The 72089-nt window shown below is 38.4% G+C and overlaps 3 protein-coding genes across 4 annotated transcripts; 2 read left to right on the top strand and 1 right to left on the bottom strand.

Moving 5' to 3' along the window:
- Positions 1 to 1431: 1431 nt before the first annotated feature.
- Positions 1432 to 31429, top strand: LOC117410350 (macoilin-1-like). Its single transcript, XM_059025731.1, has 11 exons — positions 1432 to 1697; positions 7686 to 7827; positions 9208 to 9334; positions 9631 to 9754; positions 14203 to 14372; positions 25159 to 25615; positions 26028 to 26186; positions 26661 to 26840; positions 27434 to 27554; positions 30272 to 30446; positions 30672 to 31429. The coding sequence occupies exons 1-11, from the start codon at positions 1621 to 1623 to the stop codon at positions 30860 to 30862; spliced, it is 1923 nt and encodes a 640-aa protein (XP_058881714.1). The 5' UTR covers positions 1432 to 1620; the 3' UTR covers positions 30863 to 31429.
- A 58-nt stretch (positions 31430 to 31487) lies between these two features.
- Positions 31488 to 40248, top strand: LOC117410991 (procathepsin L-like). Of its 2 annotated transcripts, XM_059025732.1 has the most exons (8): positions 31488 to 34976; positions 35386 to 35518; positions 35838 to 35960; positions 36130 to 36288; positions 36443 to 36667; positions 37697 to 37859; positions 37942 to 38047; positions 39992 to 40248. In XM_059025732.1, the coding sequence occupies exons 2-8, from the start codon at positions 35396 to 35398 to the stop codon at positions 40089 to 40091; spliced, it is 999 nt and encodes a 332-aa protein (XP_058881715.1). In that variant the 5' UTR covers positions 31488 to 34976; positions 35386 to 35395; the 3' UTR covers positions 40092 to 40248. The 2 variants fall into 2 exon arrangements, with proteins under 2 accessions (XP_058881715.1, XP_033873872.1); XM_034017981.3 differs by having other exon boundaries at positions 31488 to 35518.
- A 6365-nt stretch (positions 40249 to 46613) lies between these two features.
- LOC131737329 (SCAN domain-containing protein 3-like) lies at positions 46614 to 52688 on the bottom strand. The gene is made up of 2 exons (XM_059025733.1): positions 50627 to 52688; positions 46614 to 46794 (listed from the first exon to the last, which is right to left on the bottom strand). Exon 1 carries the CDS (start codon positions 51634 to 51636, stop codon positions 50866 to 50868), a length of 771 nt encoding a protein of 256 aa, XP_058881716.1. The 5' UTR covers positions 51637 to 52688; the 3' UTR covers positions 46614 to 46794; positions 50627 to 50865.
- Between the last annotated feature and the right edge of the window lie 19401 nt (positions 52689 to 72089).

Here is a 72089-nt window from a genome sequence, read left to right on the forward strand (position 1 = left end):
CCGACCAGGAAGGGTAGGACGGAACCAGTCAGCCACCTTGGGGAAAGGGCATAACTGTAAGACTGCTGAACGACTCTATTGTGATCAGCTGTGTTGCGTGCGGTGATTGGATAGAACGTGGCGCCGCACTGATCACAGGGAGAAGTTTAGAAGTACAAAGGGGACGCAGCGCCTCTCCTCTACTCTCTCCTCTGCTAAATGCTCCTATTTCCAATCTATTATCCAATCCTCCACTAACAAACCCCGGAAACTATTCTCTACCTTCTCCTCCTTCCTCCTCCCTCCTCTGATGACTTTGCTTCTTTCTTCTCCACTAAAATCTCTGATATACACATACTATTTAACACCTCTCCCTCCCCCCACCCCCACCACCCTCTGTCTCCCCTACTAACTCACCCTCCTTCTCCTCCTCCTCTCCCCTCTCAAACTCTGACCTCTCCTCCTGGGCCACAAACCCACCATGTGCGCCCTGGACCCCCTCCCCACTCACCTCTTTCAAGCTGCTGCTCCTGCTCTACTCCCCTTCATCTCCTCCCTTCTCAACACCTCTCACCTCTCTGGCCTCTTTCCCTCTGCCTTCAAACAAGCCTCTATCACCCCCTCCTCAAAAAACCTACCCTCGACCCCACCTCCCTCCAGAACTTACGTCTTGTCTCCCTCTTACCCTTCCTCTCTAAAACACTTGAGCGGGCAGTACACCGCCAGCTCTCTGCTTTCCTGTCTAACCACTCTTTGCTGGACCCTCTCCAATCTGGCTTCCGCTCTGCTCACTCCACTGAAACTGCTCTCCTGTCTGTCACTAACTCACTAAATTCAGCCTGTTTGGTTGCAAAGATGACTGTTCAGTAATTCTCCAGATTTGCACAGCGCTGTACAGCCGCTGTTTAATGCTACTATTAATATACATTGTAATAATAAAACGTTGGAACAGTTGTCCACCGGAGAATGCACACTGCAAGTGAAATACAGCTCTCCCTACGCTTATATTACTAGACTAAGCGGTAACCTGCGCCTACTCATCGATCGCAGCTGCATTCGGCTGTGGCTGCCTGAGGTTTGCATACAAGTTTTATTTATTTATTTATTTATTTATTTATTTATTTATTATTGCTGTTTTTTTTTTTTTTTTGTCAGCGTAATTGTTAAAAAATGACTTGTACTCGTACGTTTGGATACATTTTTTTTTAAAATAAACTTACCCATTTATTTAACGACTACACAGAATGTTTTTTGCAGGTACCCATCTTTTTACGAGTGTACAGATTTATTTTAAAGGTAGAAATCTTTTTTACGAGTCCACAAATGTATTTTACATGTACAAATATTTTACAGTATTTTTTTTTTTTTTTTTACGCACACAAGTATTTTTGTATTAGTTCCACTCCATGCAGACACTGCGTGTGTGCGAGTCTTGTCATTTTTGCATCTCTTTCAAAACATTGGAGAAAGTTAGAGCATGCGCACAGTGATACTTTTGAGTTTAGGTTTCAGTCATACACAAACGCAGAGGAAATCAGCCTTTCTTTGTTCCTTTGGTTAAGGCTGGAATACCTTTTTTAATGTATTACGTGTAGGTTCTAAACATTTTGTTTGTCGTTTGAAAAGAGAGATAAATGCACAATGAAGAAACGTTATGTGGACACGAGCAGGGTGAAGAAACCAAAAATGAGTAAAATATCAGAGAGGCTTTCTGAAAGGTATGGACACAAAACGCGCGCTTGGCACCCGTTGTATGGTTTCTGTGACTCTGGCGTTTATACTGTCTGTGTCGTGTTTTTAATGACTGTTTCTTGCTGCTTGTGAATTTGTGGTGCCGAGGTTGTTAAATACGGATTTTTATGATTAAGATGTCAGCGATGCAATATACACGTCCGTTTTGCATATTTACGTGCAGTCAGTCCACTAATTGGGAAACGCTTAATGCTGTCATATTCTAATTCAACAAAATGGAAACCTGACAATTATACAGAATACAATATACAGTATATGACTAGTAGGCTGTTTCATTTTTGTAATTATTTCCTGGCAACATTGCCATGAGCCACCACGCTTAACTTAAAGTCAAAATAATAAAATGTATAAATGGAACTGATTTGATACAATTGCTCGTGATACAATACAATAGGCTTATGCATAGAAATACATAGAAGTGACATTGACTTTGCATAATTAATCCTTGGACTACTCCAAACCAGAAACATATCCATTAATTCGGCTTCCTGGAAACATGATGCTTTTTATGAAAATCCCAGTTTTATTTCTATTCATCAGCAATGTTCTATATGCAAAAAAGAACACAGAGGCTGGTACAAAGGCTAGAAATTATTTGGAACCACAGGCAGACCACAGTACACAATGCTTTTACAGAGAAAAATAAATAAATCCTGGATGATCTCTTGCAAATCTTATAACTTTGGGGTTATCTCCTTAGAGAAGCTACAATTCAATTTTTTCTACAGTACCTTCTCACCAACTAATAGATACTGTTGTCATGGTTACCATATGTCTACTTTGAAAACAGAACCACAATTTTACACATGTACCATAAAACATTATGTAGCCTAGGTTGAGGTAGACAGCTTTTATTAAGATCTTGACCTCACAATTTTATTGCAGTAGCGCGTACCACAAAACAAACAGCCACAGATTACACAATGAACAAAAATAAATAACCAGTTTAGGAAGTGGATCAAAAAGGGCCCATCATAAAAGCAAAATATAGGCTACATTGTACAGTATCTCTTTCTTCTTTGAATAAAGACCGTTCATGTCACAGGTTAAAATAATTTGTAGCATTCTGAATATAATGCACAGGTGTCATGTGAATCGGGATGCACTCAAGTGGTTAGCAGGCAGGAATCACTTGATATAAGACTTGCATGTTTTTATTGTTAGTTTACAACGTTTCAGGCATTTCCAAGGGGAGTCGCAGCTGCCCCTGACACAGCCACAGTTTATGTTTCCTACAGCCATTAAAGGTAAAAGACAGCATTGAATCTTGTAGGAAAATTCATATTTTACGCTTTACTGGTTTTTCCTGTTTTGTTTTTTTGTTTCCATTCCACTCAAATCTGCACATACTGACTGTTTGTCACACTGAATCAAGTCAAGTAGACTTGTGCAATTGTAAGGTTGAGCAGGACTTGTAAGCACTGCAAAATTTCAAGATAATTTGAGGATAACTTTATTATTGAGATAGAGTTCCACCAATTATTACTATTGGGTCATTCCATGCCAACTCAACCAGTGCCGTTGGACGTCAGATACGCAGCACTGTGGAGGGGCAGCAGTGTGGAGTAGTGATTAGGGCTCTGGCCTCTTGACCGGAGGCTCATGGGTTCAATCCCAGGTAGGAGACACTGCTGCTGTACCCTTGAGCAAGGTACTTTTCCCTAGATAAATGGGTAATTGTATGTAAAAAATAATGTAATTGTATGTAAAAATAATGTGATATCTTGTAACAATTGTAATAGGTTCAAATGTGTCATCGTAACAAAGAATTCCCAAGTCCCATGCAAGTTCATAACCCCTCAGCTCCAAGCTAGTGCCAGTGGAAGCACATACTGTTACTTTTTCCTCTAGATCAATCCTCAGAGAATGAATGCAAAGTTGAAGAAATAGCCAGTTTGGATAGAACTATGTGGCACTTTAGCCTCACCAAAGTGGCCATAAGCAATGCTTGAATGCATGACAAATGCAACTTAAAAAATCTGCCAAAAATCCCTGGATACCATCATATCTTGATTGGTGCTTGTAGATCTCATCAACATCTATCCAAACATATCTTCGGGTGATTTTTTGGAATCCCCCCCCCCCCACACACGCAAGTTATTACGGCCTAAACTTGGTACAATAGCAAAAATTCAAATTTCAAGGGGGTTTAATGACCAGTGGTGGGAGTTGAAACCATATGTTTTTCACATAATTTGGAAGACTGGTTCCTAAGGTTCTTACAGCAATACTTACATTTTAGGACCCACATCCCCTACAGGGTAAAGGGTTAGGCTGAAGTTCGAATAAAACTTGTCAGTTACCCCTCGTCTGGCAATTTTGCCAGAAGTGAGAAGGGTGCTCCTAGTATTTTTTTTTTTTTCTGAAAAGCCCTATTCAATATGAGTAGAACGCGGTGCTACACATGATGGTAGCGTCTAAATTGCACCCAGGGTGATTTTTCTGGTCAAGGTCCCTTTCTCACTTTAGGTTGACCTTTGCAAGGTCACAGGTCGAAGGGGACATGTTAAAAAAAAAAAAAAAATAATAATAATAATAATGGCTATCGTTTCTGAACTCAGCATATCAGAAAACTTCCAGGTGAATTTTCTGAGACGGACGGGCAACGAAATGTCCCTTTTCTGGTTGAGCTGGCGTGGAATAACCCTATTATTATTATTATTATTATTATTATTATTATTATTATTATTATTATTATTATTATATCTGAAAATTCAAACAAATATTATTTTTACATGTATTTGGATACAAAAATCAGATGTTCGTATTCGCTACAAATAACAAAAATACCTTGCACTTATTTACTGCCTCACCAGAAGTTTAAAAAAAAATGGTAACTGAAAAATAGCTCTGACATGTGAGATTTTATATATATATATAAAACACTATTTAGGCCTAAAAGTTTTAGACCGCAAAAAGTAAACAAATCAGATTATGTGCACGCACACATAGTGATCTCTATGGAAAGCCATCTGGGTCAAAAACGTGTTGTGCTGCTTTAGAGCGAGCCAGAATCTCATAGGACAGAAAAAAGGCAAACATGTCATTCTGAAATGCTTCGCTTAAACAGTACCCAACTTCCTCAAATGTGTAATGATTTTTTATGTAGACTGTATATTTTATCAAGGCTCGAAGTTAACATATATTTGGTATCATTTTGCTACTCAAAACTCTTAATTTGCTACTAGTTTTATTATGCAGTAGCATTTTTCTGATACCTGACGCTGCAGTATATCACCGACCTTGAGTGAACACGTACATATTTACCGGTAATAGTATTAAGTTTATTCAGTACAGTATCTATAAAATGCCAATTTTAATTGTCATGGAGATTATTTTGTTATAATGTTAACCCTGGTTTCACCCACTCTAAAAATGAAGAAAGACTAGGTAGATAATTATTACTTTATCAAAATTCTGACTACGACAAAAAACAAAAACCAGAAGCAAATAGCTAGCTACCATGATCCAAGCGACTTCCTTGTTTACTCAGTACGAATAATGGACGAAATACAATCTTGAGGTGCATTCATTTGTCTATTTGTTTTATTTTTTATAATAGATTATCACTACCTTGCGTACTTCTCCTGTTTAACTAGTGAAACGTGTGCTTTAACACAAAATGTTATATATATTGTAGCGTGCACGGGGGAAGGCAGCAGTAGGGCTGGTAGATGACGTAATCACACACAAAGACATAAGCCCGATATACACTCCTTGCAAAGGAGCCAACTCTTTTGTACAGCCGGCCTCGAATAAACGCCGCTCTCAATAAAGAAACGTAAAGGTTTTTTTTTTTCTACCCCGGCTCAAAAAATAAAGAAAGAAACGCGCAACTCTGCTTATGTACATGACACCCCCGAAGAGACTGCAACCTCAATCCAGCATGTAATACAAAGTGATGTACACCCACCTTAGTAAGCAAATGTTATTTTATAGTACAGTCCCGACAGACATCCCAAGGTGACCTACTTACAGCACAGCAGTCCTTCACGTCCAGCAGAGTTCAGTATATACACACACACAGCTAACTAATATATTTATATATTTATTGCATTTATATAGCGCTTTTTATACAAAAATATTGCAAAGCACTGTACAGTACATAGCAAAAAAAAGAACAAACCACAATACATTTGTATAGCAAGTCACACATACAACTGCCACAGTCAGACCATTTAAATAACAGTGTACACTTAATACAAAAGTAGCAATTTTAAAGTTGCATTAAAACCCACTAAGATAAGAAAGTGTATATTTATTTAACGTCACTGTTTAATAAAACGAACCGTGTGTGTGTGTATGTGTGTGTGTGTGTATATATATATATATATATATATATATATATATATTATTTTATTATTATTATTTATTTATTTAGCAGATGCCTTTATCCAAGGCGACTTACAGAGACTAGGGTGTGTGAACTATGCATCAGCTGCAGTCACTCACAACTACATCTCACCCGAAAGACGGAGCACAAGTAGGTTAAGTGACTTGCTCAGGGTCACACAAATATATATAAAGCCTTGGTTGATATCCCTTATTCTGTTATTACTTTTTAGTTCATTTCTTCAAAATTGTACAGATTTAAAAATGCAGTGAAAAGGCAGGGTACGAGCATCATATTTATGAACAAACCACCTAGTATAACATGTTGCATGAATCTTTTAAATGTAGCGGTACCATGCTTGAATTAGCTTTCATTTTCAAAACAGCTCAGTTGTGGTTGTAACCTTATAATTTATAAGGTCATACAATGCAGGATTCAATTATATTGTGGCACACGTTACTTTTTTTGTATTTTTTGTATTTTTATTATTTTTTTACATCGCTGTCTTTATAGGTGTGTGATTTGTTAGTTAACAAAATCTTAGTCAATAACTGAAGACATGAGGATAATTCCGTACCACTTAATTTGCACCGATGAAACATAACTTGGTTAACTGTACTGAAGGCATATCAAGTGCTTAGATGACAGGTATGGTTGCATTCTTGTAGAACTTAAGGATAAAACAAAATACATTTCGACAAGGAATTGCATTAGTTCCATTACTTAGTTGAGCACAAGGTGGTTTCAATAAATACTTTCTGATTTAAATATAAGCCTACTATGTGATAGTTTGGGATATTCAGTCTATTTAAACCAATAGGTGGGTGTTTACTTTTTAAATTATTTTATATATAATTATTAGTCGAATTAGCTGCAACCGAATAAGACCATTTTGCTATCTACTTTCCAGGCTGGTAGCAAATCCTCACTACTGCCTTAAAAAGTTAACTTCTAGCCCTGATGTTATATATTTTTTGTTGTGACTTTGTTATGTGGAATGTAGTAAACAGAAGCAAAACGGTGATTTATTTTCACCTTTATTTTACAACACCATTGCCACGTTTGTTTTATTTTAAATGTTTAAAGTTTAAATTTCAGTTTTTGTTTGCTTGTTCAGCTACAAAACAGCACAAGTAAACCTCATATTATTACTTTATGAAAACGTGTCTATGACCACTGTTTACTGTGGAGAAACAGTAATGGCAAGGAATGAAATAAATAAATAAATAAAATAAAATGGCAAGGAATGTGTTATTTATTTTGGGAATGAACAAAACAACATTTAACTGTGCAACTGTTATTTGGCATCTTAACCTCCTTGTGCTTCATCCTGCGGATGAGATGTTAAATCAGTGTCCTGTTGTAAGTGACTCTTTATATAATGCACAGTTCACAGCCTACCTCTGTAAAGCGCTTTGTGATGGTGGTCCACTATGAAAGATGCTATATAAAAACAAATGTATTATTATTATTATTATTACTATTATTATTACTATTATTATTATTATTATTATTATTACTATAAGATAACATGTAACACATTGGAAACTGAAGACTCTCAAATATGTGTATCATCCTACAGTATGTACATTGCTAGCCTGTTTTTATCTGTCCTTTTCAGTGCTTTTGCATTTCTGAAGTTCATGGTAGTCTGGATTCTGGTTCTTTTGGCTGACTTCATTTTAGAGTTTCGATTTGAATATCTGTGGCCTTGCTGGCTTTTCTTTGGGAGTGTTTACACCTTTTTCCACGGTCATGGCCTGGTAAGCATTATAATTTCAAATAATTAAAAAGCAAAAAAAGCACACACACACACACAATGATTGTATTTTTTTATGATTAGATGATTGAGGCTTGAATGTTGATATTATTTAGTCATTCAGAGGTTTTACAATTTAAGTAGGCTACTTTAGTTAACCTAAAGCCAAGGGAACACTAGTCACTAGGACATGTAGAATAAAATCCGTTGCTTCAAATTTCAGGGGACACTGTTCTACAGTATGTAGAAATTGTGATATGATGTTGATGGGTAACACAGAGAAGACAATACAAAGATGATATTTCCTATCAAAAATGTATTGGTGTTTTTTTAGTGTCCACACAATTTACCAGCTTTTAACCTTAGTATTTATTGTTCTAGTTTATTGTACTGTATTATTTTGAACAGAATTCCTAATTATGCCAGGTGAGGATTTTATTATTTTTTTTCTTTACAAATCAGATATCGGCAACTGTGTAACGATATTTGCAAGTTGCGCCTGTTGAACTGCAATGTTCAAAATGGCTTTAAACAAAAGTAGGACTCACTTTATCCATTGCTATTAAGTTGTATCAAATGAAAGCCTTTATTTGAGACAAAATGACCACTGAAAACACAACCTGGCAACACACCGTCAACACACCGTTAACACCGTAACACACTAACATATTGTTATCACGCAGCTAATGCACTGTTAACACACCGCTAACACTCAGTTAAAATAACATATCGTTAACACACTGCTGCAGTTTAACATGAACGCTATAATGCTTCAGCATCGGTACCAAACTGGATTTATTTTTGTAATTCCTAATATTAGACTATAATGCCAACACAACATTATGTTTAAACGGTTCATAATAGTAAATCATTTTTTTCAAGGAATATAATATTAATAATTGTGTCGACATCAATGTCACTCCACTACATCTTGTGGTATTAACTGACAAATTGGTCATAAATTACCACCAGGACCGATTAACACTTATTTACTTGCCTATACCACCTATAAAAAATAAATAAATAAAAAAAATACCCTGAATGTGAACAATATTCCACACCGGCTGCAAATTCATTTTTCTAAGTTTTTTTTGCCAGCGAAGAAGCTAGTCACATGACATTTTACATCACTTTCACTGACTGACTTATTCTATGACGTAATGTTGATTCTACAAAATCAACAGTCCTTTGATACAGTTGCTTACAACAAAGTTGCCTGAAACTTGCAGCTTGCACAAAAAAAGTATCCCTTTCTACATTTTTCTAGCAACATGTAGACTAGTGTCCTCTCGGCTTAAAAGGGTTCTGTCTATTCTTTTTTTCAGGATCATAACATTTAATTAAATATGTTTCTTTTAAATATTTACCCCACTTTTGTTTCCAGGTGGTGTGTGTGGTTTTCGTATGTGCAGCATTCACCTTGGATGTATTTTGTTTAATCTTTGTACCTCTGCACTGGCTTTTCTTTGCTGCCAGCACATATATATGGTTTGATTACATATGGCATACAGGTAAGAGAGACATGTTACTTCAACTGAATATATTGCACAAAACAAAGCATTTCAAAAGAGCAGCATATGTAAGAATGATTACTAACCGGTATGAAATATCACTCATTTGAGTAAGCAACGTTTTTTGAGTCGTTAATAAAACATACAAAAAAACCCTCATGACGTTACAGGTCCTGTATAGCCGTGATAAATGACAGTCAGTTACAAGCAATGATTTACTATGGCACCAGTAAGGATTGCATTCTTAATTTAAAACAATAATTTGTATTGTTTTCACTTATGTATTTTTCCTTTAGAGAGAGGATTGTGTTTGTCTACAGTGTCGCTATGGATACTGCTTGTTTATATCGAAGCAGCTCTCAGGTTTAAAGATCTGAAAAATTCCCATGTGAATGTGTCTCATCTATTTGCAGCACACTGGTAGGTTGAAAGCAGTTTAGTTACTTTATACGTAATTATTACTTTGTACATAATTTTGTCTAGTTAAACACATTGTCTATGTTTATGTAATGGCTTAATGCCAGAGCATCAAGTGGGTTATACAAGTTTTGACCATTGTATATTTTACACGTCCCAGTAAGAAAAAATTGTTTGTATGAAAAACGTACTTTCATTGTGCTTTTTAATGATGTATAGCAGATTTGTATGTTTGTCTTGGTAGTCTGCACTAGTGTATGTGGTATTTGTACTGGGTTTTGCTCAAATCTCTTCAGCAATAGAGCAGTAGATGATTCTGAGTTAGAAACAAATTATAGGAGGGTTGTGGTCATCACTGTGTAGCTTCTGTATAGCCATGGCTCAAAACACAAAAAGCATTCATGTGTCTAGCTTAGAAAAAACCTGGAACAAATGCATTGTGACGAGTCGGCTAACAAGCTCATATAAACACAAATGGCAAAATAAGTTGGTTACTTGCAGTCAGTTTCAATACGTTATTTATTCACACTTATATATGGAACAATGGTTACATTGTTTTAGAAAAGAGATTTTATCAATAATGTGTACTTTAAACAATGTGTGAATTAATTTGTTCCCAATAGTATACGGTATGTATAAGCCACCTGTTTAATGGGTTATATTCACACTGATAATTGTCTGGTTACACTGAAATGTATGTGTAATCTACTGCAAATGCCCCAGATGAAAATATTTATAAATTGCGCAAAGGTATTGGACATTCAAATGTATGGAAATTGTTTTGGAGAAATACAAGGAGTGATTTCCCTGGTGTCTGTATTATGAGGTATATATTTGGGTAATATATAATCTGTTGATATCCAGCAGTACTAGGATTGTACCTAATTGGTGGTACCGATTTTATATATATATATATATATATATATATACAGTACTGTGCAAAAGTTTTAGGCAGGTGTGAAAAAATGCTGTAAAGAAAGAATGCTTTCAAAAATAGACATGTTAATAGATTATATTTATCAATTAACTAAATGCAAAGTGAGTGAACAGAAGAAAAATCTAAATCAAATCCATATTTGGTGTGACCACCCTTTGCCTTCAAAACAGCATCAATTCTTCTAGGTACACTTGCACAAAGTCAGGGATTTTGTAGACATATAGTCAGGTGTATGATTAAACAATTATACCAAACAGGTGCTAATGATCATCAATTCAGTATGTAGGTTGAAACACAATCATTAACTGAAACAGAAACAGCTGGGTAGGAGGAATAAAACTGGGTGAGGAACAGCCAAACTCAGCTAACAAGGTGAGGTTGCTGAAGACAGTTTACTGTCAAAAGTCATACACCATGGCAAGACTGAGCACAGCAACAAGACACAAGGTAGTTATACTGCATCAGCAAGGTCTCTCCCAGGCAGAAATTTCAAGGCAGACAGGGGTTTCCAGATGTGCTGTCCAAGCTCTTTTGAAGAAGCACAAAGAAACGGGCAACGTTAAGGACCGTAGACGCAGTGGTCGGCCAAGGAAACTTACTGCAGCAGATGAAAGACACATCATGCTTACTTCCCTTCACAATCGGAAGATGTCCAACAGTGCCATCAGCTCAGAATTGGCAGATAACAGTGGGACCCTGGTACACCCATCTACTGTCCGGAGAAGTCTGGTCAGAAGTGGCCTTCATGGAAGACTTGTGGCCAAAAAGCCATACCTCCGACGTGGAAACAAGGCCAAGCGACTCAACTATGCACGAAAACACAGGAACTGGGGTGCAGAAAAATGGCAGCAGGTGCTCTGGACTGATGAGTCAAAATCTGAAATATTTGGCTGTAGCAGAAGGCAGTTTGTTTGCCAAAGGGCTGGAGAGCGGTACACGAATGAGTGTCTGCAGGCAACAGTGAAGCATGGTGGAGGTTCCTTGCAAGTTTGGGGCTGCATTTCTGCAAATGGAGTTGGGGATTTGGTCAGAATTAATGGTCTCCTCAATAATGAGAAGTACAGGCAGATACTTATCCATCATGCAATACCATCAGGGAGGCATCTGATTGGTCCCAAATTTATTCTGCAGCATGACAACGACCCCAAACATACAGCAAAAGTCATTAAGAACTATCTTCAGCGTAAAGAAGAACAAGGAGTCCTGGAAGTGATGGTATGGCCCCCACAGAGCCCTGATCTCAACATCATCGAGTCTGTCTGGGATTACATGAAGAGAGAGAAGCAACTGAGGCTGCCTAAATCCACAGAAGAACTGTGGTTAGTTCTCCAAGATGTTTGGACCAACCTACCTGCCGAGTTCCTTCAAAAACTGTGTGCAAGTGTACCTAGAAGAATTGATGCTGTTTTGAAGGCAAAGGGTGGTCACACCAAATATTGATTTGATATAGATTTTTCTTCTGTTCACTCACTTTGCATTTTGTTAATTGATAAATATAAACTATTAACATGTCTATTTTTGAAAGCATTCTTACTTTACAGCATTTTTTCACACCTGCCTAAAACTTTTGCACAGTACTGTATATATATATATTTTATTGACTAAGGCCAGTTTCAGACGGATGCTCCAGCGGCGTGCCGAATTGAAATAAAGTACGCGTTAGAGCCGCACTTCATTAAATTCGGAGAACCAATTGGTTTCATACCAGCGAACTGAAAGCGTATCTCACACATATTCCAAAGAAATCTCCCACAGTGCATCGTAAAATCACATCGTAGACAAATGATGATATATGGCTATTATAAACAAAAGTTATTTGAGAACAGTAGGCCTACACAGCGCAGTTCGCTTGTGTCAAACAAATACACAGCTAAACAAGTTTTAATCGCATGTAACCGTCATATGTCTCCTTTATTGTAAAATAATAATAATAATACATTATTAATATCTCTCAGTATTGGAGAAATAAATGTTTTGATTCCGTTAGGGCTGCAACGAAGGGTACATTGTGACCTTCGAAGGTTTGGAACACATTACCAAAGGAAGGTTCAAGCCTTCGATGGTACTCATTTGCATAGCTACTTGTTTATATTTGATTGAAAGTCCTATTATTTTACGAGTAATCCATATTAATGGAATAAAACATTCACATGTAGTTTAGAAATACATTATATAAATCCGTAATCATGTTTTTATAATTTAAATAAAAATACACATTGTTTATTTACACGTAATTGAAGCTGTTTGCGATACATACTATAAGCTTGCATTGTCAACTGCAGTGGAATGAGGCAAAACAAAGCTTTATTTAACAGTCACCATTCCAAGCAGGATATCAGTCACATTTTACCACTACTAAAAATATTAATACTAATAATAATAATATGAATTTACGCTTGTTAATTGACCCTGGGGGATTGGTTATGCCTCCATGATACGAGTCGCTTGCACAGTTTGCATTCAACTTTTTTTTTGGTCGTCTGGGCATTTAACAAAAAAATCCCAAACAGCAGAGGGGATTTCAATACAGCTTACGCTATCCAACGCTTTGCTGTCGAGATGGAGAATAAAGAAATTAAAGGTTTGCTTCTGGATAACACGAGCTGGAGGGGGGGAGGGACGGACAGTGCTCAGTTTTCGAAATTAAAATTATTAGTGTTATCGTATATTTTGTATGTTTAAAACATATTCTACCATAACACGTCTCTTAGACGGTCTTGTACACTAGATATTCAGTACATATTTTTACTGAAGCACTACAACCATACTGCCCCAGTGCTTTGGATACTATACCCTGCTCCATACATGACAGAGGCACCATGTAGAGTTGCTACGTATAACGATTTGGTAGCGGATTTTAAATTAATACAACTTTTAATATGCATTATACAAATCAAAAGATCGAATTTTGCATGTGAGTGACATTTAATGTGTGATTTTATAGTATTCATATATTGTCAAACAGTTTCTGTTAACAGGAAAAAAAAAAAAAAAAAACACCGTGAGTCAGTGGCGACCTAGATTCCATAAAGGCGGATGACTGCATAAAAACACATTAAGCACCCAGACTCTGAAAACGGCAAATCTCAACAAAGGGCACACAGGATGCCATTTTTACATTAATTTAAATTAGGAACATGAAATCTAAAAAACAGTTAAAATATATTTTCAGAGGCAGAGGAAGGCGTGCTAGCGTCAAAAGAGCATTGAGGCAAACTGAATTCTTTCACGCGGTGCTCTACTCGTACTTTAATTGGGACTTTTTTTTTTTTTCAAAATTTTGTGCTTGAATTGAGTTTGGCACGCCTCTAGCGCATCTGTCTGAAACTGACCTAAGAAGTGTTCAGGAGTGCTCCCATCATTCCAGAAAAAAAAGTATATTTGAATCCATGAATGGTGAATACTGTACAATGAACCGACACATTTGTACTGTGTTTACTTTCAGTTTTGTTGTAAAAATAAGAGTTCAGCACAGCATTTACTGTACCACTTGTCTCCCTCCTTTCTTTTAAAGCATTGGGTACCCAGTAGTTTACTTGGGATTTGATGCAACCTGCCACTTCACCAGCATTGTTAAACTGAGGATACAGCAAGCTGTGCAAAAAGAAAACAACTTCAACACGCAGTTACTGCAACAAGCTCTACCTCCAGGCCTGCAACTTTACCCAAGATATGAAATAGACTGTAAGGAATATAAGTTATTGCACAGAGTTTAGTCTTGATTGTGGGGATCATTTTTAATTAATGCATTCATTCTTTCATTCTTTATTTGGCATCTTTTTTCTGATGTCACCTCCTTTATTTTTTCAGACAACAATATACAGTCACAGACAAAAAAAAATAGAGAACTCACTAAGTTATTTCTATAATTTCTAATTGTTCTATTGAAAGATATAAATTAAAGTAGCGATTTCAGTTTTTTTTTTAATATATAACCCGTTCCTGTGTGTAGATTGTGTTTTATGTTATTGTTGGTGTGTGTGTGTGTGTGTGTGTGTGTGTGTGTGTATGTATATACAGTACTGTGCAAAAGTTTTAGGCAGGTGTGAAAAAATGCTGTAAAGTAAGAATGCTTTCAAAAATAGACATGTTATTAGATTATATTTATCAATTAACTAAATGCAAAGTGAGCTGAACAGAAGAAAAATCTAAATCAAATCCATATTTGGTGTGACCACCCTTTGCCTTCAAAACAGCATCAATTCTTCTAGGTACACTTGCACAAAGTCAGGGATTTTGTAGGCATATAGTCAGGTGTATGATTAAACAATTATACCAAACAGGTGGTAATGATCATCAATTCAGTATGTAGATTGAAACACAATCATTAACTGAAACAGAAACAGCTGTGTAGGAGGAATAAAACTGGGTGAGGAACAGCCAAACTCAGCTAACAAGGTGAGGTTGCTGAAGACAGTTTACTGTCAAAAGTCATACACCATGGCAAGACTGAGCACAGCAACAAGGTAGTTATACTGCATCAGCAAGGTCTCTCCTAGGCAGAAATTTCAAGGCAGACAGGGGTTTCCAGATGTGCTGTCCAAGCTCTTTTGAAGAAGCACAAAGAAACGGGCAACGTTAAGGACCGTAGACGCAGTGGTCGGCCAAGGAAACTTACTGCAGCAGATGAAAGACACATCATGCTTACTTCCCTTCGCATTCGGAAGATGTCCAACAGTGCCATCACCTCAGAATTGGCAGAAAACATTGGGACCCTGGTACACCCATCTACTGTCCGGAGAAGTCTGGTCAGAAGTGGCCTTCATGGAAGACTTGCGGCCAAAAAGCCATACCTACGACATGGAAACAAGGCCAAGCGACTCAACTATGCACGAAAACACAGGAACTGGGGTGCAGAAAAATGGCAGCAGGTGCTCTGGACTGATGAGTCAAAATTTGAAATATTTGGCTGTAGCAGAAGGCAGTTTGTTTGCCAAAGGGCTGGAGAGCGGTACACGAATGAGTGTCTGCAGGCAACAGTGAAGCATGGTGGAGGTTCCTTGCAAGTTTGGGGCTGCATTTCTGCAAATGGAGTTGGGGATTTGGTCAGAATTAATGGTCTCCTCAATGCTGAGAAGTACAGACAGATACTTATCCATCATGCAATACCATCAGGGAGGCATCTGATTGGCCCCGAATTTATTCTGCAGGATGACAACGACCCCAAACATACAGCGAAAGTCATTAAGAACTATCTTCAGCGTAAAGAAGAACAAGGAGTCCTGGAAGTGATGGTATGGCCCCCACAGAGCCCTGATCTCAACATCATCGAGTCTGTCTGGGATTACATGAAGAGAGAGAAGCAACTGAGGCTGCCTAAATCCACAGAAGAACTGTGGTTAGTTCTCCAAGATGTTTGGGCAAACTTACCTGCCGAGTTCCTTCAAAAACTGTGTGCAAGTGTACCTAGAAGAATTGATGCTGTTTTGAAGGCAAAGGGTGGTCACACCAAATATTGATTTGATGTAGATTTTCTTCTGTTCACTCACTTTGCATTTTGTTAATTGATAAATATAAACTATTAACATGTCTATTTTTGAAAGCATTCTTACTTTACAGCATTCTTTCACACCTGCCTAAAACTTTTGCACAGTACTGTGTATATATATATATATATATATATATATATATATATATATATATATAACGGCTTATTTTTCCACCTGAGATTGCCACCACTAACCTTCGACCAGATATTGTCTTGTGGTCTGGATCAGCACGCCTTGTTCACCTGGTAGAGTTAACAGTGCCATGGGAGGATGCTGTAGATGAGGCGTATGAGAGGAAGAAACTGCGGTATGCTCAACTAGCCACTGAAGCGGAACAGCGAGGATGGATAGTTCGGGTTTACCCAGTGGAAGTGGGTTGTCGAGGATTTGTGGCACACTCTACAACCCGGTTTCTCAGAGACGTCGGATTCAGTGGCCAAGAGTTGCGTCGCACAGTGAAGAACTTATCTGAAGCAGCAGAGAGGAGCAGCAACTGGCTGTGGTTGAGAGGGAAAGATTCTGGCTGGGGACAGGTAAGTAAGCTGGGCTGAGTTGAGTGGGGGACGGAGGGGGGTGATGCTGGGACGCCAGAATCACCGTCGAGCCCTCTTGAGGTGTCGTGGGCTAGTCGACGAAACACTGAGGATGGAAGGTGCCCACTTGAAAACCCCAGAGATGTACCCTACTTAGCTCAATCCAGACGGTTGTCATGCTGATGCGCTGGGGAGGCCGCACTTTGGTTGATCCCCGGAGCCAGCATCGCAGCCGTTGTGTGTGCTGATGCGCCAGGGAGGCAAAATAAGCTGATCCCTGGAGCCAACATTACACTTCAGCCATTAACACCAGACAGAAGGATATCTACATCATCATATGGAAGGAAACGTAAATGGATGGAGACACATATGGATCACATTAGTTTACTGTAAAGCTACGTCTTAGTTGGTGCTTATCTTGGCGAGAGCCGAGTTCAAATCAGCATGAAGTTTTAACATCTACTCTCGTGTAATGGAAATCAATTATATATATATATATATATATATATATATATATATATATATATAATATATATATATAATATATATATTGGTGCACAGGATATAATGGGGCTGTGGAGCATGAGTGATTTAAAATGTATAGTTGTATTTAGGCACGAGGATTGCACAATCCCTTCACGTGCAGATAAAATGTGTATTAATTGTAAGCACGGGGAGTGCACAGATTAGTTCACGTGCTGGAATTCAAGTGCATAATTAATTAGTAATTGAATATATAGATGCACGGAGCACTCACTCGGGGTTGTGTGTTCAGGAGTGGAGAATGGGTGTGGAGAGGAGGTAATTTATAGGGGTGGGAATTTCAAATAATTAGGTATTCGAGTATTCTATTACAAAAAAGTTTGAATATTTGACCTCTAATTTAGAATGACAGGTCTATTGGAAGCAATCCATCTGTTATGCAGTACATAAGGTATTGGAATAAGAAAATAAAAAGTAGAAAATCGGAATTCACACTAGAACTTGAATTAAAAAAAAAAAAAAAAACTACATATATTTAAACCTGTAAGTTGCATTTAGATCTTGTTTAACAACTGCTAGAAAACATAGGCTACATACATAACTTAAACAGGCATTAACCCGTTGCAGTCCATTTATTAAGTGTGTGTCAGGCACGTCAGGTCCAATTCATTTTCACACGCGCAGTTCATTTTAGACGAGCTGTTTAAAAGTATTTTTTTTCCACAGTCAAACGGGTTTCAAAGGCCCTGCATATCAACAAAGCACTCACTAGGCATCTCCAGCCCCGCCCCACCCTTTCGTTCGCTATAGATTTCACCTATGCTAAGAAATAAATAATAATAATAATAATAGTCGTACATACCGATCAATCATCTCCTGATCACTCGTTTTATCACCAAACTCCTCAATAATGCGATCCAAGTCATTATTTTATTACTATAACATCTCAAAAAAGCTCTGCAAATGTCTGTGATATTCTCTAAGCGCTGATGCAGTATCAGCCAGCTTGTTTCCTCATGACCGCCCCTATCTGATGCCAGGGGCAAGTATGACTATTCATGAGATACGCTCTTTTTATTTATTTATTTATTTTGCGACTTGTCTCGGCTCCTGTCGCTCCCACTCGGCCATTGAATGGTTTTCTTGGCTTTTTCCGGAGAAAAAACGACTAGACACCCGTTTTTTTGGACCGGATAGGAATAATTGCAATGTTGGACCAGGTCCGACATAGGACCGCAAAGGGTTAACCTGCACATGTTGATTCCAAAAAAAAAAAAAAAAAATCAATAAAATCATGCTGATTTTGGAAAAGAACAACAGACTTTTTACAGAAGTTTTGGTCTTCATAAGGCGGAATACACGCGTCAAGTGCTTATTTTTCAAGTTGTGTTTTCAACAAGGTGGTTTCCGTGTAGTACTCCTCACCAAACAGTGTAGCCATAGTGGTATACTTGTCAGAGCGAGTTTTTTTAACAGACGGACCAGCTGCTTCCATAGATGTGCGTTTCCCTCCCGCAATGTCATCAGTGCTATCCGTATCCAACAGATTTGAAAGCAGTTCATCCACTTTCTCTCTTACAACAATTCTAACTGCATCATCAGTAAACTTAAGGTGTTTGTGTCGAGGGTCCAAAACTGATGTGATGAGTGCTACTTTATGTGCCGTTTCTGTATCTGAAGGTGCCAAGCGCTGTCTTAAAGATTCGGACACAGTGGTTTTAAACTGACAATTTATCAGATTCATCGGGTCCTGATATCACTCACCACACAGAGCAGTTGTGGCACATTTCAAGGAGCGCAATACTGGCAGCAGCTCTTCGATAACTTGCCAGCTATTATCCGTTAGGTCCACTGTTCGGGATTCTGTTAGTATCGTGTAAGCCCTGTCAGATAACACTGCTACAAGTGCCCATCTCTGCTCTTGAAGGCGCTCAAACATGACAATATTGCAAAAGACAGTGCTCAGGCAGATTTTGCTGCTGCTGTTTCAACTTAAAGCCTGAGTTGCAACAGTGCTGTGGTGGAAATGGGATACAAGTCGGCTTGCAGCACCAACCACATGACTTATACTAGAAAGTTTAAATCCATCATTAATAGCTAGCTGTAGAGTATGTGCAAAGCACACATTCGATTCCCACTCAAGAAATGCATTGTTTGCTAAAACAATGTTGCTGGCATTGTCATGGACGCAAGCAGTGATTTTCCCATTTATATTCCATGCTTCAGCAGCGGTCTTCAGCACATCTGCTAGACTTTCTGGCATTACCTGAGTTTGCAAAACACTTTCCATTTTCCAGTCCACTGTAAAATGACAAGTGATAGTCACATAAGATTCAGTAGTCAGTGCGGTCCACAAATCAGTAGTTATAGCAACCTTTTCTGCTTTTGGCAGCTTACTGTTAACAGCAGCAGCACACTCCAGTCGAGCCATGTTTGATGACAGCATTGCCAGTAGCAGCCTGGCAGTATCTGAGAAGCCAGTGAAAAGTCTTGGGAGATGGTACGATGGGGATTTAAAGGACACAGTTCGTGTGGGAGAAGTTAGACAACAAGCAGTGAAATGAATGAAGAACATAGACAGCAGCGCTTTACCAGACAAACTAAAACTGGTGCTTTCAGTTTGCTCTACTGCCGATGCTGCTGTGGCCAGACTGTGTTCAAAGTTTCTTTGACAACAGTAGAGAAGCTGGAAGCTTTAATCAGTTCATACATCAGGAAATGGTTGGGAGTTCCACGCTGCCTCAGCAGAGTGGGACTTTATGGTAAAGGAATACTGCAGCTACCAGTCTCCGCTCTAACCGAGGAGTTTAAGTGCACCAAGGTCCAACTGGAAATGACATTAGTAGAGTCATGCGACAAATGTGTAAGGGAGGCAGCACCTGTGTTGAAAACTGGAAGAAAGTGGGCGGCAAAGGAAGCTGTGGAAGATGCAAAGGCTGCCCTTCGAATTGGTGATATCATGGGGCAAGTTCAGCATGGAAGTGGGGGTCAGTCTCAGTTCAGCTCCTCCTACATGGCACAAGGAAGCCCCAGCTCAATGGAGGAAGCTGGTAGTCAACGAGGTGCAAAAGCAGGAGGAGAGGATGAGGTGTGTAAAGGCCATTTCCCAGGCCAAGCAGGGAGAATGGATGAGATGGGAGAGTGTGGAACAATGCAAGGTTGGCTGGCAAGACCTATGATCAGTGGAACAGAGCAGGATCAGTTTCCTTATCAGGTCAACATATGAGGTTCTCCCAATACCACAGAACCTAAACATCTGGGTAGGAGAGGATCCCTCATGTCCTTTGTGTTCATCACCTGCAACATTAAGGCACATTTTGAAAGGATGTAAGGTGGCTCTTAGCCAAGGACGTTTACTTGGCGCCATGACCAGGTGCTGCAATGTTTGGCCTTTGCATTGGAAGACAAGCGTAACATGACCAATAAAGTTGCCACCAGTTCAATCAAAACATTACACACAAAAGACAACATTTCTCCGCCCAGGAGAGCAACCACCAAGAAAAGGTGTTAAAACCAAGTCTCGCCCAGGACAACTGGAAGCTGCTAGAGACTGGAAAATGCTAGCAGGTGTTGGTCAACTGCTTATTTTACCACTGGAGATTGCCACCACTAATCTTCGACCAGCTATTGTCTTGTGGTCTGGATCAGCATGCCTTGTTCATCTGGTAGAGTTAACAGTGCCATGGGAGGATGCTGTAGATGAGGCGTATGAGAGGAAGAAACTGTGGTATGCTCAAATAGCTGCTGAAGCAGAACTGTGAGGATGGAGAGTCTGGGTTTACCCAGTGGAGGTGGGTTGTCGAGGATTTGTGGCACATTCTACAACCCGGTTTCTCAGAGACGCCGGATTCAGTGGCCAAGAGTTGCATCGCACAGTGAAGAACTTATCTGAAGCAGCAGAGAGGAGCAGCAACTAGCTGTGGTTGAGATAGAAAGATTCTGGTTGGGGATCTCAAGCACAATAGAAAGAAAGAAACGCTGATGTACGGGTAAGTAAGCTGGGCTGGGTTGAGTTGAGTGGGCGACTGAGGGGGGTGATGCTGTGATGCCAGAATCACCGTCGAGCCCTCTTGAGGTGTCGTGGGCTAGTCGACGAAACACCGAGGGTGGAAGGTGCCCACTTGAAGACCCCAGAGATGTACCCTACTTAGCTCAATCCAGACGGTTGTCATGCTGATGCGCTGGGGAGACTGCACTGTGGTTGATCCCCGGAGCCAGCATCGCAGCCATTGTGTGTGCTGATGCGTTAGGGAGGGAAATAAGCTGATCCCTGGAGCCAGCATTACACTTCAGCCATCAACACCAGGCAGAAGGATATCTACATCATCATATTGAAGGAAACGCAAATGGATGGAGACACAGATGGATCACATTAGTTTACTGTAAAGCTACGTCTTAGTTGGTGCTTTATCTTGGCGAGAGCAGAGTTCAAATCAGCATTAAGTTTTAACATCTACTCTCGTGTAATGGAAATCTTGTTACTGTTTATTATTTCTTTGTTTGGCCAACATGTCCTTTTGTTTGGTGTCAGTGTTTTTGTGTTTTGTTCAACTCTTATTTTGCAATAAACACAATCGCAGTACTGTGTGTTCTTCCGGGTCTGACGTCACCACCACCCGCCAGCCTGTCCACACATGCTTAAAATGAAAAATAACATGCAAGAATGAATTTCATACTTTGACAAAAGTATTTAGGCACCCTTAAATTAGAATTTTGTGTGCCCACCCTTTGCTTCCTTTACAGCTTGCAGTCTTTTTTTGTATTGATATTTGGCAAAATTCATTGATCCTTCTGCAATACAATGGTCACCAGTGCCAGAGGAAGAAAAACCATTACCAAAGCCCATACCATCACATAACCTCCACCATGTTTGACACTGGGCATGATGAACTTTTCTTTAAATTCTCCTCTCTTCCTCCAGACATATTGTTGCTTTCTTGGTGAAAAAAAGTTTTCGTCCCAGGACATTCATCTTGTTAAGGTATTGTTGAATTGTTCGCTTGTGAATTTCTAGACCATCTTCTGTCAATTCTCGTGTTAAATCTTTTGCAGTAATCCGAGAGTTTTGCCAGGCTGCTCGAACGATTCTTCTTCCAGATTTTGCAGAAATCTTTCTTGGTCTTTCACACCTGGAGCTAGTTGCAGTAGTTCCTATTCTCCTGTGTTTGTCAATAATAGCCCACACAGTGCTTTTCAGTCTTTCTGCTATTTTTCTGGTAGTTTGTCCTTTTTCGTTTAGTTATATTGCTGCCATTTTGAGATTGTTGCTGTACTCTTTAGTTTTGCTTTTTTGAATCACAAATTTCCAATTTATTTTTCAGCACTTGATGATTATTATATTTATTTATTCTATAATTATCATCAGGTTTTGGTTTTCGATCATGATAATTGTCAATAATTAGCAACGAATGGGTTTCATACAAAAATACTTTTGTCAAAGTATGAAAGTAGTTTTTGCATGTTATTTTTCATTTTTTGCATGTTATGTAATCATTTGTTTTTTATTATAAAGATGAATCTCTAATTTATATTTTTCAATAGAACAATTAGAAATGACAGAAATCACTTTCTTTGTTGTTTTTCTCAGATATATATGTGTGTGTGTGTGTGTGTGCGCATATGACTGGGTGTCTGTATACATCGACTATACGGACGCCTCTGGGCGTTGTGCATCCTGAGAAGTCTGTATATTTGACGTATATGAGCACCCTGAAGGGCCTTACTGCATTTGTAATCCAGGTCAAACAGTGAATTTGAAAAAAATAATACATTTTTAGGACAACAGTATGTGTTTTTTATTAAATGTCCGTACTCCAATAAAGGGACAAAAGTAGTGCCATTTATAACTGAACTACACACTAAGTTAAGCTGAGTAAATTGATTTAATTGAAACCTGTAAAGTGTTTGTTTTTGATGTGTTGAATTGCACATTGTCATTGAAAAGATCCACCAGGAGGTGGAGTTGAGACGGCACTGAATTAATTATTTCTCTGAGTGCAAGACGCTGTTGTTTCAGCAGAACGGGGGGTAAAAAGAAATAAATAATAATGACGTCTCGGATTTCAGTAATATTTCAAGGTGTGTGTCGGAGAGGGGTGGATAGTGTGCAGAAGTGTCTTTTTGTGTGTCTCGTGGCGTTTACAAACCGCTAAAAATACATTATTTGAAGTGACAAAGTCGGGGTGAGTGAGTATAAAGATAGCATTTTTTTTTTTTTTTTTTTTTTTCTATTTTGCTATCTTCCGGTTCATTTAATTGTTCTTCATCCAAATCGGAATGTCTACTTAATACTTTTGGGATTTTTTTTGCTGGTAATTGTTCACGCATTTTTATAGTTACTGTACATCTGTAACTGTAAACAAGATTGCTACTGGTACTTTAAATTCTGTGAAGCAGCGCAGTGATTTAGAATATGTGACAAGGCTCCACTGTCCGTATCCATCCAGTATATTCAAGTTATGCATTGTGTCTACAATAAATCTTATTGTTTATTTTAAGCAATACACATAGCACCCAAAGTAAAAAAAAAAAAAAAAAAAAAAAGCCAGGGGATGCTAGTTAGGGCTATTTGGTTGTCGTTTCCAACTAGTATAACCAAACAATATGCATTTATATCACACCACTGTGGTCAGTGTAGACTTCAATTCTTAAGAATGCCCAACACGATTGCAACGTTGATAGTATATAACAGGTGTCTGAAAACCAACAGCCTATTGCATTGTTCTGATCATATTTGAAACAATGTAAAAATGTATACAATGGTTCTGAAGTAAAAGTGAAACTCTTCATTCACTTTGGTATTTTGAATCGATTGTCTGATTTGCTTGAAATCGTATTTTACTCTTGGTACGTGATCTATTACCTTTCTTGCTGGATTAACCTGCCGTGATTTAATAGATTGCATTTGTTGTTTATGTAACTAAGAATTACCCGAATATCTCGTAACATTGAGACCCTTCAGGGATGGAAATAAGACTCCTACTGCATAGCAGTTTCACCATTCCAGGTTTTACTACAAGCTTGATTATCAACAGTATACTGTAGGTAACAAGCTCAGGTGTGTCTCTTTAAACTCATAACAAAACCAGAAATTGATATGCAATGGGAGTTTTATTTTCATCCGAAGGCCAAACTAGTGTTTAATGTACATTTTGGCCTCAGATACCCAGGTTTATGCAACACTTTTTATAGTTAGTTATCTTAGTCATAGTGTTAATAATAATATTCAAGGCAGTAAACAATATTAAAAGAAAAAAAAAAATCATAGCAGTCTATTGAATTTCTCACTCATAGAGTTTTGGGGGGTGGGTTGTCTATGCTACGTCTAAGCAACAGGCAAAAAGACAATATTTAAGCCTCCAATGTCATTAGAGGCACATTCTTCTGGATTTTAAACTATATAAACAAAATAATGCATAATATGTAATAACTTATTGTACTCACTAGTCCCTCATTTTCTAGTGTGCCATATTCATTCTGTGCAATTGTCTGCTTTTTTTTTACCCTGGGAAAATGTTTTGCCTACAAGCAAAATATTCTTTACTTCCCGGTTTTTAAAATGTGCAAACAGACATGGTAAGTGAAAATGAATGATAAAAAAAAAACATTTCTAAAGTACACCATTTAATTATGGTCAGTGACATGTATTCATTTATTCGAACTGCGCCGTTCTTTGTTAACAGTGATTTCAGGTCATGTGCTAAGAGTTAAATTGATGTCTGTGTCACATTCTTCATGGTGAACAAGATTACTGCATTGATCTTGCACCAGTCTTCACCTACATTGTATTATACACTCCTAGCCTCCTATAAAAGTCTCAGATTGCATTTCACAATAACCTTGCACTTATTACGGTATTAAGAGACCCTCTGTATGTTCCTGCACTGGTTTCTATTCTAGTGGTTCCCAAAAGGAAATACATAATTTCAGATTTTTAAAACATATGTATGTCTTTTATATTTGCAGCTTCTAGGTGGACCGCAAAATCAGATTGCACACAATACCAGTGTCAGAATGGGGCTGTTCTTACAGATGCCAAGTACATATTAGACTGTCCCCAAACTGATTGCAAAGACAAAAAGAATGACATGGAGGGTACAAAGCTAAATGACCAGAGTCACCAGCCTTCAACTTTTAAATCAAATGAGAGTGACAACAAGGAGAACTGCCTGAACAGAAGTCAAACTTGTGAGACATCTGAAAGTTCTGAATGTCTACCTCAAGAGGAACAAGGGGCTAAAGCTCAAAGGACTGCTAAAAATACATCACCCAAAGTGCGTAAGACGCCCAACCGTATCTTAGTGCCTATTGTTAAAGGGGAGAAGAAACAGAAAAGCTCTACCAAAAACCTTAGTCCTAATCGAGAAATGAGCGAACAAAGCCTTTCACCAAATCAAACCACTCACTCTGAACAGATAAGGAAGTAAGTTGTTTGTTTTATTCTTAATTGCGGATGAGGTGTGGTGTGGGGTGCACATATCAAAATGAATGGGAAGTTATTCATGTAACTGGGATAGACCTTGCTGTGCACCCATAGAGGGTGACTAGTGGATTCAACAGAGTTGAAAGATTTCATTTTGGAAGACTTAAGATGTTGCAGAAATTTTGTGTGATATTAATTTATTTTAGACTTCGTAATTTCCATTTGAATCTTTAAACTACTAAAGATCTGGTGAGTCTCAAGTGTTGAAAGTTGAAATGTCACCACTTGAGAGTTTCTGTCTGATTTGTATTACATAATGCATGGAAGGTAAAAAAAAAAAAAAAAGATGCTAGTAATCTCAAAGTTGTGTTTATTTAAAACAAAACAAAAAAAAAATGTAATTTGTTTTTAGGCTAGAGCAGGATGTTAAGAAGTTAAAGTCAGACCTCCTGACCAGTAAACAGTGTGAACAAGAGCTTCGCAGTCACTTCTGTAACCTCACAAACAGTGAACGAAGTCTTCGACCAGAAATATCACTGCTTCGACAAGCAAATGATCTGCTACAGAACAAGTATGTGTGTTTTTTTTTGTATGTGTTGGTTTTAGTTTTAATATACGAATAACTTTTGTTACCATAAAATAAATAAAATAACAACCGATTAAAGAATGCAGTTGTTATCTGATCTGTCAAAGTGCTTTTCCCCCTAAATTATTAGTAACAGTTTATTACCCCAGAACTGTCAATGTTGTAGAATACAAAAGGGTTGTTTTAGCTTAGGTGGACCAAGGGTGGTGGTTTGATCTAAATATTGGGTTGTAGCCTTAAGAGAGCGAGGCTTGAAAACCAGTTTTCTTTCAACAAGTGTAGTACCAGGTGTCATGTTTTAAACTCAAATATGTGTTTCTTTAAAAACTGCACAGTTGGGGGTCCATATAATGAAAGGTGTGTGTATCTGTGGAATGTATTTGTTAGCTACAATGATTGTAATGTCTCCAAACGAAGATGTAACTTGTTTTTGACTGTTCATTCTGTCCTTTCTTTTAGAATTGCTTGTGTTATTAAGACCAAGCAGAGAGACAAACAGGCAACAGTACTGTTAGAAAAGAAGGTCAGAGCGGAAATGGAGGCTCGAGCGATTATTGAGAAACAGCTGTCTGATTTAAGAACAAGAAAAATAGATGAAACTTCTGCAATAACTCAGGGTGCTCTACTTTTTACAAATCGGTAACTTTACCTCTTTCCTTCCTGAATGTTCTGTAGATTGCTTGTGCTCTGGGGGTGCTTTGCCTCTAAAACTCCTTGTCATACTAGCTGCAGGTCAAGGTCATGTAAAGTCATACTAGCTGCAGATTAAGATCATGTAAATGTTCCTTGCCTTGTGTCATGGGTAGATTTACACATAATTATTTACATTTTGTATATTCCGTGTAGAATATATTAGTGGTTTCCAAAATATATATTTTTGACTTTGACAAGTTTCAGGGGAATTCAAGTGAATAGAGTATAACAACAAACGGTGGTGTCCTTTATATATAGACACGTTTTGTTTTCCATTGATCTAAACTCCAGTCTATTCCTGGCTTACAACGAGGCATGCAGCATCCAATATGCCTAAGCTCAACAAACGATCAATAAAGTGACTGATATTAGCTTTACTGAGGCAATCAATAATGTATTTATATTGCTACTCCTTTTACAATACCTTTTTGTACAATCTTCAGTGGAATTAGAACATGTTTTTGTGTAATTTATGAACATACGTACATCTCTTGGCCGCTAAGCCTAAATCCCTTGCATTTTTTTTTATTTCCCGTTAGGCAGGAACACACAGAATCCCTAAAGAAAAAAGCTAAGGAACTGGAGACGGACTGGAAACAACTTCAGCAGGAATTTCAAGCAAAAGAAAGTCAAATAATAAACCTTGAAAATGAAGTGGAGGTAAATGTTTAATTTGAAGACAAATGTGGATTTTTAGGCTATAAACCAATATTTATATGCATGAAAGTGATTATGGAGATATATTATATTGACTATACATCAGTCTATGCAAAATGGCGCTCTAGTGCTTTCGTCACTGAAACTCACTTCCTTAGAGACGGTTGCTACCTGGTTCCAAACAACATGGCGCTTTCAATATTTTCGTCGCTCACTTTTTTTAAAGGGAAGAACAACTAATTAAACGGGAGAAAACTCTCTCAAATGAGAGAAATTTCAATCATTCTTATATGATGGTACACTTGGTGTCTTAAAAGCCAAAGTTAATGCCAGTATGAAGGCTAAAACTTACGATGTTGAGGTAGGTTTCCTGCTAAAATTGACTCTCAGACTTTATTGTTTGATATAAAATGATTTAAAAAAAAAAAAAAAAAAAACTTAACAATTTTTAAAACAATAATAATAGTAGAAGATAATATTAGACTGCTATACATTTGAACAGTTTCACTTTGTTGTTCTCCGTATGGACACATTGCCTCAGAATATTGTAAATAAATGTTCTGTATTTTGTTTAAATAAAAAGCAAAAGCCTTTTTTTATTCAAAAGTTGAAATGTGTGTTTATTTAAAGGTGTAGTGCCCCATAAAGTGGTTACTGTTTAAGCTCATGTTGAAAGTAGTCCTGGGAAACAGGCTTGGGACAGGTATTTTAGTTTCCCCTGAGTGAAAGTAATATTATTAACGTGTTTTGAGTGAAAAACCTTTGATATTCTTGTTATAGCGAAGCAGAGTTACAATAATCTGTTGCGTAGAACAGACCTGAATAATAGATACATTAATTAGTAACAAGCTTAACTGTGTCTGAATGATTACGGTCACGATCAAATCTGGGATGGCTCAAATTGCTATTAAATGGGCATCTTATTTTCATCCTTGAATTGTTAAATGTTTTACAGATATGGATGACAGATGACAAGGGTGTTCGGACTACATTTTTCAGTTTTATCTTTTTAAATTTGTGGTTACAGTCTGCCGCAAAACACCGCCCTATGTTTACAAGCTATAATTTGATTTATATTAAACAACCTCTTACTGTACAATTTTACAGATTTTTAAAACACACAAATTACTTTTACTATAGACACGCCTGTTTGTTTGGCACCACCTAGCAACAATAACCGCGGATGTGATGTCACACTAAAGTACAGGACTAAGTTGTTACAGTTCCAGCAATGACCAGCAGTGGTCCAACTTTGTTAGGCAATTTAAAGTCCTGTTTTTTGTAAATGTCAAACGCCAATCGATTGTTGATTGCACTCCTAAATTAATATAATTGCATCTTATATATATACTTTACCTGCTGGGCATCTAGTAGAAAACCAGTAGACAGTTGTTCCAATTCCCAACTCTTGCTGGTCAAGCCCCAGCTGGAATTCTTAGAAGTGAGAATGCAACAGTTTTTATGTTTGTTTGTCAAGTTGCTTAGACACAGCTTTCGGGATGTGTGAGCACAATGGCAACAATTGCAATTCTATGAAGCAGCACAGACTAAAGTGGAGATGTTGAAAGCAGTGGATAATGCATCACCATTCAAGAAAAAGAAAGATATTGCTGCAGATTTCAACATTGCCTCGAACACGTTGTCAACCATTGTGAAAATACAAGTCTATGAACAGCAAACTGAATGCAAGTCATCAGCATTTCCGATTTGTTCAATACCTGAAGCTAAGGAGATTTTGTGGTTTAAAAGTGCCCATGATCAGAATGCGACGTGCAGATTTGAAATGTACTGCTTTTTAAATGTTAACTTACAACCGTGTTTTCAATAAAATGCACAGTACTTTTAAAATGTATAATACTTTTCATTGTACTTGATTTGTTGTAACTTCAGTAAATACTGACAGTATGCATTTGGCTTAGACTCCTGATAATAAGAATTATTGATAAGACACTTTTTTTTTTGCTGGTCCCTTTTTTGCTGAAATTCCTATTAATTAGAGTTGACTGTACTTCAGCAATTTTACATGGGGGGGGGGGGGGGGGGTATGGGCTGAAAGGATACATTACAGTAGCCACCATGTTGATCCTTCCTTCTACACTGGTGTTCTTTTATACATGTTTCAGTTTCAGTGACTCTACTGTAGGTATTCTCTATTCATAATTGCAGAGTTCTTCAGGGTGTGAGAAATTGACAAGATACTTGCTTCTAACACTTGCTAAGTCTTTATTTGTGGATTGCTTTGTTTATAAATCTGGGTATCTTATGCTCTGGCTCCCCCGTTATGCTCTGGCTCCCCCTTGTGTTCTCCTTGGTGTATTTAATCTAGAAAATCTACACTGGCATTTCCTTTCCCTTTTAATTTGGTACCATTCAAATCTGTTCATGTGTTTTTTGTTTTTTGTTTAGTTTTTAGTTTTTTGTATTTATTATTATTGATTTAACTAAATTATTAAAGAGAGTAAGAATTCAAACTATACCTGCAAGCATTATCATGTCAGAGAAACTGCACACTGCTGACTCCTATTCTTGAACTCTGTAATAGGAGACAGCTATATCTGTAAAGTTTCATTCCAGTATACTGTATGTCCATAATTATAAGAAGAAACCTTAAATAACAGTATGTATGTATGTATTGGTTTTTTTTTTTTGCCAGAGAACTAACTGCTTTGTAAAGTAAACATTTATTTTATTATAACTGCTGTTTATTCTCATTGTTACAGGTACTTTGCAAATATAAAGGCATTGAACAAGACAGTGAGATGTTGCTGTCAGCACTTTCAACCATGCAGGATAAGACCCAGCACCTAGAATACAATCTTAGTGCTGAAACAAGGATAAAGCTGGACCTATTCTCTGCTCTTGGAGATGCACGGCGACAGCTAGAGATAGCCCAAGGTTTTTTATTTTTCAATTATTTCTCCCATATCACAGGGATTCACATACTATACATCTTTCCTACATTGTTTTTATGTGAGCAAAAATAATATTCACTTATCTTTAGCAAATTTATTAAATCTCCATTTAAGAACCATTTTAGTAAAACCCTATACAGATCTTTGATTACATCGTTTATCTTCTTGCAATGTACATGTTTTTTTTTTGTTTTGTTTTATCCTGTAGGCAAAATAATGAAACAGGACAAAGAGATTGGAGAAATGAAACAGAAGATTGCTGAAGTAATGGCTGTCATGCCAGGCATCACATATGGTGTTCAGCACCCAGTTACACCTCAGTATTTAACTAAGTTTGCCAATTCTGAACATTATGTGCTTGATCCCAGTGCATTAATGTACAAGTGTCTTAAAAAATAACCATCCCAGCTTGTCCATACTGTGCTGAAACCAGGCTTTGAATGTATTGCCAGGCCACTGTATGCAGCCCAGGGTCGATGTGAACTAAAACACATGTTTCTTTTATAGAATTCAGTCTGGGAGAGGAAAGAGAACTCTTCTGGAGCAATGTTTCATTGTCAGTGAAAATGTGATGAAAAGGGTATGATGGCTGTAGTCAGAAGTTCCAACAAATTAAAATGTTCTTTACGTAACGTTCATGTTCCTAATAAATGTTTAAAGAAGAAAACCACGAAAGAGATCACATGCTCTCTGACCGTTCAGCAAGTTTTTGCTGTAACACATAGTACCAAATGTTGAGATATGTAATCACAATCTTATAAAACCCTTGATAAACTTGGAGGTGATGATCGTATAGTAGCTGTGAATCTATACGGCAAGTAATGAACACAGTTGTTTTTCAAACAGTTGTTCTGTCTAGCATTGTGTAGCGATAAAAATGAATAAACATGATTCCTTTAGGAAAAAGAAAATGTATGTTTGCTTGGGTTAAAAAAAATATATATATGTATGTGTGTGTGTAATATATATATATATATATATATATATATATATATATATATATATATATATATATATATATATATATATATATATATATATATATTCCCCTGTTATTGAATAAAAAGCTTTCTGAACAAGAAGTAAGGCTAGTTTGGTTTGATCAACTGCCATATCTCAGTAACTTTTGGGAAGTTTTTGTAAATAGATTTGATCAGCTTGCAGGGAATTTAGGTTAAAAGGAAGTTAGCATAGTTACTGCTGCAACATATTTCTCTGCAGCAAAGTTAGTTGACAAGCCCTTGGATCAAAACTTAGTTATTTTTAATTTTGTCAGAATGCTCCTTTTTTTATTTCTATAATCTGGAATGCACTCCTCCCTTCATTTATATGATAAAACAAGAAACTGAACAGTTTCAGTCATGTACAGATTAATTTATGTATTTATTTATTTATTTATTTATTTATGGTATAATTTTATACTGAATTTCAATTTTCTGTTCAAATATTTAACATATTTTTATGTTTTATGTTCAATTTTGAATTCAATGGGAAAAAAAAGTATATGGTATATAGGTATACGTTTGACCTGAAGTGCTCATAACTGTTTTGTAGTATGTTTGATACTTTGTAAAGGTTTTGTACTAGGATATAGTCCTCTGTATTTTTACGTAAATCTGTTCAAAATGTACCTGTTTGTAATTTGTGGAAATTGTATTTACACTTACAGCATATTAGGCAGACATTGTGTAGTTTTTGAATATTACAAAATCCAGACTGCTTTTTCTAAAAAAAAAAAAAAAAAAAAAAAAAGAAACTTAATTTATTTTTCAAACTTGATAAACAGTCTGTTGTATAGACTTCAGTTTCTAGTTTATTCTTGTCTGCATGCAAACTTACATTTTGGTCACTGTGTGATGTTAACTTCAGCCCTTAACCACATATACAAATGTGTTATTTTTACAACCTGATATTGAACTGAGCAATATGAAATGTTCGGTCATATTCACAAAGCTTTAACTCATCGGTTATTACAATAAATACAATTTTAGTCAGGAAACTGATGTAGAACAATGTTGGGTTCTTTAACAGTTTGGACAAGATTCTTGAATATCCAAACTAATTTTGACCTTGAAAAAAACGTGAAGCTTTGTGAATAGGGCCCATCAAGTCTGACATCAGGTATTTTGTTACGTTTTTGATCAATACCAGAAGCATTTAAGGGCTTGTTGATTTTTACACCATGTTCTGTTATTGAGAAGCAAATTAAAGAGCTTACATTTTACATAATTAGTCTTTTGATCATTGCTATCCAATGGTTTCTTTCCAACCTATACAGAACTTGACAACATGTACACTGTTTATCTTTCTGTAAGTTTGTTGTCAGATGGTACAGTTTATGAGAACTATTTCCCAAGCAAACATCCATCACAGGAGAAAAAGCAATACATAGAAACACAAGATAATTACCATCAATAGAAACTATGTAGATAGCTGCTGCTACTATAGATCCATTCTCTTTTATGAATCAAATAAAGTTTGTAATATCAAACTTTATTTGATTCATAAAAATAGTGGCACCATCATAACTTCTGATATTTCATTTGGAAGAATACAGACTGTCAGGATTTCATTAGATTGGAACTTTGTTTTCATCAAAATAAACTGATAAACCCATTTAAAGTGTATCTGCTGATACACCTCGTCTCAGAATATTTGTCTCAGCTAAATGAACTACAGTGTTCTGTACATTGCAAAAGGTGTGGCATAGTTATGTGTTTTATTTAGACTTAAGTATTAACAATGGATTTCAATTATTTACATTTTTGTTTAGTTTATTGAGGACACTTTAGATCCTAAAGAACTATTACAAGAATTATCAAGCCATCATTTAGCAGATTTTGCTGACTGAAACTTTCATTAATTTTGAGTTTGATTTCTACAAATATACTGGTGCCAAATTCACAAAGAAGCACAATGAAACATTAAAACTAAAACTCAGAAACTGTAATTCAACTACTCTACACCCCCATTTAGTAAGTAAAACTGAATGTACTAAACTCAACAGTACGAATGAATGACATAATTAATGTAGTGCCTGATATATCTTTAAGATAAGTTAAATGTTTAGTGAAACTAAACATTCTGTAGTAGTAAACTAAACTGAAGTGTGTACACGATATACCTTTGTGCTGTTAGTTTTAAATAGCAATAATATACTGTATCAGTCTTGCAGGCTGCACATTGTGGTTCTGAAATAAAGTAGGATATTTTTTGTGTGTTTGTCTTAAAGCAGCATATTTTGATCATATGAAGATTAAAGTTGGATCTATCAAACGGCTAGACACTCTAATATCAGGCCAATAATTTGGGTATGCTGCCTCCTGTTCTCTTTTCTCCTTGCCCTATGTCCGAAATGTGAAGCAGCAAGGTAGTTAAACTATAATCTCTGTTAAAACAATCTGTGGTATAAAATATTTGCTCAATCCTGACATAGACTTGCAAAAACTAACCCTAAAACACCCTTTTGTCAATCTTACCCTTCCTGATTTTACAGTATCACAGGAAGAAAAAAATAATAATTAAATGCTGGGTTTTGACTTGCATATGCTGGAACAGGAAATTTGAACAAGACAAACTTTCAGACAGAACTCAGTGTTGAGCCAGTTACTAGACAATCAAATTACAAATCCAATTTAGTTCAGGGGTTTAAGTCAGCTTTTATAGGAGGTATCTGTCCTTGCGTTTGCCATACTTTAGAGCTTTGCATGTATCTAGTGAAACGTTTGTCCAGTTGTGATGAAGATTACCTCCCCAATTTAGAATGTGTCCTTGATCAGAAGAATTGGTCACCCAGGAGATTGACAGTGGATGCCGATAGGCTACTGGCTTCTGGAAGGCAAAGGCCATACATACCTGCAGGTATCTGCTTGAGCTCACCAGGAGCCTGGCCAGTAGAGGACACTATGTGTGAAACAGACACTGCTGATTTAACTTAACCCCACCAGGCTGTGTGTTTGTACTGTATGTCATACTTACAGTAATTCTGAAACTACTGAGAATTGCTTATAAATCATGAAGAAACTTTGGTTTGAACATGTGGGGTTATATGGATCTGTCAATATGTGTTTATGTCAAATGTATTTTCTGTGGTAAATACAAGATATGAGTAGTAGATTTATTTTATTTACAAACTTAATTTAAAAACATTGTATCTGTTCGAAGTGAGCCTTGTAGTTTACAGCACAGCAAGTTGGTACAATGGAAGCAGCTTTGAGCTCTTCTAATCCATGTTGTATTTCAAACTACTTTAGCAGTACAATAAATATTTGTACTGTCCTGTTTACAGATTTAAAGTTTAATAAGGCTGGGCGACAATACTTCTTTTTAAATCCCTCTATGGATGTTTCCAAAGCGAGTTGTTTTTGGAGGAGCTTAGCACACCCACTAAGCATTGTATTAAATGATGGTCCCTAGTCAGTAGCAGCAAGAACTCCAGCAGAAGAACAATCCTCACCTGCTTTTGCAGAGAAGAAATACCTGCTGTTTGAAGAGTATCTGCTTATAAGAACAAGTAAGGGCTAAATAAACCTTCTCTTATGATAGATTGACAAAGGGCAGGAGGTATTATTATTATTATTATTATTTTACTGAATACCAGTACATAACTCATCCAGGTTTATACAATGGAACAGAAACAGCAATGGTTTTGAAATGCTCAAAATGTCATATTTCTTTTTTATTGCATTGTTGTATAAATACTGTACAACAGGGTTACCATCTCCTAAGCAATACAGAAAAAATAAATGTATATGAAAGACAAGAAGAAACATAGAAAAAGAAAAGTCCAGATTTATCAGATTTGTCAGCATTTAGGAAATGTTAATTGCGGGGGTGCACACACATACTGTAATTACAAATAATAATTGGTTTCCTTGTTTGTTATGACCCTTCTTTCTTGGTATCTCCTTGTTTTCCTCTAGAAGATTCACCATGAAAATATTCTTTATGTTTGCTTGTTTGGCTCTGTACTTCCAACTGGTCATCTGTGTTCACAAGGATCTGGAGTCTGAATGGCAGGCCTGGAAGGTGACCTACAAACCACAATACACCAGGGTAAGAGGGAAGAGGGAGTGGGATGACTTTGGTTTGGAAATAAGGCAGATTAAGATAAAGCAGGTTAGAAATAATTGTGGGGAAATAAAGATACGGACTGATTGTAAGGTAAAACTAATAGAAAAGTACACTAATTTATGCATACACATGTTGGTCTACACTGTACAAGGATAAAGACCGAACCATTGAAATCTCATTGCATTTAGGGCTGGGTTTTGTAAAATTGGCAAAATGAAAGGCGTTTATACACTTTGTATTGGCACAGACAGTCTCCCCTGCACTCCCATGTCCAATCAAACATGCTATATGTACTTTTTAGATGAATGAGGAACAGAAAAGAGCCACATGGGAATCAAACTACAAGATGATCCAACAAAACAATCAGCATGTTCAAAGAGGGAGAAAAACAATCACAATGGGCATGAACAAGTTCGGAGACTTGGTAAGAAAATGCATTCTCATTGAATTTGTTTTTATTCCAGTGACTTTTCCCCCATAAGAAATGTAATTTATTTAAACCCTGTGCTCTCTAAATATCCCCATGAATAGTTAAGCCCCAGGTTTTTTAACATACCTTTCACTCTGACATTCTATTTTTTTCTGCATGACAGACCTCTGAAGAGTTTACTGTGATGCTGGGTCTGTTTCAGAAGAATACAGGAAGGGCTGCGGTTTTGTCCGCCGAACAGCTCCGCACCACTGCCAGCAAGCTGAACTTAAACAGCATTGATTACAGGACCAAAGGCTACATCACTCCAGTAAAGGAACAGGTGGGTCCCGCCACCATCATCTCAGAGGGATTAACTATCCTAAAGAATCAATGACTGAGGATGAATTCACACCTAGCATCCAATAGCTTCCAGTCCACTGCCTGACCTTTTCCTGATATCAACACATTTTCAGATTTTCCTCCAACTTCCGTAGGGTGAATGTGGATCCTGCTGGGCATTTACTGCTGCAGGAGCTCTTGAGGGGCAGATGTTTAAGAAGACAGGCAAGCTAGAGTCACTGAGCGTACAGAACCTGATTGACTGCTCACGGCCCCAGGGGAACTATGGATGCCTTGGAGGGTTGATGGACGGTGCCTACAAGTATATGCTGGCGAGCAATGGGATCCAATCAGAGGCTTCCTACCCATATAGGATCCAGGTAAAGCAGTTTTCTTCTCTCAGGGGAAATTATTTAATTAGTGTTTTAATATTGTAGACATTGTTTGCAAATAAAAGCAGGTGACCAATAGAACACATCAGCTCAGCAATCTGTAATTAATACAGTATATATATATATATATATATATACAGCTCTGGAAAAAATTAAGAGACCACTACAAAATTATCAGTTTCTCTGGTTTTACTATTTATAGGTATGTGTTTGGGTAAAATGAACATTTTTGTTTTATTCTATAAACTACTGACAACATTTCTCCCAAATTCCAAATAAAAATATTGTCATTTAGAGCATTTATTTACAGAAAATGACAACTGGTCAAAATAACAAAAAAGATGCAGTGTTGTCAGACCTCGAATAATGCAAAGACAATAAGTTCATATTCATTTTTAAACAACACAATACTAATATTTTAACTTAGGAAGAGTTCAGAAATCAATATTTGGTGGAATAACCCTGATTTTTTCCAGAGCGCTATATATATATATATATATATATATATATATATATATATATATATATATATATATATATATGGGGCAGCAGTGTGGAGTAGTGGTTAGGGCTCTGGACTCTTGACCAGAGGGTTGTGGGTTCAGTCCCCAGTAGGGGACACTCCTGCTGTACACTTGAGCAAGGTACTTTACCTAGATTGCTCCAGTAAAAACCCAACTGTATAAATGGGTAATTGTATGTAAAAATAATGTGATATCTGTATAATGTGAAATAATGTATAATGTGATATCTTGTAACAATTGTAAGTCACCCTGGATAAGGGCGTCTGTTAAGAAATAAATAATAAAATTATATATATATATATATATATATATATATATATATATATATATATATATATATATATATATATATATATACAGTATATATAATATATAAAATGGGGGATGGAATTTAGAACTGTAAAACGTAACACTACAATCTGTATTGACAACGTTCCTACTGCTTATGTGATGTGCTCTGTCTAACTTTTCTTTTTCCCATTCACTCATCTAGGATGACCTTCCCTGTTCATTTAATAGCAGCAAAGTGGTTGCCAAAATCACTGGTTACAACTATCTTCCGTTTTATAACGAGCAGGCACTGGCTGATGCAGTAGCAGTTTTTGGGCCAATTTCAGTAGGAATTGACGCTAGTCTCCTTCAATTTTATCAATCTGGTAGTATTAACTTTTCATTAATCATTTAAGATTTGGTTTGTAAACCCAACTTTCACTCCTATTTTAACTTTTTTCCTTGCAGGAATTTTTAATGATCCTAAATGCAGCTCGGAGAAGATAAACCATGCGGTCCTGGTGGTTGGGTACGGATCAGTGGCTTCCCAAAAATACTGGATCATCAAAAATAGGTATATATATATATATATATATATATATATATATATATATATATAATATATATATATATATATATATATATATATATATATATATATATATATATATATATATATATATATATATATATATATAATATACACACAGTACTGTGCAAAAGTTTTAGGCAGGTGTGAAAAAATGCTGTAAAGTAAGAATGCTTTCAAAAATAGGCATGTTAATAGATTATATTTATCAATTAACTAAATGCAAAGTGAGTGAACAGAAGAAAAATCTAAATCAAATCCATATTTGGTGTGACCACCCTTTGCCTTCAAAACAGCATCAATTCTTCTAGGTACACTTGCACAAAGTCAGGGATTTTGTAGGCATATAGTCAGGTGTATGATTAAACAAGTATACCAAACAGGTGCTAATGATCATCAATTCAATATGTAGGTTGAAACACAATCATTAACTGAAACAGAAACAGCTGTGTAGGAAGAATAAAACTCAGCTAACAAGGTGTGTAGGAGGAATAAAACTCAGCTAACAAGGTGAGGTTGCTGAAAACAGTTTATTGTCAAAAGTCATACACCATGGCAAGACTGAGCACAGCAACAAGACACAAGGTAGTTATACTGCATCAGCAAGGTCTCTCCCAGGCAGAAATTTCAAGGCAGACAGGGGTTTCCAGATGTGCTGTCCAAGCTCTTTTGAAGAAGCACAAAGAAACGGGCAACGTTAAGGACCGTAGACGCAGTGGTCGGCCAAGGAAACTTACTGCAGCAGATGAAAGACACATCATGCTTACTTCCCTTCGCAATCGGAAGATGTCCAGCAGTGCCATTATTTTTTAAAGCATTCTTACTTTACAGCATTTTTTCACACCTGCCTAAAACTTTTGCACAGTACTTGTGTGTGTGTATATATATATATATATATATATATATATATATATATATATATATATATATATATATATTAGCTCAATATAAATATGTATACTGTATATATATATTTTTTAATTATCTTTTATGTTTCATGTGTCCCTTTTGCCAAGTGAAAGACATACAGAAACTGACTGTATATCTAATCCTCCTTGCCAGAGAGTAACACACAAATTGTATCAATATCTGGTTTAACCTCCCGGCTAGTGAGCAATGAATTCTGCAAATACAGGGTATTCACACAATGTCTCTTCCCTCCTCTCTGCTTGAGACTATGCCTGACAACACAATACGATAACTTCAGGATTCATTGAGGAGACAAATCTCTAATGGAATCAAGGTTTTTATACAGTACTACCTGCATGATGGTTGTCTCCAAGACGTCCAGGTTTTATTGGGAATCACACAGGCAGTTGCAGTGATACGTAGCTGCCACTCGGGTACCAGCAATGGTAGCCCTAGTGCCGAAGGACATTTATACAAGTGTACATAATACAAAACGCAAAACAAGTGATGCATAGTTCACCCCCTAGTCTCTGTGTTACTTTGGTTAAACACATCTGCTAAATGACTAATTAATAATAACTGAAGTGAAACAAAATAATTGGTCAAAAATTATTTATGACCTGGGATATGTTAATACAAATATCAAAACAATCACAATGATGTTGAAAAAGATATTGCAGGAATATATACAACAAAGCAGAAAGCCAAGGAAAGTATTGCATTGTGTTTTAAATCTTGTAGCCTGTTCAATAACACTTTAATAAATCATTCATTGGCAGACATTGTGCTGTGCTCTGAATGGAAGCCTTTGTGATGTTTCTTTATTGAAACTGGAAAACAGAATTTGAATCCCAGTGAGAGATGCTGCTTATTTTATGATATATAACTTAAGCGAGCATCTGAATGGAGTTTATCTTTCTGAACATTATGCATACTGACAGCCTCTAATGAATACTAATTTCATTGTTATTTCACAGTATATTGAACCTTCCTGATTAAATACTATTGTTTGTTTACCAGCTGGAGTGCCTCATGGGGAGAAGAAGGTTACTTCCGTTTGGCAAAGGATATGAACCGTACCTGTGGAATCAGTAACTACAGTGTTGTTCCCACAGTATGATTCCACCCTGCTCCTAGGTCCTTAATGGGTGGGCTGTTTAAATACTGAAGAGCTCATGTGAATCTCACCCTTACCTGCAGTGACGGTGCAGTGAAATTATATGTAAAGCAATCTACTGTAATAAAGTTTTACAAAATAAACTTGTTTACATTTACAATTGCAGCTTTTAAAGTAGTTGTATTGTTAATATTTACAAAAGAAACTCCACACTGAATTCTGTTTGCTTGTTTTTTCAGGAACATTGTATAAGGCAGCTCCCTTAAGCTTTTTTGTTTTCCTAGTGCTGTACCCACCCTTTACACATTTAGCTAAGTTTTAGAGTGTAATGTAATAAACAAAGCTATATCAGTACTGTATTATGTAACATTGTAGCATGAAACTAGAGAGCTTTGGACCGTATTTCAAAACCATAAACGTAACTACATAATGCTGTGTGGAATCTTATACTCAGCGTCACTTTCAATCAGCTAGTTACGTCTGGTCGCGCGTTGAGGCAACGCAATGCGATGTTGTTTCATTCACTATTTCTTGCAATATGGCATTGCAAATACTGACACCCTGACAGGTACAAAATCCAGACAGCAGCACATGCACCTTGGCCTGGCCAAATCTGGTGCCACAAACGATAACATAATTATTTAGGACAGGTTGGAATAAAAGCCTAGACTGGAATAGGATTGTGATGCCAGACCCCTGGCCTCAAATACAAAAAGCACAATATACTGTACAAGTAACAAACTGAAGGAAATCCAGTTGGGTCAAATTACTTTCTGGAAATGTTCTTTCTCTCTGTCACAGCAGAGGAGCAGAATCTCTCACATATCAAAGGTTTTTAACAAATGCAACAAATTTTTTATGTAAAAAAAAATAAATACCGGTATTTATCTGATTAATACCTGTATCATTCTCTTACAATGGTTTGCAGCTCTCGAGAATAAAGCACTGTAGAAACTCATTATGGTATGGGTAATGTCATGAACTGGGATTATCCCTCCACTTCCTATGCTGCTGGTATTTGGCTCCCATCTGTACATGCAGACAGAAAGTTAATATCTAGGGTTAACAGCAGCTGTTTTTCACACAGTTGCAGACTGACTAAACTCATGATGCCCTTACGTTATCAGTGATAATTCAGAAATTTGACTTTTTGAAGTTAAAATATCGAGAATTACGGTTACCATATGACTCCATGTACACTAGGACAGTTTCGGACAGTTGAGGGCTTCCAACTCACATCCCAATGTATTTTTTGTAAGAGTAGTCCTGCTGTGAAAGGTACCTGAGACAGCTAAAATGTACCAGAATCAGTACCAGAGTCAAAAAGCTGTCCCATCAGGTCCTAGTATACTGTACATGGAGTAATATGGTAACCCTAGCTAGAATTATTAGTAAGCATGGTCACCAATGATCAGTTGTTAGCAGAATCAACAATACTGAATGGTAGAGAACACATATAGTAATAGTATAATAATAGATTTGAATCGGATTATTGATTTTGTCTTATCTGTTTATAGTCTTACTGTATTGTTATAGTTGGTTATGTTTGAATGTGTAGCTTGATTTTCCCTCTGTAAACTAGATGCTGCACCATCAGTTGTAATAATAATGATAGAATGTCACGCAGCCAGATTTAGGAGTGTCTGCCACATAAAAAAAAAAGTTTCTTACAATGCTTCAGGCAGAATTCAAATGTATTATCAGAAACCAAACATTAACTTGATAAAATACACCCTTTACTATGTAACACAGTGATGGTGTGACCTGTACATGTTAGAATTGTGGGAGTTCCTTTAGGTAAAGTATTATGAAAGGGCCCTGGATGTAAAAAACAACATGGGACTGTAGAGCTGTGAGTCAGCATTGACTGTGCCATGTCACCTCACTCTGCACCGTGAAAGCCATATGGTCAACAGTAGACAATCTGACACGAATGAATCTCCTCAGCCCAGTGACTCGAATGGAAAAGGAAGTGCTGGACGTTAACTGCAAACCAGACAGATCAAAGACAAACTTTCACATAGCTATTTTTTTTTTTTTTTATCAAATTGAGAGGATGTATTTTACTTTGAGGAGGGCATGAAGGTGTACTGATTAATTCACATTGTGCTGCAACATTAAGACTTTTATTTTGACATGGTCACAGTACAGGTAGTTTGTGATATACAGTCACCGACAAAAGTATTTGGGAAGTTAAAAAAAAAAAGAAAAACCACAAAGAAAATTATTTCTATAATTTCTATTTGTTCTAATGAAAGATACATTACAGTAGAGGTTCAGCTGTATAATAAAACAACAAATTATTCCATAACATGCATAAAATGAAAAATAACATGCAAAAACTAATTTCATAATTTGACAAAAGTATTTGGGCACCCTTACATTTAGTATTTTGTGTGCCCGCCCTTTGCTTCCTTTACAGCTTGCAGTCTTTTTTTGTATTTTGAAACCAGTTCCTGGCATCTTTCTGGAGATATTTTTGCCCATTCTTCAACAGCTTTGTGTTCTGCAGTCGACTTTGGTTTCCTTTTTGCAACAGCAGCCTTCAAGTCAATCCAAAACATCTGGATGGGATTCAAGTATGGGGACTGAGATGGTGTGGCAATGTGGCTTGCATTGTGCAGGTGTAGAGGTGATACAGTGCTCGCACAACAACAAACAGTGTTCACGTTTCTGTAAAATAAAGAGTGGAGTTTGATGCTACAGAAATATTTTGTCCATCTCCTTCATGATGACACTTATCCAGTTAGCAAGTCACTACAATACATATATTTTTATTATATGTTGAACAGCCTACACTATCATGTGGTCCATTGTTTCATTTCTCCATTTAGTAGCTTATTTATATATTTGTTGGGGTGGGCATGCAACTTCGGGGTTGCCAATGTTGTCGATGTTTGTTGAGCTTTGATTCTGCATTCCATGTGCAGGTTACATGGTTACGTGTAGACTCGCCGAGGAACATTGGTATGTACTGTACACCTATGATAGCTGCTTGGCAGGGTATTTCTAACAGTCCATTGTCGTGTAGTATTCCAATTCTGTGCATTTCACGCGTAGCTCTTGTGCATTTCTGCTATATTGGTAATGAATGCGCAGGTGGTTTTGTGAGGCACAAACACATTTGTGAATTGAGCAAAAAACTGCTATTTTCCAACTTCGCGCAACTGTTTTGTGCTGTATTGGAAAACAGACATTTTTATGCAAAAGCACACATTTTTGCGAGGCACAGATTTTGCGAGGGGACTGCACATCGCTTCGAATATCTGGGCCCATATGCCTTAATTCTGTTCTGACCATCTTTACAGCTCCCTGGTATTCTAATGCTCATGTACAGCTTTTGCCAAAAGATTTGCACCACCTAGAATTTTTGAATTGAGGCATACTATTATATATGTGTTCTCCTGTTGCGCCCCATTTTCAAATCAAACTAGTAACTGTCACCGTATACCTAGCAAAAGCCTACCTCCACCTTAACCCGCTAATTTCAAAAGTAGGCGCTTTGAATGACAGGCTTGAGCTGACAAATGAAAGTTCACAGTTGGTACCGGTCTTGAGAAACGTCTCATTTAGCGAAGCCCTTTTATCATATTCAACATGCAACAAAACTAAACATCAGATAGTTGAACAGACCTAACTTGCACTTATTCTTCAGCACAGCTAGAGTCACTGGAAGGTAAGGCAGAATGGCTCGCTTCATCCTGCCGCGGAGACGTCGGTCAGGGGATTGTACCCAATACTCATTAACCTGCTAATTTAAAAGTAGGCGCTTTGAATAACAGGCACTTGAGCTGGAAAATGAAAGTGCACACTCGGTACAGGTATTGATGATTGACAGTCATTTAAACAAATGAGAGCATTCTGGCGCTGCTTCATACGAGATCTGTCAGATCTGGGTGAAATGACTGTGACAGTGAAACTATACTAACAGATCACTGAGATGACTGACAGCGACCCCTAGCCATTCAGAGTGGAACGGAGACGGGACAGAAAGTATAAAAACTAAACTAATTATAGATGATTTCTAAATTGTTATTTTTGGTATGAAAATAAAAAATAGCGAGTGGTTTTACCAACGTTTATCCTATATAAATTTATTTCAGTGAACTCTCATTTTTTGGGAATTCGATGTTTAATGAGTTTTACCGATTAATATCGAAAAGTAGCAAGCATGTATATAAGCAGGTCAAAGTGTTTAAACTGTTTGGTCTATGTCTGTGTGAAGGCTAAGGCCTGGGGAGAGACATGCGTGTAAACCTGGAAAGGTATATATGTGTTTTGTTGAACCGGTAAACATAAGAACATAAGAAAGTTTACAAACAAGGAGGCCATTCGGCCCATCTTGCTCATTTGGTTGTTAGTAGCTTATTGATCCCAGAATCTCGTCAAGCAGCTTCTTGAAGGATCCCAGGGTGTCAGCTTCAACAACATTACTGGGGAGTTGGTTCCAGACTCCCATAATTCTCTGCGTAGCTGTCCGGTTTTTGATTCGCTAGAACTTGAACTTGAGTGTAATTAAGTGTTCCAAACTGGAACTAGATTAGGTTTGTTGTTTATTTTGTTTTGTAAATAAATAAATACACAGGCACTGCCCTGTTGAAACACACCTGTGGTTTTTAGTGCTGTTCCTTTTACAAGAAGGCAGTGTTAAAAGTCCCTGAAGAGTGGCAAATCAACCCCACTTTGCCACACTCACTACAGATTATAGAATGTATAATTTTTTGCTTTAACAAACTAGGCTTACTGTATTTGTTCTTCAGTGCTTTCTCATAGAAGTGACAGCCTTGTTATGGCTCTCGTTTTGGTAAGATAGTTATAATTTAAATCGCTGGAACAGTAATTGATTTCTTTCTGTTCCTAGTTGGTGCTTTGTTTTATGGTTTATTGCCCCTACAGGGCTTAATCAAACCAGTTCCTTTAAAGAGATTGGGGGTTATATGTTTTTCCAACCAGAAACTATAAGTATCAAACTTTACACTGGTGCGCCTGATAGCCAGCACAGGTCTCCTCTATCATAGGTGTACTTGATCCTTAATTCAATTTTTTTGTTCCTTTTGATCTGGCTGTCTCATTTGTTAAATCCAATGTTGGTAAGTTAAACCAGCTTATAATGTATGGAAAGTGTTCACAATATTCTGAAATAAGCTTTTGTTCTCAGACCCTCTTTGTGCAATTACACTAGTGTTTCTGAAATTTGTATTGACTGCACAAGCACTATTTTGCACATTGAATCTCAGGCATTTAGGAGTATGGGATACACAGAGGTAAGTTAGAGGTCTTTTATGAAATCATGCTGTATTTCAAATATTGGTCAGATGATAAAATAAAATAAATAACCCTTTATTTAAATACAATTCTTAGTCTTCACAAATTATAGTGCAGAAGTATGGTGTCCTTTTTCAACAGACTTCTTTCCTGGATCCTGCTGCCTTACACTGACTTGCATTGTACTCTCCAAATCTCCATTGTACTGCAATTCTCAACAGGCTCACACAATACTGGTAGTTCTGCTTATACATCCATCATTAGAACTGACTTCAAATGTCAAGAATACTTACATTATTTATTATTATTTAGTGATTTAGCAGAAAGTCTTACGTCTCATCCGAAGGATGCTTGTACTCAAGTGTGTAACAATGTGATTCAATATTGCAAGTTGACCAAAAATTGATAAAATACTAGGTCTATTAAAGAATAGATTCACTACAGTACATTTTATTTGAAATCATTAAACCTGAACAGAACAAACAATAAGCCCTATATTATTTCTTAATTATGTATTATAACAGAGTTAACCTCAGCAAGAAGAGGTGACATTACTTGCCCAGGGGTAATATGGGGAACCCCAAAATCTCCTCATACACTGCAAACACTAGTTTATGCACTACACCACATTATGCTATTGTGGCAGTGAACCACAGATTTAAGAATACAAAAATGCAGAATTATCCAGCTCTGAAATAAAGGTTATGTCATGAAGGCCAATGTCTCAAGAGCATGGCTTTTACTCCTTAACCAATGATTGCCCGTTTCCATCTTCCCCAGAGTGTTCAGACCCTGCTGTAGCCAGTGGCCTCAGGCAAGGAAGGTAGAGTAAGCTTATCCTGTCTGGATGAACTGTCCTGGTTCTTTGATGCTGGCTGAGCCTTTTGCTTTGGCAGCTCATTCATTAACATTTAAAAAGAGGCACATTTTAAGCTGATGTGGAGGCTCGGTGCACTTGTGCTCTCTATTGACCCTCTGGATAAGCAGGTTATGTGCTACAGATATCCAAACCCTGCTTAAAGATGTAGTGGGTTTTCAGGATCTGGATCTTTCAACTCAGTTGTAATAGCTTATGGTCACTCTTCAGGGATAGGGGGGTGTGGCAAAGTGGCTAGTGAAGGGGAACAGGTGTAGCGGTGATGCGATGCAGGAGTGAACAGGCAGACAACGGTATACAGTGGAAAAATGGTGTTTTATTTATAATCCAGGTCTGGTGACCGTTAACTAATAAACCCCCGGCTATACACACCAATGTGTAAAGCACGGGGATAATAAAACAGGGCACAGTCCCGAACAAAAAGAACACACGGTCACCAGTCCTGGGTGAGTGCAGTCGTGCTGGTGCTTAGTGCAAACACAAGTATTTCCGTGACGTTTAGTGCAGTGGTGCTCCGGATTGTGCTGACCCTCGGCGACAGCTCCGGAGATGTGCTCTAACTGTCTGGTGAAGTAAAACACAAACAATTACCACACAGACAAACACAACACCAAAAACACGTATCACGTCTCTTTTATTTTCGTTATTGAGAGCTCCTCTCTCAGTCCTTCTCTCTCTCCCGTTTAACCCAAACGAAGGAAAAGAACAGCGTTACCCTGGCCCCTATATGTAATCCCGCATGATATCTAGGTAAACGGTTGCAGCTGCCTTTTTACTTGCAGCTGCCCCTTGTTTACCTGTCAAATCAATACGGTCTTACAACAGAGTCTCGCTTCCTTCCAGGCTGACCCACTTCCCGGTCCCGGAAACGAACTGTCAGGCCAGCCCTTCCAGATACTTCTCCTCCTGTTCTTTAGCGCCCTCACAGGTCGGGAGGAAGATTTATCACCAGAACTCATTGTATTTCTGTCACATATCCCACCGCTCAGAGTGGAGCCGAAGGAACACTCGGCTAAATCTACCTTTCCCATTGCTCCCCCCTCCCGGGAAAAATAATCCGCATTTTGGTGGTCTTTCCCCGCACGGTGTACCATATGGTACATGAAGGGCTGCAACGCCAGATACCACCGAGTTATCCGGGCATTGCTATCCTTCATTGTGCTTAACCACGTGAGTGGGGCGTGGTCTGTGACAAGATCAAATGAGTGTCCCAGCAGGTAGTATCGTAAAGAGTGAGTAGCCCATTTAATGGCCAAACACTCTTTTTCGACTACGGAGTAGTTACGTTCCCGAGGTAACATTTTTTTGCTCAGGTACAATATCGGGTGTTCTACTCCAGCTACTTTTTGGGACAAGACTGCACCCAAACCTACATCCGAGGCGTCGGTGTGGAGGATGAATCTCTTGGTGAAATCTGGGGTAATAAGAGTGGGGGCCTGGCAAAGTTTACGCTTAATCGTATCAAACGCCCCCTGACACTCAGCTGACCATTTAATTAAATTTGGAGCACTCTTTTTGGTGAGGTCGACTAACGGGTTAACCACTGTGGCGTACTCGGGGATGAAGCGGCGGTAATAACCGGCTAAGCCCAGTAGTGACCTCACCTGAGTCTTGGTTTTGGGGATCGCTGCATCAACCAAAGCCTGGATTTTGGTGACCACAGGTTTCACCCTTCCATTTCCCATTACAAATCCCAAATATTGAGTCTCTGTTTTGGCAAACGCACATTTTCTCAAGTTAGCTGTCAGCCGGGCTGCCCTTAGAGACTGAAGGACGGCTGCAAACCTAGCCAAATGCTCTCGCCAGGTGGAGCTGTAAATCACCACGTCATCAATATACGCTGCTGCATATTCATGATGTGGGCGTAAAACCTGGTCCATCAGTCTCTGAAAGGCAGCGGGCGCACCATGTAGCCCAAATGGCATGGTTTTAAAGTGGAACAGCCCTTCTGGTGTTGAAAATGCGGTTTTCTCTCTGGAGCTGCGGGTTAAAGGGATTTGCCAGTATCCCTTCGTCAGGTCCAGAGTGGAAATAAACCTCGCTTTTCCCAGTCTGTCTAAAAGCTCGTCGACCCGAGGCATGGGATACGCATCGAACTTAGCAATAGCGTTCACCTTTCTGAAATCTACGCAGAAGCGGTTGGTGCCGTCTTTCTTAGCCACTATGACAATAGGACTGCACCACTCGCTCCTGGAAGGTTCAATTACCCCAAGCTCGAGCATATCCCATACCTCTTTGCGCACGCCACTTCGTCGACTTTCCGGGATCCGGTACGGTCTCTCTCGCACTGTGACACCTGGTGGAGAGATAATGTCATATTCAACTAAGTTGGTTCTGCCGGGCACATCAGAAAAAACATCGCTGAACTCCTCAATAAGCTTACGCAGCTCTCTTTGCTGATCCGGAACCAACTGTTCCCCCATCGAAATCGCTCTTGTGCTCGGGGTCTCTGGACAGGGACCTAAATCATCCTCCATATTGCCTGGGGCTATAAATAAGACCTCCCGTGCCTGCCAGGGCTTTAACAAATTAACATGGTAAATTTCACGTTCATTCCGGCGATCGGGCTGTCTAATTTCATAATTTACTTTCCCTATAGCCCGAATCACCTCATATGGCCCCTGCCATTTAGCACACAGTTTTGATTCTGATGAGGGAAGTAGCAGCATTACCTTGTCCCCTGGTCGAAAGGTTCGAATCCGTGCATTTTTGTTGTAATGCTGCTGCTGTCGGTGCTGAGCCGATCTGACGTTGTCTTGGGCCAAACGACCGACCAAATCCAGGCGATCCCTTAGTAGGAGCACATACTTCACTACATTTTTGGACGAGCCTTTGTGCTCCTCCCACCCCTCTCTCAGCAGGTCGAGAATGCCGCGAGGCTGCCGGCCGTACAGGAGCTCAAAAGGGGAGAACCCCGTTGAACTCTGCGGCACTTCTCTCACTGCAAAAAGGAGGTAGGGAAGAAGCGATGCCCAATGTTTCTGCTCTTGTGTTACAAATCGCCTCAGCATCGACTTTAAGGTCTGATTAAAACGTTCCACCAGACCGTCCGATTGTGGATGATAAACGGACGTCCTGATGGGACGTATTTTCAATATTTTGTACACCTGCTGTAACGTATTGGACAGAAAATTGGTTCCGTGATCGGTCAAAATCTCCTTGGGGATCCCTACTCTAGCCATAATCTGCGCTAACTCGGTGGCTATTGCAGCGGCACTAGTGGACCTCAATGGAACTGCCTCCGGGTATCGCGTTGCATAATCCACCACCACTAATATATGCGTATACCCTGAGTCAGAAGGTAGCAAAGGGCCCACTATGTCCATTGCAATGCGTTCAAAAGGAGTGGAAATAATCGGCAGTGGGACCAAAGGAGCGGGGCGCACTCGACCCGGCGCTACTCGCTGGCAATCTGGGCATGTGGCTACATATCTCGACACATCAGTATGAAGACCTACCCAATAGAATCGAGCCAATATCCGTTCCCTCGTCTTCTCGGCTCCGAGGTGCCCCGCAAAAGGGATATCATGCGCCAGCCTCATGACCTCGGTCCGACAAGACGGGGGAACCAACAATTGTGTTACAGGCTGTCCTGTGCCCGCGGCTAGGTTTACCCTATATAGTAATTGCCCCTTGATACTGAAATGTGGATATACTAGCGCCCCAGCGCCGTCAACATCCTTACCTTCAATGGACCGGACCTGCCCCCAAGCGTGCACCAGTGACGGGTCATTATGTTGGCCCCACACTAGGTCCGCGCTTGAGTACCACGGGTCCGGTACATTGAGAGGGGCCGGAATAACCTCTGCTCTGGTCGGTCCAGTAACCTCGCTCTCTCGGTCACACTGCGTTCCCACTCCCTTCGACTGGCGTTTGTTACCCTTGCAGCACTCTCCCACCAGACCCCAGCCTTGTCTCACAAATGCTCCCTCCCATTTCGCGGTCCGTCTCTCCTTATTTGTTTTTCTAGGACGGAAAAGAGGGGAAAACATTTCAGTGTGAAAAGGAAACACATCACCAATTCGTTCCTTTTTTTTTTTCTCTGCCACGTTTACGTGTGTGGCTGAGACTGCCATTATTTGCATCAATTCTTTGAATTTTGGCCAGTCTCGACCCAGAATAACTGGGTGTGGCAACCTTTCCGCCACCCCGACTACAAGGTGACGTTTTATCGGTCCTACCGATAAATATACTTTTAATGTGGGGTATGCCGCCGTATCTCCATGGATACAGGAGATGGCCACCTGACCTCGTGGCCGCCACGACACACCGCCCAGGAGAGCTGTCCTAATCAAAGTCTGCTCACACCCTGTGTCCACTAATGCGTGGGTTTTCACATTCCCTAACACAACATTAATCAAACAAGGCCCCTCCCGACCATTTTCCCCACGCTTACCAGTTTCAGGTGCCCAATTGCACGCGGCCACGTCACACTCCATGGCAGCGGGGCATGACCTGGCCAGATGTCCCGGCTGGTGGCACCTAAAACAGATAGGAGGGACAGAGGGGGCATAGGTCATAAATCTGTCCCGCTGCTGGTATGGCAACGGGGCAGGGGCAGCACCTCTACCCCAGCTGGGGGCCAACCTTGGTCTCCATGGGGGGGAGGCAAGGGGGCCCAATGGGGTCGGTGTTCTAGGAGGTCTGGGTCCCTGGAACGCGGGGGGGGGGTGGTGGTGGTGGTGTTGGAGGAGAGGGAGGGAGAGGTCGGCTGCTCCGAAGGGCAGGGGCCGACAGGATCCCGATCCGGGCAGAAGTCAGGGAGTCTTCGAAGTCTTCAGCCAATTTGACCGCCTCCTCCAGGGTGTCGGGGTTGTGGCGCCGTATCCACGCCTGGGTTTCGGCGCCGACCACATGGCAAAATTGCTCTACCACAATGGCTTCCCCCATCTGCTGGGCGGTCTTCTTCCCGGGGGTCAGCCAATGCACCATGTGGTCGCACAACCGCTCTGCAACCACCCTGGGGCGTGTCTCCGGGGCTCTCCGGTACTCCCTAAACCGCGCCCGGTGGGTCTCCGTGGTGATGTTCAGCCGGCGGAGGATAGCCTGCTTGACCAGGTCATACTCGGTGGCGTGATGGTCGCTCATGGCTTGGTAGGCTGCCTGAGCCTCCCCAATCAGGCAGGGTCCCAACTGGCTGGCCCAGAACTCCCGCGGCCAAGCCGCCGCGGTAGCCAGCCGCTCGAACGCCACCAAATACGCCTCCGGGTCATCCTCCGCCGACATCTTCATTGCCCGTGCCTTCGGGGGCGACATCAGCGGTGTTGTGGTAGGGGTCGTTGCTGCGGCAACGGCCAGCCCTACCCGTTCAATGAGCGCCGTGTAGCGCTCCTCCCTCCTCCTCTCCTCTGCGTCGCGTCTGCTCTCCAGCGCCTGCAGCAGCTCCGCCAGTGCGTTGCGATCCATGATCCCGGATCTGACACCACGTGTGGCAAAGTGGCTAGTGAAGGGGAACAGGTGTAGCGGTGATGCGATGCAGGAGTGAACAGGCAGACAACGGTATACAGTGGAAAAATGGTGTTTTATTTATAATCCAGGTCTGGTGACCGTTAACTAATAAACCCCCGGCTATACACACCAATGTGTAAAGCACGGGGATAACAAAACAGGGCACAGTCCCGAACAAAAAGAACACACGGTCACCAGTCCTGGGTGAGTGCAGTCGTGCTGGTGCTTAGTGCAAACACAAGTATTTCCGTGACGTTTAGTGCAGTGGTGCTCCGGATTGTGCTGACCCTCGGCGACAGCTCCGGAGATGTGCTCTAACTGTCTGGTGAAGTAAAACACAAACAATTACCACACAGACAAACACAACACCAAAAACACGTATCACGTCTCTTTTATTTTCGTTATTGAGAGCTCCTCTCTCAGTCCTTCTCTCTCTCCCGTTTAACCCAAACGAAGGAAAAGAACAGCGTTACCCTGGCCCCTATATGTAATCCCGCATGATATCTAGGTAAACGGTTGCAGCTGCCTTTTTACTTGCAGCTGCCCCTTGTTTACCTGTCAAATCAATACGGTCTTACAACAGAGTCTCGCTTCCTTCCAGGCTGACCCACTTCCCGGTCCCGGAAACGAACTGTCAGGCCAGCCCTTCCAGATACTTCTCCTCCCGTTCTTTAGCGCCCTCACAGGTCGGGAGGAAGATTTATCACCAGAACTCATTGTATTTCTGTCACAGGGGGGAAAAAACATTGGAATTGTGCAGTGTAGCTACATTAGATGCTTATCAGCAGTGAGCAATGGCAGAGTATTCACAGAAAATATATTAATGTCAATATTTCTACATTTATACTGCAGTGTTTTAAAGCCCATGTACAGTACAGGGCATGAAGGTACCACATGATTTGCTTTGTTTTTTGAAGCAGTTATCAGGACTAATATGTTGTAGCATCAATCATATTCATATTTGCTCCCTCATACTCTAGCTGTCCTACTCACTAAACAACCTGCTGTTTTTCTCAAGGGCTGACATGATTAGAAGCCAGTCAATGAACCTTTTCACTATTAAGTACAGAATTTGTGTATTAATTAGATCATTTAGACATTATGCATGGCCATGAGCTAAAGTCTGAAACTGCAGACATTAGCCAGCTAATATCCAAAGTGTTTTAGAAATTAGCTAATGTCCAAAATTGGTTACAAAGGAAAACAACATCCGAAAACAAGCCTATAACTGACTTGCTGTGCTATTCAGGAGTCGACTGGGTCTTTTTAGTCCATATACAGAGGCAAGGCTTCTTATTTAAATGCATTTTACTGTAACATTTTTATTGTAATAGTATACAGATATGCGGTATGTGTGAGTGTGTTTAGATAAAACAGTTTCAGCAAATAAAAAACGAATAAAATAACAATAATAACTGTGTTAATACATGCATGAATGATGTTCAATTATAATTAGGGCTTCTGTTTTTCAGTTTTTATGAATTACATTTGCAGTGCTTCTGTTTAGCTATTTTTGAGTTTTATATAGGCCTAAATGTTTGGGTTTTTTTTTTTTGAGGGGGGGGGGGGGGGGGGGGGGTTGCTTTTTATATACTGTATGCAATTATTGTTTTTAGTTACTTTCCAAAATGCTTTGGCGGTTTTTTTTTTCTGTCACAATATGTATAGTAACTCGACAGTACTTGCACACTTAAGTTGTACTTTCTTTCCTTTGCTGTCTTCCACTACGAAATCCTTATGGTCATGGGCACATTCTTCTGGGGGGTTTTGTGTGTAGTCATTTTTTCACATTTTGCAAAAAATTTCAATTCTATTTAAAATTCTCACTATCTAAGTAATATGTTGCATATCTGACCGTCACATAACCGCCCTGATCAATAATCCACCTCGCTAAATTATCAATCAATAAATAAATTATAAATATTAAAATTAGGCTATGTGAGTAATGGTATTAGCAGCAAGTACAACATCCGCGATGGAAACAGAAAGAAAGCGTTATAGCAAACAGCCTTTTGTTTGTGCGTTCCCCTAAGAGAGACGGGCTGTGTGCGTGTGTCAGTCAGCTGTGTGTAGCAGTGACGTTTCAATACACCAGTTGAGAAAGCTTTGTGTTTTACTCTTTTTTGTGCTATGTGTTTATATGATGTAGTGCACGGTTGCAGATATTGGAAGCGTGTTGTTGTAGCTTTTAAATGCATTTGAATTAAACAAAGCAAGCTTCATAAACGCAATGCTTACCGGCAGTTTGTTTAAAATAGCCGAAGCAATATTTAAACCGAGCTTCTTATCGGCTGTTGGAAATACCAAGAAAGAGTGCAAAGTACCGTCACAGAGATGTTAAGAAAGCAGAACCAGGGAGGCAGGGACTTCTAGAGTTAAGAAAGCAGAACCAGGGAGGCAGGGTCTTCTAGAGTTAAGAAAGCAGAACCAGGGAGGCAGGGTCTTCTAGAGTTAAGAAAGCAGAACCAGGGAGGCAGGGTCGTCTAGAGTTAAGAAAGAAGCCATCAGTTGCAGGTTACTGTACATTTACTGTTTGTTTTGTATTTTCTTTAAAAAAAGCTTTGCGTGGTAAACCACATAGCAACACTGTGTATTGTTTATAGCCTAATTAATCTTGTTTACATTTGCTCACTTTTAAAGTGTTTAAAGCAGTTTGAGTGTTGTTTTTGTTCGCTAATTTACTTATGCATGTGTAAATATAATTTTCTATAGATGTTTGCAAATCCGACTTTTTCACATATCCGCCTATACCACAGTCCACAGGGGGTCGGATATGCGACGTTCTACTGTATAACTTTTAATTCCTCGAGCAAGCCTTCTACTGTAACTACAATCTCGTTTTAAGGGCAGCAGTGTGGCGTAGTGGTTAGGGCTCTGGACTCTTGACCGGAGGGTTGTGGGTTCAATCCCTGGTATGGGACACTGCTGCTGTACCCTTGAGCAAGGTACTTTACCTAAATTGCTCCAGTAAAAACCCAACTGTATAAATGGGTAATTGTATGTAAAAATAATGTGATATCTTGTAACAATTGTAAGTCGCCCTGGATAAGGGCGTCTGCTAAGAAATAAATAATAATAATAATAATAATAATAATAATAAGTCACGCAAGCAGAGTCTCCAATAGAAATGTAGAATTTGCTGCCACTCAGTAGTTATGGAGGGTTTAAGGCATCGCCAACACGTCGATCGAGAGCTACTGCTAGTTCGCCGGTGGAAGTTCCTGACATATAATGTGTATGTATGTATGTGTGCATGTGTGTGTGTGGTCAGGCAGGTATTGCTGTCAATGTGCTGACAAAATTTGAGAAAATGTCCCCACTAAGATAGTAACTCCTGAAAAAAAATGACGTTGTGGGGACATCCCCACTGTAAAACACGTTTTTAAGAACTAAATGCTTTCAAAAAAATAAATAAAAGTGTCAAAATATTTAGTTTGTTATCGACTTTCACCCTGTGTGGAGTTTTGTCTGACTGGGGTTAGAAATAGTAAATCAAAATATAGTGAGTCAATGAGAAGTCGCCACAAATAAAGAAATGCAAACATACGTGTGTGTGTGTTACTTTATAGTAAACAATACAAGCCTATCATAGCTTTGGAATCTTATGATTAGTTACCGAGTTGGAACGCACGCGCATCGGTTCAGCGTGAACCATGGATGCAGAATCAGGTCTGTCTAAAAAGAGACAAAAAACTTACCAATTCCACAAAAACTGGGAAAATTAGTTTTTGTTTACAATAGTAAAAGACACGTGTATTTGGCTGATTTGTGGTGCGGGAGTTGTAGTTGGGCAATACGCAACACTACATAAAGATTTCGAAAGAAAACATTTCTGCAGGAAGCAATCTCGAGTCAAAAAAAGTAAGTGAAGTAAAGCCGACTTTGGAGAAACATCAGTATTTATTATTATTTTTTTTTACCAAACAATTGAAAAAAAACCAAATGCTGTAACTGAAGCCTATTTTCAAGTTGCTTACTTTCTAGCTAAAAAACAAGACGGCATTTATAGACGGCGCATTGGTAAAGGGCGCAATGACTGTAAATTACGTATTGTCTAAACGCGTTGTGTTTTGTGTTTTTACTAATAAAGAATTGTTTTTTAGATGTAAAACATTGCCGCTTGGAGCCAAAATGTGCCCGGGTCCAGCCATTGCTTTCTTGAAAATCACAACATGGGGGGGGGGGGGGTATGGCACACTGGGCCCCTAGTGTATTAAAAAAAAAGTAAAAAACGCACATTTGAGACCTATATAATGAATTGATGCGTATGGCGGAGAACATGGAACTGCCTTATTAGCTATACTCACTTTAATATTAGTAGATCAGGAGGGTTGTTTTCCCTTGATGTTCTCCACAGTCTAGAAAGAGAGTAAGGCTGAGGGAACACAAAGCCACAAAGTGGCTTGGAACTTGGTTTCAGGAGACTAGGTTTCAGGCCACTGCATGGCACACCGAGGGGGACTTGGGGTTTTATACAGCAGTGGCCTCAAACTTGGTCCTGGTCTCCTGGAATCAGGTTTCGGGTCACTGTTCCTGAAAAAGTTGCGTTGTGTTCCCTCAGCTTTAGAGTGGTGGTTATTTCAGGCTGAATCACCACCACAGAATAAAGGTAATTATTGACTCATACTAGCACATGCTTTCAAAGCATTTATTCCAGTGTTTAACAGGGATTAAGGGTGTGAAACATAAAATAAAAACCATTTTAAATCAAATCCATTTTTGTTCAGTGCCTTTCATACAGAAAGTACTGACAAGACAAAACAAAAAAGGCAAAGTAAAATACATTTATATGGAGAATTAGAGTTTAAGAAAGCAAGATCCTATATATATATATATATATATATATATATATATATATATATATATATATATAACTGTCTGGTATTATATAATGTTAAAAACAAATTAAAAAAAGGAAAAGGGTGACAATGCATTCCACAATCTGCAGCCAGTAATGGTAAAAGCTCTCTCACTTCCTTTTGTAACGCTACAAACCGAAACAAAACAGTCTGAGAGTGCTTCCCAAGGGCACGATCCAACAGGCTTTTGTTCTATTACTTAGTTGTTTGGTCCTATTGTTGTCAAATTTCCTCTAAAAGTAGTAAACACTTTGAAAATATGATATAGATTAAACCTATACTATTGTGGGGATGATATATAAACAGAATGATAGCTAGCTGTTTGTAGATTTGCAATTCCACATTGTTTTACCAAATGTAAAATCCACAGAACACCACTTCATTGTTTTGTAACTGTCTGGAAATACAACCGAATTCACTCAATCAACATGCAGCTTACAATACCATAAAGGCATAGGCAACAAATAAACAAACAAAATGCAACTTGACAATGAGATATTAAATTCTACTACCTAGCGCAGCAAGTTTCCTATATTTATGCTTGCTTGCTGCATTTTTCTTGCAATGAAAATAGATCAAGTTTAATATAAGAGATTATATTTCTGTTGCAGATTTCCTGACCTCCTTTATTGTTTAGCCCCTGTAGATAGAGTTTATATAGTACAATGTAACCTTGGTGGTTTTGCTATTTGGTGGGTTTCGGCTAAGCTTATACTTACAGTACTGTACGTATGTTTTCTGTATAATGGAGCTGTTCAGACACTGTGCCACAAGATGTCAGCAAATGCACACACAACACCGACGCTTGTTAAAACAATAATCTGTGTTTCTACTGCTTATTTGAGTATTTTACCTTGTATATATGTGGTGATAAACCTGAAACTTGCGGCCTGTTTATTTTTTTGTGAGTTAGAGTGGAGTAGTTCTTACTGGTACTGAACTTTTAGTGTAAAATAGCACTTTGATTACTTGTATGCCTAATGTACCTTTATTTATTTATTCATTTATTTATTTATTTATTTATGTTGTATTACATTTAGAATACGAAATGTTTGTGAACAAAACAGAAAGTATAATGGCATTGGAATCTGTAATGTGTGTTAACTTTTCAGTTTTTATATTTTTTACTTTTGGATGAAAGTTTCAATTAGATTGTACGTATTTGTTGCAGTAGCCTATATAATGTTCACCACCCTGTAGCCAGTATTAGTGTCATTTAAATCATTCATGCCTTTTTCTTTTTTACAGCTCTGTGGTATCCTTGTGTAGTTTTACAGGATCAGACAAGAAAACCTGCAACGGAACCAGTAACACGGACATCCAACGTGATATTACCGTTCAGTCGAACGGTCTGATACCGTGTGTACCACAAGTCTGTACTTGTATGTGCGGACATCCCATCTGTTTTTTTTTTTTTGGCCAGAAATAACACAACACCCACTTCATCTACCATTCATGGTCTTTTCTTCAGGTATGTTTTTTTTCTATATATATATATTAAAATACACATACTGAGTTTGTAAATGTTTACAAAAAGAAAAAAAAAACTTTCAAATTTGACTCTAAAGAAATCAGGCAGTACTTTGTGATTAAAAGAGACAACTAAACTGTATCCAAAGTGCCTGACGAATCACGCAGTGTGGATATTGTAAAATTACGGTTATTATAAAAAAAGCATTTTACTGAAAGGAAAATAAATCACTGATTTTTTTTTTCTTTCTTGCCGTTGTCAAGTACTAAACCGAGGTCCGTTGAAACTGTTTGGTTTTGCAGTTGCATTGCAATTCCCTTGCCTTTTCTCACACAAGAGACACCCTTCACAAATGCTCATATACTGACCTGTTAAATCACAAATATGAGGATCGTAATCAACAACTGCTGATAAGCAATACAAGTTTTGTTTGTTTTGTTTAACTCTAGAATTGTGCTGTAGTGTTTGTGGAAACAGATGACATTTTATTTGAAAAAAAGAACGTAGTTACTTTTAAAAAAGGACTACAGCTAATGTATAAGATGGAAGTGCTTCAACAGTCAAACCTAACCTGTCACATTAACCAAGGCCGTAGCCGACTATGAGGCACCCGAGGCACGGGCCCGGTTAAAGTCATATCAATAATTATTATTTAGGCTCTCTTACATGTTGCTTTGCCGCAAAATAAAATGCATTTCATCCCTTGTTGTATGAATGCATGAATTCCCAAGTCCTGCTGATATCTACTGCCTCTGTGCTCTTCAAAATCTTTCATATCACAAACTACAGCGACACCGTATGGCTCAGTTCATACCACCATAGCCACGTTAGTTAAACGTGTTCGAATGCAGACTGCAGCAGTGATGTAGAAACATTTGCTCTGATCAACATTTGGATTCAATCCAGAGAAGCTTGAATAACATTAATTGCTCTGCATTTTAAGTAGTGCTCTTCTAATGCAAACACAATCATTGCAAATATTATTATTTTAGTTTAGCCAGGGTGGTGTCTTTGTTTTATGAACCCGGCAGTGTAATGTTGTAGCTACAACCTCCATGCATGAGGCTAAAGCGATCATCACTGTGGTCTTAGGGATGTATACAACAGGTAGAAAAATATTTTAGCTTGTTTTGTTATTATGATATTCCATGATTAAATTAAGAAACGGAGATGGTTTAATTGCGCTAATTACACCATTAAAGGCAGTCAGAGTGCTCAGAAATAAAAACTAAAAACCAGAAACCCTAAATATCCATTCTGGTATACTTAGAAGCATTTAGACTTCAATGTTTATTTCAGACAGTGCACGATTGACACTGGTATAGTTGAGTTGAGGGTTGTGTTGAGTTCATAGGGCTGCGGTTTGCAAGGAGTCTCGCAGCTGGCCAATCACTTTAATAGACGTCAAATTCATATTCATGAGTATAAGTCAGAACTCAGTCAAACAGCCTATCAGATCAACTGGTCAGCCGAAAAGTGTGAGCTGGAACCCCAAGAACTACACATGATGTGCTTACAACTCACAAAGCTAAACTCTCTCTGTCTTGTCAACCCACTTAAGCCATTTTATTGCAAGATCTATCTGAATAAACACGATATCAACATGCTGAACGTGATTTTATAATTAATATCTCACAAAATGTTATGTATGCAAGCACTCTTGTCTTCTCAATATTTGGATAATGACATCACTGTTAAAATTCAAGTTTGATAGATTAGGATTTAATTCAGAAAAAAACTAAACTTTTATATTTAAATAAACAACATATAATAATGTCCTCATATCTTTTTTTCTTCCATTATAAAAAACTTTAAGGCAGGAGCGCATGGACAAGTGCCTCGTCCTTTCTCGTGGCTGGGTACGGCCCTGTTAATGCGCTTTTTACATCTTGCCAGAAAATGGCGTTAAAGGAGGGAACGAAGTTCAATAGACTATTTTGAACAGCGGCCTGACCAAACAAACAAACAAAAAAATATCACTATAAAATGTAAACTTGTGTTACAACATATAGAATAGTAGGACCTTGATAATATTTTTGTTTGTTTGGTGAATCTCTTTATGCATATATTCACTTTATGCGTATGTAAAGACATTCTTCTTTACATATTTTTACGAGACCGTTACAAGCGTTATTTCAAACTCGCTTGAAGTTTAATGTTTGAGGTCACTATCCTCCTAAATTGCTTACCACGACTCCCTTGCAAATGAGGCCACGGTCTCAATGGGTTAACGTCCTGCATAAATAATAAATACATAAATGGTGAATCAAAGTTGTGTATCTTATAAATATAATTGATTTTATGTTAATTCAATAAAAAAAATATTTTATTAAAATGTTTGCATTTCACTTGATGCCCATTTTTAACATCCCACAATTAATTGCTATTCGCAGATTGAGCAGCGTCTTTAAATCTGTTCAGGAACTGTGCATTTGCTAAAAGCACATTTCACATTTGATTATATTGTTTACTCATAGACCGTAGAAGCTGTCTCTTCTTTTGTGTTTCGTTCTTTGCTTGTTTGATATTTTCCATTTTGAAATTTGAGCAAAATAATTTGTTCAAACACCGAAATAACCTTTAATTTCGTTCTTTGATAAATTGTCAATGCTCAAATTGATTTAACTTGAAAGCAACAAATTCAGCTCCTGCTGTACCTAGTCTGTAATGATCTAACCATGGTGACATTGTTTTACCTGCATTTAATGGATATTGCACTGGCCTTTTTTTTTATAATATTTTTGGTCAAAGTTCATGTTTACTGTATGAAATTAAATGATAAAAAAACATAATTTAATTACAATGCCTGTATCTCAGATGTATGAATGCAGCTAAAGAGTTTATCATTTATTTTTTAAATTGAAGTTGGACATGGGTATTACTGCTTGAGGTTAAGAGATTGATGGCACTGGTAACCAAAGCCTTCTGTCTTCTCAAGGTACAGTATTGTGAAGTGCAAATACTATGCTGCAGGGGAGGGAGGGTTTTGTACAGTTCCCATGCTTTTTCAATGTGTCTGGAGTGTAGAGTGGACTGTCAGATTGTATGACAGCTTTGTTATGTTGACAGCATTGGAAGAAACTAAGCCAAAACACAAAACTCTGTTCACTTGTGAATGAAACCAAGAATGTAACAAAGGTTTCCAGGAAGGTTGAGACAGGGATTTGTACCACACATCACCGCCCTGGGAAGAACAGCTATTAACTATATAACCTTATAATGGAGGGAGAAGCATATCATTCATTTGCAGGTCTCCAACTCCTGAAGTAATATTTAAGGTCATATTACACATGCACAGTCCACCTTTTTAGAGATGAGTTAAAACCGTGTAGTTTTAACATACAAGAAAGGATATTTACAGGACACAATTTCATTTCCTAGACCTAAGATAAGTGACATAGCAGAAGGCACAAACAATAAGAGAGAAGGGAAACAAAATTACAGAAATTTGCAAAGTTTGACAAATGGTGGCCCATAGTTGCCACAAGCTAATGGCTTGCAATGATTAATAAGTGTACAAATAATTGCATTTCATTAAGATTGATGGCACTCCATTTAACCTCCTCTCCCATTTCAGCCCTAAAGTGGAAAGAGATGAAGTTCTCATCTATAATGGCTCCTGTAACGTCACTATAGCAACTGAGGCAGTGATGGAGTGCGAGTTGCCAAAGCAGCCAATCACTACAAAGATTACTGACATACTAGGGACAGAAAATTCAGGTATCATGATCTTTGTTTTTACAAGTCTAATAGAGAATATATTAGGACTTCTTAAATAAAGCAATTGCACTTTAAATAAAAGTTAATTGAAGTAAAACACATTATAGCTTCTAAAAGTTTACCCTCTAGAAAAAAAATTTATAATAATTGACTTTCATTTTGTTTAGCGGTGTATCTTTTGTACATTGAAACTCTGTTCTTAACCATTGTCTAAATGCAGCAGCTAGGACAAAAAAAATAAATAAACTGTATACAAATAATACCTTGGTAGTAGGTATCTTATCAAAAGGAAAACAAAACAATTCACAGAACTACCTATGTTTTGATATGTGTTATTTTGCTTCCTCCCAGTATAGACTTGCTTTCTTTTCATTTACTTCATATTTTAAAATGATACCATCTACGTTTTCCATGTATTATTTGCTTAATATCCCCATTATGTGTATTCTATACGATTCTCTTTTGTCATTTCTACATAGATCATTGTTTTCGAAGCTTATTAACTAGTCCAACAAAAAATTATTCTCAAAAGTCTCAAGGCTGATTTTGAGTAAGTGAGATGGGGAGCATGTTAACATTGTGGTATGCACTGAAGCCCATAGTAAAGCAGTGTGTACTGAAGTCTGTGCAACACTAATATACTTCCCCACCTCACTTCCTCACATGCCTTGATTAGTCTTCTGAGAAACATTTTGCTCTGGATTAGTTAGTAAGCATGACCAATAATGATCTGAGAAGAAACAACCACAAAGCATACAGAAAACACACATAAACAGATAATAAACAGGTGTTTACTACTGGGAAATTGTAGATTATATAAACTATCCCTAAATTTACTTTAATGTGGTTCTCAGTGCATTTCAGCATTTTGTGAACTATAAAAATAAAATATATTCATTAACCATTTTCACCTGGGGCAAAGAGCTTCTGTTAAGTGTTAAGACTCTTTATCATAAGAATCAGTCTTTCTATTTTTCAACCGAAAGGGCACTGTTCATAAAGGTCAGAACATTAGAAATTAATTTAATATACTGGTTCATACCGGTATGTTTCAGTATAACAATGGTGGTAGAAAGTAATTAAATATACCATCACTGTCCATAGCCTTGACAGATATATTTTCTAACAAGATTTACATTCATGTTAAGTAGCAATTTACATTTTGCTCATTTTGGTCTATTTCTGAATTGTATTTCACCATATATATAATGTATACATGTCAGTCCTATGTGTCACATTTTACAATGTCATATTTACATACCGTAATAACAGAGCAAATCCCTAATTTATTAGGGATATCAGGACTCCTGCCTGGCTCGTATTAAGACTCTCTTGGGCAGAATCTATAGCTTTCCATTTCTCTCTGACACCTATAATATCATAGATGACGTTGTGAACTATATTGATACAGACAGTGCATGTTTTGATTTTCTTTAATACAATATACTATGCCATCCCCACCACCACCACCACTATATCCAAAGAGGACAGATGGAAAATCAAATTACACTTGATAGGTTGTCTTCTTCCGTATGCTGTGGTCGCAAAATAAAAGCTATTTATATAGTACTGGTTATAAAGAAGCAGACATAAAATAAGTTATAGTTCATGGAAATAATCTAATTCATTAGTGACTGCAGTTTAATCATGCTGCATTCACAGTGTATCCCTTTTACCAATATTGATAGAACTGTAGCATATTAACAGTAGTCTAACTATACTATGACATTTTATGTATCACCCCCCCCCCCCCCCCCAGTTAAATAGTGAACATGAATTACAGGGCAGTACGTTTTTTTTGCCTTTGACTTAATAATTTAATACTACTGTATCTTTCCATAATCAATACAAACAACTTGACCGTTTGTTCTGTCTACTGCTGTTGTCAGAATCCACTCATTGAAAAAGGACAGGGCACTATTTATTGAATATACAGACTTACAAAGATAGGCAAACGTGATTCTGTTTCATTTTCTGTCAGTGCCTTAGACACAAAACAAAGACAACTGATTACATTAGGGCACAATAATGAGACCATGAGGTCACTCTTGCAATAAATTCATAGAGATGATAAGAAATGTATTTTTAAAAGTCAAAAGGGACAGCAAGTTCTCAGTTAATGATGTTGCTGGCTAACCATTTATCAGACGTCTTCTGCTAGTGTACACCTTGAGTTTTTTTTTTTTTAGCCCAAATTATCTTGTTTTTCTATTTATTTATTTTTGTTGTTGTTGTTGTTAATTCTGTTGTGTGCAGGTTTTATTATGTTTAGACAGAAGTTAAACGTCCATGATGCAAAATTGGTTAACTTGACAACCACAAATGTGTAATACTAGTATCACAGTTCTGTTCTGAGTGACTGGAAATTGTGTATTTATCAGTGATTTTAGCTGGAAAAGATGTAATAAATATACAATCCCTGCATAAAAAAGCTACACAGCAGAATAATATAGTGCCTGTTTCTTTACTTCTTCTTTTCTCTGTTTATTTTGCTTGTGTTTAAAAGCTTTCTCTGGCTAATGCATTTAAGGAGTGACTGGTAATTTTTCATCTGCAGTAGTGGCTAGTAGCTGACTTGTCGCTATAGATCCCTGGGAAATAAGCATTTGATTTTAAAGATGTACTGTGAAGGTAAAATATGCCTAAATATAATTTAATTATGTAATAAGACACATTCAGTACAATGACTAACATGAAGAAATTTCCCTTCCTATATTTAAAGTATTGAAAAAAACATACAGTACATGTGTGATCTGCATGTTTATACATAAGTACGTGCAACGAATGCATCCTGATAATATAGAACCGCCTACGTCTTTGGACATAAACTATACAAATAAAGAATATAATAATAGACCGTTTGAATCTATTCAGACCCACAATTATAAGAAACGCTTGCTTAATAACTGTGGGAACTTATAGAATCTGAATAGCTTACGTGTGCCTACGTTATTGTATACAAAAAACAAACAAAAAATCCATATAGAGAGGAAAATTGATTTTTAATTGTAAGTTTGAGGATCTTGATTTTTATTAAAGCTGAGGTGTTATATTGGAAATAATAAAAGTGTACTTGTAAATCCTTAAATGTCTAATATGCTGTGCATGGTGAAACGAAACAGTACAATATACTGAAGATTAGAGTGATATCAGTGTTTGGAAAGTAACATCGCCAAGGTTATTAAAAAAAAGGATGTAGTAAACCAAGATGGCTTCCTTAGTAACCAGAGGCAGTGTAAGGAGATAAATGGTTGACCCTGGCCTGTGTCAGGTTAGGATTGATGCCACTATCAGCCCCAGTGCTTTCCCAATGATTTTTTCAAATCTCTGATAGAGTGTGTTATCTAGTTACTGGCATGAGGGCAATGCCCTGCAGGCAAAGAGAAGGTCAATCTATGAGGACAATCTTTGTTGGACTAAATGAGAAAAAGGACCCAACAAAAAATAAAAAGCAGCTGCTAGGTCTATGGGATAGGATAAGCTAAATTGCTTCTCTTTAGTAGGATAGGCCCCAGGCCATGTTTACAAATTTAAGAGAAGAAATTGAAATATGTACTCCAACTAGTATAGTGCAGTGCAAGAATCCAAGAAGGGGAGTATGAAGACATCTTATGAGAAATGCAGCAAAGATTCTCCAGAACTGTGCTACAACTACATCAGTTTCTACAAATTCAAATAATTGGATCACAGTGATCATGTAATAATAAAGAAAATGAAAAAAAAACAGGTATAGAAATGAATGTTTTGATATTATAGTTAACAAACACAGATGACAAATAGGTACTAGCACTGACACAGAATACAAATCAAACTATGTATCAAATGGATATTTCACTAGGTTTACATTTTACTATCTGGGCCATGAAAAAAAAAAGATTATTATTATTTGTTTATTTAGCAGACGCCTTTATCCAAGGCGACTTACAGAGACTAGGGTGTGTGAACTATGCACCAGCTGCAAAGTCACTTACAACTACGTCTCACCCGAAAGACGGAGCACAAGGGGGTTAAGTGACTTGCTCAGGGTCACACAATGAGTCAGTGGTTGAGGTGGGATTTGAACCGGGGACCTTCTGGTTACAAGCCCTTTTCTTTAACCACTGGACCACACAGCCTCCTCATCTTGGTGTTGAAGTTAAAGCTTCAGTTGAAGCTAAAGCTCCAGCATCCTTGGTGTTGAAGTTAAAGCTTTCTACACATATCCAAATGTACTCTAAAACTCATATTTATAAAGGGATGACTGTGCAGTTAAGTTTACAGAATTGCCAAAGGGCATTTGATATCGTAACAAATCTTTCCTGGGAATTTTTCGTAGTTTATTTTAGAAATACTAAAATAGGGATAAAAGTCAGTAAAAATATGTTTTTAATTTAAACATTGGTATACACACTTTACATGTAGAATATGATGTATTGCAGTTCTAGTTTCTGATTGAGTTTAATGTCCCTGGCGAATTTTGCCATGTTTGATGAAGCAGAATTTGTGAACTAATTTGTGCACTCCCTGTTTCCCCATACAATACCCATTTTAATCTGCACGTGAAGTGATTGTGCAATCCCCGTGCCTAAATACAAATATACATTTTAAATCACCTGTGCTACATAACCCACACTTCGTGCACCACTACACAATACAATACAATACATATAAACATATAAACATATAAACATACAAAACACACAGGGGCGGGGCACCTCGCCACATACCTCCCCCCTTGTGCGCAGCACATATGGCCTCAAAGGCCAACTACCTCCTTAAAAACCCAGCAGTCCAGTCATAGTCCTGGGCCAAGAACTGAGGCCTTAACCACTTCAACTCCAGATGTAAAAATGAAACCCCTTCCCAGGTTTTCAGACCTGTAATTGCTATAAAATGTTAACATATGATGAATAAAACACAAATAAATGACCTAAACTGTGTTTTTCATTAACCATTTATGCTCCTGTGTACTACATGCCCATGTTCAATATGGAGATAAAAACTTTTTTTTTTTACAATGAAAACAAAAACGCTGCTAATAACAATAATCATCAGTAAACACAAATTATCAAATAAAACTCAAACAACATCAAAACGTGTGCCATCGTCAACTTGCTATGTATCATTTATTTAAATGTTCAATACAACAGAACCTGGGGTTGCCTTCGCAACCACTGCACTTTTTTCTTGTGTCCTTTTTTTTGTTTTCATTTTCGTAGCAGACCCTGCACCTTTTTTTGCTGTCTCTGCTTCCCTTGTGTTGGAGGGATAGTCACAAATGCGTGTACACAGCTACTTTGCGCAGACATTGTGATAGATCTGGCTGCCGCAGACGCTTGCTTTATTGCCTTGTACACAGTGCTGTGTTTTGATAGTATTTCGTCACAGCACTACCATTTCAAACCAAACAGCTTCCCGTTTGCAGCTGGCTTACCTGTAAAGTAGCTGCATACTCTTACAGTTTGTACTGTTCTTGGCTCCACATCCTCTTCATCATCATCGCTGAGTGATAAGTCAGCATCACTGTTGCTGGTATCGAAATCCTCCGAACCAACTTCACTCCCGTTGTCACTCTCCACGTATGTTGCTATATTTAACTTTTGCTAAAAACTATAAAAACTACAACTAACCAAGTAAAACTAATAATAAAACAAAACAAATTAAAACACTACATATATATATATATATATATATATATATATATATATATATATATATATATATAATATTATATGTGTATATATATACTTGTAAAATAATGGCTTCCCGCAATATATCTCAGTCTTCTAAACGCCCACAGGTAGATTGGAATTGCTACATGAAACGCAATTGGATACAAATGTCACCTGATCCTCCCCCAACTTTCATTGCACATTCCACAGTACTAGCACTGCCTTAGATAATGAAACCTAAAACGCTAGACTGAGAAACCGATCATAGAATAGAATGGGAAACTTGACGTACGCACGTACGTCTTGGTACTGTAAGTGGGTTTTCATTTGACATATGTGTGTACGTCATGGTGTTGAAGTGGTTAATGGGCCAGGCGACAGTGTTGTCCTTGGCAATGCTGTCAGCGGAAATGCTGACAGAGGCAAGGCTGGTTGCTCCAGCTGGGGCGACCCTGGCCGCGCCAATGCTGCCAGTGGCAATGCTGTCAGCGGAAATAATAACAGTGGGATGAGGGCCTCCTCCGGTGGTACCGCTGGCAGCGGTAATGCTGCCCTCAGCATGGGACACTCTGGATGTGGCAGTGGCGCTGTGTACTCCGGCAGTGCAACTACTGTGGATGGAGGTGATCTCCTCACCTACCCCCCTTCTCTGTAGCTAGCGGTTCCCTTTTCTTGGGCTCCAGCCCCAGAATTTCCAGCAGAGCAATTGCTGCTTCTGGATACAACAAAGCCCCGGGCGGTGTTGTGCAGGCATCCCCAGGCGATGGCGAACTAGCCTCCCCAGGCGGTGGCGAGCTGGCCTCCCTAGGCGGTGGCGAGCTGGCCTCTCCAGGCAGTGGTGAGCAGGCCTCCCCAGACGATGCAGGCTCGGCAGCCTCAGGCATTGCAGGACAGAGCAGGAATTGACCCTCGGGAGGTAGCTTCAGCTCCTCTGGTGGTGGAGGCGGGAGTAACAGATGGTCTCCCCCTGGCGGTGGAGGCGAGAGCAACAGATAGTCTCCCTCTATCACTGGGGACTGGTGCGGCTGTCCCTTGGTCACAGAGGACTGGTGCGGCTCTCCTTCGGTCGCTGGGGTAGACGTGGCTCCTATCGATGGTGGGGCCCATCCCATATCTGCAGCTAGGTAGTCGAACACCATGGCTGCGATGTTTAGGAGGGACGCTGAGCAATGTTGCTGCTCCCAGGCTTCCCATTGCTCCCCACCTTTGGGCCACAGCAGGTTGATCGCCATCGGTATGGCCTCCTGAAAGTTCCCTTTAGGGTCCATTAGCTAGTCAAAGATCTCCCTCGAGGGTGTTGGACGTTCAGGCTCCTCCCTCATGGGCACTGGCGATTGTCCTGGCTTTTTCCAGGGATAGCTGCTTCTTCCTCTTCAGGGCTGCTAGTTGTTCCTTTTCCTCCCGAACAAGAACCTCCTCCGACAGCTCTCCGGAGAACCCATCGGGCTGCGTGCACTTCTGCCATAAATGGCTGTAATACTCACAAAGCCCACACCAGTCTTGGATGTCTGGACATTCCTTCCAGTGGTGGTGGTTCTCCTTCCCAACAGTACGCACAATAATACCACTGCTGGAGTCCTTTCCCCCAGTCCATTTCCTTTCCAACACATGCGACAAAAAAACATTTTCTTCAAAAAGATTCACCTGCAGTACTTCTCCTGGCCTGAGTGATGGTGGCACTGTTATCCCAGTTCTGATCTTACTTCTTACACCACATGTAACAGGATAGCTGGTGTGGTGACATCAGGCCAGGAAATGCAGGACACAGAGTGATGAGTGAATTGTGCTGGTGTGCAGATTTATTGCAAAACAAAAGGTTTAAACAGAAACAAAACACTTATACAAAACAAAAGGCACGATGGTCAAAACAGACAAGTAAAATAAATCAACAAGTAGTGTGCTGGTGTAAACCCAACACGGGTAGCAATTGTTATTATTTTATGTTTTAATTCTCTATAACTCATGGTTCTCGTTCCATCTCTGAACACACCAACCCCCAGTGAGTGATTTGTGCCTTTATATATATATAGCTGTGCCTGGACTCAATTGCGAATTAATCATTCACTTGAATCCCGGCACGTGAACTAATTTGTGCAATCCCTGTGCCCACATACTAATACACACTTTACTGTACCATGGGTGATTTAAAATATACATTTTAAATCACCTATGGTACATAACCCACACTTCATGCACCACTACATACATACATATAAATATACAATACGCACAGGGGACGGGCACCTCGCCACAATTTCCTAGAAAATAGTACCAGGAAAATACTAAATAGTAGACAACAAATCGGGTATAAATCAGTAAGAACAAATCCTGTAATTTGTTGGTAAAATTTGGAATAAACCGGAAATGCGGAAGCTAAATATAATCTATCTACTGTATGTATTGTTGCCCTATATCCACCAGCAATTTCGGTTAGAGAACTATTTCGTTTTTTTAAAACCAAAAGATCCAACATACAGAGGCATCAAATATTTCTTATGATGATTACAGACTATATTTTAATTATCTAAACAGCAGCCGTTCTAATAAGTCCCACCAGAGGTGGAAACTACTAAACCTCACCAGTGATGTTTTTCACAGAGAATCTGTATTTTAATGATCTAAAGGTAGTTTACAGGTAAGTGACATTCCCAAAATCAAACTAGAGGCTGTCTAAATAATCTATAGTCTAAAGTACAGTCTTAATGCTGCAATTAGGTCTTTTGACCTACTGCAACACATAAAAGGGATTCAGTGATAATGCTGCTAGTGCTAAGTTAGTACTTCTTTAAACAGCTGTTTTAATAGAGTTGAATTGCCATTTTTACTGTGGAACAGTAGCGGGGATACTGTGGTGTTTCTATTAATTCTGGCAGTGAAAAGGCTAAACTAATCTCTTATAATTCCCTGTCTATCAGTGTTGCTGCAATAGACTTGGTTTCCATGCAGTTTAGAAACTCCAGATTCTCTCTCCATTGTCTTGAGAATATGATATAGTACTCACATACCATGCACAAAAACATGGTACGACTTAAAATGGTGGGTCAACCCCCCACGCTAATAAGCAGTGCAAATTGAGTAACATTTTCTTCTTTTGCATGGCAACAAGTTCGAAAGCCCTACCATATTCACGAGACTTCAGCAGTGAAGAACTCGTTTGTGACGTCACCTCACCCAACTTTCTACTGAAATGTCGTACCAAGAAACTCTTAACAGCTGAGATCTGCTGAAAGTAGCCCTGACAAGCTTTGTTGTCCAAATAAGAATAACTAAGCATACATAGGGGGCTTAAAATTGTGACCTCCTTAATTCAGTATTTTTTTTTTTTTAATTCATATGATAGCCTACAATTATATAACATTTCAAATGATTGTCATTTGCAGGTGACTCTAGAAATGATGGTGCTTTGTAATGTAATTGTTTTATAAAAAAAATACAGAAATACTGCAGCTAATACAAAGTAAAAAAAAAAGAAAAAAAAAAAGCTATTTGCAAAAAATATAACCTAACCCTTTGGAATACAGGTTTATTATCCTCACGATTGGAGATTGGATAGCTGACTCCTTTAAGCTCAGGACTTTTCAGTCATTTAACATAGCACCTATCGTGTACCAAGAAGAAAAAGTCCTGTTTGTAACCCAACATATTAAATTAGTTTAGCAGGGAATTTGTTTTCAGTGGTCTATTGTTGCTGTGGGCTACTGACCTCAGCACCAGGCTAGATAAGCCAGCGTGTGTAGATTTGAAGTGAAATCTCTTAAACCTAATTCATAGGGCAAGGTTTGTTTCACAAGCCCAGCAATAGGTTTTGGGGGAAAAAAACAACTGTTGGTTCCACAAATTTCTTCAGAGACAAACGTGGGGCTTAAGAAAGTTACACAAATGCCCAAAGAGGATTAAGCTCAGAAATGTGTTGAATTCCTTTCACTACTGGTAGACCCCAATAACAAAATATATTACAGCATTCAACTGGGGAGAGACATACACTTGCCCTGTGCGATTTTGGATTCAGGTATTCTTCTTCTTCTTCTTCTTCTTCTTCTTCTTCTTCTTCTTCTTCTTCTTCTTAATGTAAGAACATTGTTTAGCGGGGAATGTGGCCCAGTGGAGTACATTTTGACTGCTAATTTGATATCATTACATTTTAGCTCAGGTTGTAAACTATCATATAGAACCTTGTATTATATGTGTATAAATATATTTGCAGCCCTTACAAAAAGGTAACATGGGATTACAATAGTAGTACCATGGTAATGCATCCATGGTATTACTACTCAACAAGATATAAGTAGGCATACTGTTAGGCGCTGATACGTTACCTGTGCCAACAGGGACCTAACAAGATGCCTTATTGAGTGAAATGGGTTTTGAGAAGAAACTGTTATGGGCTTGAATGCTTTGTTTCTTTATGTCTGGACCTTTTACAACAGTTGCGATAAATAGAAAGGTATCACTGCTGAAGTCTCATGAATGTGGTGTACACTGTTACACAATCTGAAGTCTTCTTGTAAACCCATTTTAGAATGATGAACTTTGTCAATAGTCACGCAAGGCCAAATTGGAATGCTAACAGAAACATTGAAATATATCCTCCCTTATTTTAATATTAATCAGATCACTGGCATTTTAAAGGAACATTTATGTTGCTAAAAGAATACTACATGTGAACTAAAATTGCTCGAAAGGTACTACCAAAATAGCGTGACAGCAAAA

The sequence above is a fragment of the Acipenser ruthenus genome, chromosome 6 (assembly GCF_902713425.1).
Source record: "Acipenser ruthenus chromosome 6, fAciRut3.2 maternal haplotype, whole genome shotgun sequence".
In the NCBI taxonomy this organism is placed as follows: Eukaryota; Metazoa; Chordata; class Actinopteri; order Acipenseriformes; family Acipenseridae; genus Acipenser; species Acipenser ruthenus.

Bases quoted from the DNA above. Each gene is read 5' to 3' on its own strand.
- LOC117410350 (XM_059025731.1), top strand. From the start codon at position 1,621: ATGAAGAAACGTTATGTGGACACGAGCAGGGTGAAGAAACCAAAAATG. The intron at 26,841-27,433 runs GTAACTTTACCT...ATTTCCCGTTAG, and splicing joins GCTCTACTTTTTACAAATCG to GCAGGAACACACAGAATCCC. The intron at 30,447-30,671 runs GTTTTTTATTTT...TTTATCCTGTAG, and splicing joins ACAGCTAGAGATAGCCCAAG to GCAAAATAATGAAACAGGAC.
- LOC117410991 (XM_034017981.3), top strand. From the start codon at position 35,396: ATGAAAATATTCTTTATGTTTGCTTGTTTGGCTCTGTACTTCCAACTG. The intron at 35,961-36,129 runs GTAAGAAAATGC...TCTGCATGACAG, and splicing joins TGAACAAGTTCGGAGACTTG to ACCTCTGAAGAGTTTACTGT. The intron at 36,668-37,696 runs GTAAAGCAGTTT...TCACTCATCTAG, and splicing joins CCTACCCATATAGGATCCAG to GATGACCTTCCCTGTTCATT.
- LOC131737329 (XM_059025733.1), bottom strand. From the start codon at position 51,636: ATGGATCGCAACGCACTGGCGGAGCTGCTGCAGGCGCTGGAGAGCAGA.